The sequence below is a fragment of the Perca flavescens genome, chromosome 11, assembly GCF_004354835.1.
Source record: "Perca flavescens isolate YP-PL-M2 chromosome 11, PFLA_1.0, whole genome shotgun sequence".
Lineage (NCBI taxonomy): Eukaryota > Metazoa > Chordata > Actinopteri > Perciformes > Percidae > Perca > Perca flavescens.
In genome coordinates this window covers 9,209,523-9,270,470 of record NC_041341.1, presented here as the reverse complement: position 1 = coordinate 9,270,470, position 60,948 = coordinate 9,209,523, and the positions used below count along the sequence as shown (strand labels likewise).

The following is a 60,948-nucleotide window of genomic DNA, read 5'->3' as shown; positions in this document are numbered from 1 at the left end:
TATCTCAATGACCTAGTGAAACCCTATGTGCCTGCTCGAGCCCTGCGTTCTCAGGGGACGGGTCTTCTGAGTGTCCCAAGGGTTAAAAAGAAGACAATTGGGGAACGGGCCTTTTCCTTCCGCGCACCAACATTGTGGAACAGCTTACCTCTGAACATTAGGCAGGCTTGTTCTGTTGAGGTTTTTAAAGCAAAGCTAAAGACCCATCTGTTTACTGTTGTGTATGAGACCTAATTTTTAATCTAATGTTTTTCTGAGAGTGTGTGTTATATTTTAGTCATTGGAACTGTTTTTAAACTGCATTTTCTATGTTCTGTACAGCACTTTGACTTGAAAGCGCTTTATAAATAAATGTATTATTATTAACCCTTGTTATCAAAAATTCAATCATCCTCTGATAATTGGACTGTAATTTCATTCTAAGCCGTGAGTTAGGACTTTAAATAAGAGCAGCATCTTTAGGTAAAGGTTTGCTCTTAAAAAAAAAGACACTTCCTGAATGTAGCGGAGTCTGAACACAGAAAACTAAAGGAAAAAAAACATAAAAGCAGCGACCGGAAAATCAACAAGCAACATCAGTAGGCAATAGTCGATTAGGGTCTGTCACTGCATCGATGCAGAATCGTCCACGTCTGCATAAAATGAGAAATTTCAACACCCCTAGTGTGCATACAAAGAAGAGGTTCTTGTTTCCGTCCCGAAGGTAATAGAAGGTATGGCTGTCTATCTTCTTCTGTTTCTATGGACCAGCATGTTAAGCTATTGTGCGTAGTTTCTGTCGCCCCCATGAGGAATTCTAAGTAATGACAACAAAACTGTCAACGCGTCCACATAATACAAGCCTTCTGTGATCGTGCACCACCCCCCACCCCTCCTCCACGCAGTCGCTAGTAGCCAAGGAGGACACAGAGGATTAAAAAAGCATGATGGACTCTTCAGAAGAGGTAATTACCTTCACTTGAGTTTCTGCATGTGAAAGTCGCCGGACGACACAATCTCCTGAACATAGTCATACTGAGAAATCCAGAGAGAGTTGTGTGGAGCTGATGGTCTTTATTAGCTTTGTAGCAACTCATTTGGCCATGACCTGAATGTAACGGACGTTTATTAATATCAAAAAGTTATGCACTAAAGGTTCCCTTTTGCTTCTACCATCTGAGGAACATTGCTAAACTCAGGCCCATGGTGTCCCCAGCTGAGTTGGAAATAATTATTTGAGTTTTGAGTTTTTTTTGTATAAATCAAGCCCCAGGCCAGGTGGACACAAAGTCAGAATTATTTATTTTATCTAGAAAGTACAAACTGAACAGTCTGAAACCGCAACACAGTTTAATGAACTTATGAGTTATTTATTTAATCAGCTATGGAAACAAAGGTAGTAATTACAGTACATAATGTAACAATAACATCATGAAAACAGCAACAGGATTACATCAGTGTATTAAACCATCGGTCAGTGAAAATAATCGGTGTGATTCTGTGAAAAGAAAGACGCATTAAAGGCATGATATTGTAGCTGGAAGCCTCCGGCTGTGACTGAAGCATCAGAGAGGAACTTCAGCGTCATCACGTTTCCTGTGGGACAAAAGCGTCAAAGACGACTGATCGAGAAACCCATCAGTGTTTAATAGTGCCGTGTGTGAAATTAGGAGGACATCTCACCTGTACTGATGATGTCGTCAGGTAAATAATCGCCACAGAATCTGGAAACAGACAGAATAAAGGTCCTATGACATGGTGCTTTTTGGATGCTTTTATATAGGCCTTAGTGGTCCCCTAATACTGTATCTGAAGTCTCTTTTATATAGCCCTTTGTGGTCCCCTAATACTGTATCTGAAGTCTCTTTTATATAGGCCTTAGTGGTCCCCTAATACTGTATCTGAAGTCTCTTTTATATAGCCCTTTGTGGTCCCCTAATACTGTATCTGAAGTCTCTTTTATATAGACCTTAGTGGTCTCCTAATACTGTATCTGAAGTCTCTTTTATATAGACCTTAGTGGTCTCCTAATACTGTATCTGAAGTCTCTTTTATATAGCCCTTAGTGGTCCCCTAATACTGTATCTGAAGTCTCTTTTATATAGGCCTTAGTGGTCCCCTAATACTGTATCTGAAGTCTCTTTTATATACGCCTTAGTGGTCCCCTAATACTGTATCTGAAGTCTCTTTTATATAGACCTTAGTGGTCCCCTAATACTGTATCTGAAGTCTCTTTTATATAGACCTTAGTGGTCCCCTAATACTGTATCTGAAGTCTCTTTTATATAGACCTTAGTGGTCCCCTAATACTGTATCTGAAGTCTCTTTTATATAGGCCTTACTGGTCCCCTAATACTGTATCTGAAGTCTCTTTTATATAGACCTTAGTGGTCCCCTAATACTGTATCTGAAGTCTCTTTTATATAGACCTTAGTGGTCCCCTAATACTGTATCTAAAGTCTCTTTTATATAGGCCTTAGTGGCCCCTAATACTGTATCTGAAGTCTCTTTCCCGAAATTCAGCCTTAGTGCAGAATTACAGCTACTAGAGCCAGTCCCACAATGAGCTTTCCTTAGGACGTGCCATTTATGTGTCTGTAGCTTTAAATGCTATTGAGGATGGGGGGGGGGGCAAGGTGGAGGGTGGAGGTGTGGCCTTGACCAGCTTGCGGCCATGGTTGTAGCTCTATTTCCTCATGGGTGGGCCAAATTCTCTGGGCGGGCAAAGCAGAGAAAGGGGAGAGAACCTTTCCCCTTATGACGTCATAAAGAGCAAGATTCCAGATCGGCCCATCTGAGCTTTCATTTTCTCAAATGCAGAGCAGGATACCCAGGGCTCGGTTTACACCTATCGCCATTTCTATCCACTGGGGGACCATAGGAAGGCTGGGTGAACACATATTAATGTTAAAAAACCTCATAAAGGGACATTTTCATGCCATGGGACCTTTAATAAGTGGGATTCGCATTAAACTTATTCTCTTTAGTGCAAACACATGCAGAGGGCAGGAGAAGGAATCTGTATATATAACACTATCGTGCTGAAACAATCAGTGTCATGTAGTTTATCAACACAATATGAATCACAAACAATTTTGTTAATCAGTTAATCATTGAAGATGTTTATCGAAAAAAGTGACAAACATTTCCTCTTTCCAGCTTCTCACGTGTTTTAAATTTGCAGCTTTTCTCAGTTTTATATCAAAATGAAATGTGTTATGTTTGGGGTTTGGACTGTAGATCAGACACACACAAGCAATGTGAAGACGTCACATTTGGCTCTGGGAACCTTTGACGGGTATATTCTATGGTATATTCACAGTATTCTGACATTTTATTACTTTATTAATTTAAGAAACAAAAGAAGACAAAAATACTGGTAATCAATAATGAAAATAATCGTTTATTGCAGCCCTGGAAAAGAAGTGCTAAATGTCAGTGACAGTCTGTCAACTACGTGCTAATGCAATGGTTTCCAAAGTGGGGTCCCTAAATTGGGTAAATTTTTGTCACTATCCATCCATAAGTATGGCAGTGACAGAATGTGGAACTATTTTGGTCATTGGTTTCATACACTTTCTGTAATAAATCCTATCAGATGGAGGCAGTAATCTTATCAGATTGGGCTCCGTGGTTTATTTTTTGTCCGTTTAAGGGTCCTTTATGTGAAAAAGTTTGGGAACCACTGTACTAATGAATCTCCCCATGCAAGAAAACAATGAGAGGGTGACGGCTGTACCTCCACTGAGTGTTTGTACTGTCATCCATACACAGTTTTGACCTTTTTGACTTGTCATAGGAGAATTAAAATATTTGTTGAAATATTGTTCAATATTGTGCATTTTTTAGGGAGGATTTTTCCCTCACTCTATCATTACTTCCTAGTAAGTGGGGTCTTAAATATTGTGCAATGTTGTCATGTTATGCTGTATGACTCGAGATTGTTCTATACATGGTCAAATATATTCTTTGAATCTTTTTTGTGATTTCTGTAACTACTTTTGCAACTATCAGATTTTTGATAGTGTATCTTGAGTGTCTTATTGAATGTTTTAACATATTTTCTTGTTTGATAGTTGAGTATTACATTAGGTAATCAATTATAAGGGTGTAACGCAGGGCTGTAGTCAAGTTCACCTTTGTCGAGTCCAAGACAAGTCCAACACCAGGACTAGTCGAGACCGAGTCAAGACCAGGTCCAAATGAGAGACATTCAAGACCGAGACAGAAAAAAAAGAATCCTCTTCAAGACCATTTACGTACCTGTTCATAATGTATGTGATGTGAGAGACAGTTTTCTCATTCATTTCTATTTTAAGATGATCATTTTGCTCTATTATTATTTGTAGTGATAAAAAAGCAGAGTACAACACTGTAGGATTAAATTAGGCCATGTTATTTTACTTTAAGTATAACAATTTCACTTAAGTCACATTAAGCTAAAGTGCAACTTCACATTTTAGATGTTAAGTCTTTTTATTCTGGTGTAACAGGAACATTCAACTAGGACTACAGTTGAAAATTAGCCGACTGGCTAACACTGGTGCATTTACAGAAATGTTGATTAATGTGCATTGTCCTAATATAAATAAATAAAATCTTCTTCTTCTTCATTCTGGAATCTTGGGAAAACAGTCACGACCAGTCGAACGACAAACACCGTGCTTGAGCTATGTTAAAGGTTACTGGTTACTGGTTGCACGGCGTTCGTCGTTCGATTGGTCGTGACTGTTTTCCCAAGATGGTGCCCGCCTGTATACGTGCACGGTACTGTCTTTATAAACTATCTTTTAAATAAACTGTCTGTACACTTACAAAGTTCGCAATGCTTCGGTTTATATGTAGGGACCCAAGTACTAGCGTTATAAGATAATTAGCGGTTTGGGCTAAAACTGGTCACATTCGATTAGCATGAAAACATATCCTAGAGAACGGTCAACTCGGTAATCATGTGTTATTAACCCCTAGGTTCATTTTGCGCCGGATTTCTCCTTTAATACTTGCCTTAAAGGAACACGCCGACTTATTGGGAATTTAGCTTATTCACCGTAACCCCCAGAGTTAGACAAGTCGATACATACCCTTCTCATCTCCGTGCGTGCTGTAACGCTGTCTGACGGTTCCAGCATTAGCTTAGCCTAGCACAGATCCTGCAGGTAACTGGTTCCAACTAGCCTACTGCTCCCAATTGTGACAAAAGTGACAAAATAACACCAACATGTTCCTATTTACATGTTGGGATTTGTATAGTCACAGCGTGTACAAAAAACACAGCCATCTTCTAACAGTAAACAAACCTATAAACTATATAGGAACTATATTCTCAGACAGGCTTGCTGCGAGCATATCACTCCGCCCAAGTACTATATTCTTCCGCCTGAGAATATAGTTCCCGGTTTGTTTACAGTTAGAAGAAGGCTGTGTCTCATGTTACGTTGTTTTTTGTACACACTGTGACTCTATAGATCACAACATGTAAATAGGAACATGTTGGTGTTATTTTGTCACTTATTCGGAGCAGTAGGATTACTGGAACCATTCACCTGCATGTTCTGTGCTGGCCTGATGCCGCTAGAGCCGTCAGACAGCCTTACAGCACGCACGGAGATGAGAAGGGTGCGTATGGACTTGTCTAACTCTGGGGGTTACGGTGAATAAGCTAAATTCCCAATAAGTCGGCGTGTTCCTTTAAAGCCTCCAGAGTACAAAGTGCTCGCTGACATTGTGTCTGTGGCCAAAAGGAAAATGATTGCTACCTGATGATTAAGGTATGTGACGCAGCCAGGTGTATACCACGCGACCAATGTCAATGCCTGTTCCAGGTGGATTATGAATTAAACTAATACCTGTTTTCTGAAAAGCGCACCTCATCAATGGTTTTGTTTTGAGGGAGGAAGTTACTTTAGAAAAAAAGCATAAAGTCATAAAGCATAAATCTCGGTCGAGATCAATAGAACATTTGGCAAGACCAATGGCCGAGTCCAAAACAACTCCAAGTCCAAATACCAATGAGTCCGACACAACAGAAAAATGTCTCAAGGCCGGATTCAAGTACTACAGCCCTGGTGTAACAATACATTGGTCTGGATCGATGCTTTGATCAATGATCAACAATATCATTGATGTAAAGTGAGAATATTGATACATATCATCTTTAAAGATGTGCCTTTATTTTGAAATTCCCACTTTATATTTATTTATTAATTAAAAATAACAGTTTGTTTTTCATTGAAATTGAATCGAAATTGTATCATGGCAGACTTTGTGATTTCAGCAAATATCCTATCATTGCCCAAAGAATCCATAAAATATTGTATCGTGATAGAATTTAACTTAACCTAAACTTAATACTTAATAATATATTTCCCTTCATCGTATTGGCCACAAGAAGACCCTGTTTCAGTTCTGTAAAGTTTTGGTCGCTACTACAACTGTGGGTACTTCCTACTTTTCCCCTCAAAGGATCCTCACCTCCCAGCGAAGCCGGCGACGTCATCGTAGCTGTCGTACACCTCCAGGTAATCTGCCAGACACGCTGTGTCATCCTCCACATCAAACTCCAGGAAGCGGAGGCGGATCCTCTGGCCCAGGCGCACACGGATGTGCCAGTAGCAGATCTGTTCGTCCTGATACTCCTCAGGGAAGCCAGGAGACTGGATGATCTTCTGCTGATCCGTCAGCACCCCTCCACACTCCTTAGCTGGAAGACACACAAATGACATGCAATGATATGATATGATATATGTCTTATATCAGCATGTGAAATATGAGATTTACTGCTTTAAGCCACTGCTACTGCGTGCGCCTCAGCCACAGTGTATGAATGGGTGTGAATGGTTCGATTGGTGACGATTAAACATTTAGTTGATTGTCAGAACTGTTTGGATCGTTTCCAGTTCCAGAGGATTTTTCTGCATTGAGTACTTTTACTTTTAATACTTTAAGTACATTTTCTTGATGATACTTACAAACTTTTACTTGGGTAACCTTTTTCAATGCAGGACTTTTACTTGTAACAGAGTATTTTTTACAAGTAGTAATACCATGGTATTACTACTTTTACTTAAGTAAAGGATATGAATACTTCTTCCACCACTGGCCAGAAATAAAACACTAAAAGGAACTTCCCACACACAAAGACATATTTTGTCATTAGTGTATCGCAGCTGAAACAGCGGGGAAGTTTGGATGTTGCCAACAAGGGGGGTGAGCTTCGCTTCAGAACTCAAACCTCCTATGGCGCTATAATGATAACTATAATAATGGTGCACGAAGGCATTACATCTAAAATGAATGAGTGAAACGGAGTCTATAAGTAAACGCAAACCAACGACACATTTTATATCACAGCAGTAACCATAGTAAGCTGAGGACATGTGGATACACTCAGTGTCTGAGTTCTCAGGCGAAAGGAGCATTTCAAAGCTCTCTAAAGTGTTCCTTTAAAGGGCTGGTGGGATGCATCTGTTTATGTGAAACCTTTTGGTGGGGGGGGTCTGTCCCTAACGTGTGAGCTCTGAATGAATGCAGAATAGGAAAAAGAAAAGCTTTTGTTCAATGAAGGAAATGAAACACACATGTGGAGACTGGTGACAACGGCCTCAAAAGCATTTCCACTAGACGTCCTGCAAGAAGAAGACATTAAATGCTGTTAAACTTTGTTTGTTATTTAAAAAAAAAAAAAGAAAAGTCCATCATTGGGGCTCAATCTAGCCAAAATGTCTGGTCTAGACAGCTGACTGAACTGGTAACATGAGGAGCAGAGGGTTATATAAGGATTAAATTCATGTGATCATGCCTCCGAAGGATGACTGACTTTCTACTCTAACAATGAACCTCGAAACCACAAAGTATGAAATGTAATTTGTGTGGAAGTTGTGTTTGATTACATGCTCATTTTTTATCATTGTCTCATCAGCGGTTTGACCTGGCTTGAGGGGGACAAAACATTTTCTAAATACAGCCTGGGTCAATATTATCGACAAATATTATAGTACATACAGCATAAATCTGTATCAGCCAATAAGATATTAGAAATATGTGTTGAAATAACAGTCTGTCCACCAGAGAGCATCTGCAAGTTTTTTTGTCCCTGTGACATGTCCCGTTCAGTATATATATTGATTATAATTCTTTAAAAGGAGCAGTGTGTAGGATTTAGAGGCATCTAGCGGTGAGGTTGCAGATTGCAACCAACTGAATACCCCTCCCTTTCTAGAAGCTACGGTGGCTGCAGGTAATGTGAAAACACGAAAGGCTCTCTCTAGAGCCGGTGTTTGGTTTGTCTGTTCTGGGCTACTGTAGAAACTTGGGAGTCACATAAAAGCCTAATTTCCCTCGCCTTGTGATGGACAATAAAGTTTGTTTTTCTGCTGCTGAACTTGTGTATTTTTATGGCACAGTGGCAAATGAATTGTGCTTTTTACCTGGGTGTTTATTTCCAAAGTATTGCTTTTAAAACATTTTAAGATGCACTTAAAAGGAACACATCTTTGGCAAAATGAATTAGGCTGATTGGAAAATGACATTAATGTTGCACTGAATCATTCAGGCGTGCAGGTTTTTATAATCCCTCACTCACTTACTCACTCTGTGTGTGTGTGTGTGTGTGTGTTAACTATCACTCAGCTACTCTACATCTTATCCACACTGCTGTTCTTAGGGTTTATTCCTGGTTCCATCATGATAACTCACAGGCTGCGACTGAGATTGTGGCTTTGAGTCAAGACAGAAAACAAAGTCCTGTCTCCCACTGTGTTCCTGGAGAAGTGCTCTACATCATCCCTCACATTTGACTTAAAACATCCTGAGTGAGTCTGTGAAGCCTCAGACTTGACGACTATGCTTAAGCCCCCCCCCCCACGCACCCACCACCCACCCACCACCACTTGGACTCGGACAGTTAACCACAGCCACACAGTCATCACTTGCTCTTTAAACCACACAGTTTTCAGTAAAAGTCCTGCATTTGAAATTTGACTCAACAAAGTTACCATTCAGACATATTAGCATTAAAACAGGCTGCATAAATCAATAGTTTTTATATTAAAATAAAAATGGAACGACTCAGTATAATATGAAAGTGGTCGCTCATGAACACAGAGAGAACAAGAACTCAACTCCACATCTTTTTGTGCTCTTTAAGCTCATTGTTTTTTTTTTTTCATTTAATCAACCTCATTTTCAGAGAAAAGGTTTCAAAGAACGTACTGACTGTTAGACGTGAAAAAAAAGGTAATAGTAGTAGTTTGGTATAAAACATGTACTTACAGTTTGGGTTGTAGCAGTACACATCCCATCTCTCACTTTTGTTCAGCCTGCGTCCGTAGTCGACGATGCCGACCTTCCCAAAGCCACAGTTGGCGCCGGCTTTGACGATGGGGTAGCCGACGTGTCCATTGTCGAACCATCCAGCAGCACACACATGGAAACCTGAACAAGAGCAGCAATACATATCGCTTTATTCAACCACTTAGCAGTGGTGGAATGTCACTAGCAAGTAGATAGATAGATAGATAGATAGATTTGATTAGGACAATGCACATTAATCAACATTTCTGTAAATGCGCCAGTGTTAACCAGTCGGCTAATTTTTCAACTGTAGTCCTACAGTCCTAAGTACATTTTACAAGTACAGTACTTAAGTAGAAATTTAAGGTACTTGTACTTTACTTGAGTCTCTTCTTTTCATGCCACTTTCTACTTCTACTCCGCTACATTCCAGAGAGGAATATTGGGTAACACTTTACTTGAAGGTATCTACATAAGAGTGACATGACACTGTCATGAACACATGAACTCTAACCCTAACTCCAACCCTAACTCTAACTATAACTTGTTGACACGTTCAAGACAGTGTCATGTGTTCATGACAGTGTCATGTCCCTCTTATAGATACCTTCAAGTAAAGTGTAACCAAATATTACTTAGTACTTTTGACTCCACTACATTAATCTGACAGCTTTAATTACTTTACAAATTAAGATTTTTGTACACAAAACACTTTTTATAGTTTATAAAATACGATGTTGTATTATAAATTAAACTAGCCAACAATGTATAGGCCTACAAGTACAGCTGAAATGATTAGACCATTAAACACGGAACTGTTTTGATTGTTTCTTAAAAGAAAATTAGTATTTTTCCGTATTTTTATTTTATTTTTAATACTTAAAGTACATTTTCCTGATGATCCTTTTACTTAAGTAACCACCACTGCCACTTAGTCGCTGATCATAAACTACTGTATTCTGCCAGCCAACCACGGCAAGTCTTGCTTTCAACTCTGCCAACAGGGCAGCCTTCAGAAGTAAAAAACCTGGATACGAGCTTTCGGGTGGCCAGTTTGTGATGTTGTAGTTGTTTTTATTTGTTGGGGGGGGGCTCATAGTTACAATCAGCAGACTCCAAGCCAGAACAGCCCAGATAAAAAAAAGAGGGACCTCCTAGGTAGACTGCAGTGGGGAACCTCAGCTGTAACCGCTGACAGGTAGGCGGATAAAGTGGCTGGATTCAATCTCCGTGCCAATGGAACGGAGATGCTATCCACCCAAAAAGGTGTTAACAGGCTTTTACAATACTCGTGGGGCCGCTTTCAACTTGGCACGGAGTCATGAAATGGCAAATACTTGTGGAAAGAAGTGTTTCACCCACTGCTTCCCGACCATCTTTACCCTGGGAACATATGAACCTCTTCTTCTACATGATAAACGCATTCCGGCGGGTTACATCAGACATGATGTTTCATGTGTTTCATGGGAGAAAGGAACGACTTAACACAACCCTCCCTGTTGGCAATAAAGAAAGAGTTGGCCTTGAGTGAGCTATGATGAATTATGAGCCATACACTTTCCCTACAGTACAGTAAATCTTCTTTCTGAACGTGTATTGTACGTGAGTTGCCGCAGACCTATTTGACGGGCCGCCTCCAGTTGTTCATAAGTGGCCAGCTTCCCTCCCTCGTACTTGCAGACAGCCTTGGCCTCTTTATATGTCAGCTGGTATCGCCCTTTGCGCGATTCCCGGTGGTAAACTCCAGCTGCTTGTTCTGTCAGAGAGAGAGAGAGAGAGAGAGAGAGAGAGAGAGAGAGAGGTGGTGACGCTGTCTACAGCAACTAGGTACATTTACTCAAGTACTGAAATACAAATTTGAGATGCTTCTTCTAATTCGTGAGGCTCCCAGTCCCAAGTGTGGCAGTAAAATGTTGAATTAACTTGAAGGATTTGGAACAAGAAACCAAGACGTGGATATCAAAGTCGTCTTTTGGTTCCCTTCTGTCGGACTCTACTTGAGTATTTCTATTTTATGTAACTTCATACTTCGTACTTCACTGCATCTCAGTGGTAAATATTGTACTTTTTACTCCACTACTTTTGTCTGACAGCTTTAGTTACTTTTCAGATGGACAGTTTTTCATCCCCTTCCTGTCCAGTGAAAACCACGTATCTCCAGATCGATATCGAATGATGCCAAATGCATCGTGAGACAGCTGAAAACAGCTGTTTTTCTGACACCATGAAAACTTTTTAAACGTTTTAGAGATTCTCACAGGACAGCGACGATACAAACACACAATGATCTTATAGAATATGATGCACTACTGTAGATTCAACTACCCAACAGTATATATGAAGGAGTTAAAATGAGCACAGCCTTACACATCTACAGCAGAAAAATGCAACATAGAGATGAATGCAGCAGGAATATTAACCCAGAAACATCAGATAGACGAGGAAGACACTGACGGAACATTTTACTGCACAGTACATTTTGCTGGCAATACTTACATACTACAGTAAAGTTGCGAATGCAGGACTCTTACTTGTAGTGGAGTATTGTCACAGTGTGGGGCTGAAACCGATCAGGTGAGGTTAGGAAGGTTTTTAGTGAGAGGGTGAAGGTCAAATGAAGCTAAACATAAAACATGAAGGAAAGAGGCTATTTTGGAAGTTCACCAACAATTTGGTCACTTGCTCTCTGGCCTCATCAGTGGGGAGTCCTCTGCTGATCCTGTTTGGGCTTTACGCATGCATGACTGTGAAACTGGGCAGAAGGCACTAAAAAATTTGCCACAAGTTTATATTTTGATCTGTTTAATTTGATTTAATTTCTTTTTTTTACACTAGGTCAGGGGTCTTCAATGTTTTTTAAGCCAAGGACCCCTTAACTAAGAGAGAGACGGAACAGGGGACCCCCTACTACATATTGAATAAAAATTAAGTTTCACATGAAACTGGGCCTGCGATAACGTGGGGACGGCCTAAAGCCTTTATACATACTTTTTTAGTGCATAGAATATGAACCTATTAAAATATTTGTTGGCAATATTTTATAAATCATGTTTTGTGACTACCTTACCTACAGGCCAGTAATCCTATCATCAATGTGTTTTCTTTTTCACAAATAAACAGATTTTTATTTGCTAATAATATGTTGAATTCATGTTAAGACATTTAGATTTTTGAAAAGACTTTAAAAAAAATGACATTGACAATATGACAATATTTTGGAGGCTCCCCTGCAGTGACTCTGAGGACCCTCTAGGGGCCCGGGACCCCCTGTTGAAGATCTCAGCAGTAGGTAAACTCTCAGGCTCTCACTGCTACAGGAACCGACTGCCTTGCATCAGGTTCTGTAACAGTAACTGACTTTCAAAAGAAAAGATTGAGAACTTTCCAAGGAAAAAAACAAACATGTAATAGAGGAGAGAAGTTGCACGAATAATAGAAAGTTCATTTAAGTCAAACCCTTTAGCAAAATGAACCACTGTTCCGTTACTTTCCCTCTCACCTCATGAAACGATAAAGAATGGGGTTCATTAAATGAGTTGGAGGTGTACTGTTTGTGAGACATTTTAATATACACGAGGAGAGAATCAAAGCCGTGGTCACTTCAATAGGATAAGCCTACAACATTATTAAGCCATTCTATTACTATTCCTTATGTAACAGAAAGTAGCTGAACTATCATTTCTTTTCTTTTATCTGTTTGTGTTTCAAAGCCCCCCACCCCCTGAGATGAGGTCATTCCTCCATGTTTACTGGCCTCATGCAGTACTCGGGCCAGGTCATAAACATGCAGTTTGGCACAAAGCTGCTGGACTGCTGTGTTGCTTTAATTAGTCCTTGCTACTTCCCACAATGTGGCTTTATGTGAGGAAAGTTTTACTGTGACAAGGGCGTTACTTTGGGTTCAACATGGGGGGGTAGGGGATAGAGATCTCCACTGTTTGAGCAAATTGAAATTTTGAACATCAAACACTTAATTTCCTGCATTCTGGTGAATGTTTCTGCAAGCATTTGTGCCTTTTCTGCATCACGTAAAGGTAAATATATTTTTATTTTTGGGGGGGGCTGCACTGGCCAGTTTTGATTATTGGGGTGGTTGTAACCCCTCCATCCCCCCTATAAATTACACCTATGTACTGTGATTACAAACACTGACACAAGACAATCTCAGGTAAAAGTATCTTACATGTTAGATATCGAGTGAGGGAAATCATGAAGTAGCATAATGCTGCTAAAAAAACGTACATCTGATCAGTGGTGGAATGTAACTAAGTACATTTACTCAAGTACAGTACTTAAGTACAAATTGAAGGTACTTGTACTTTACTTGAGTCTTTTCTTCTCGTGCCACTTTCTACTTCTACTTCACTACATTTAAGAGAGAAATAGTGTACTGTTTACTCCACTACATTCATCTGACAGCTCTGTAGTAACTAGTTACTTTACACATTAAGATTTTTTAACACAAAACATGTAGTTTATAAAATATGACGTGTTATTTTAAACTATACCCAACAATATAACGGACTACAAGTCCAGCTGAAATGATGAGACCATTAAACACACAACTGTTTGGATCGTTTCCAGTTTCTAAAATGTGCGGATTTTTCTGCATCGAGTACTTTTAATACTTTAAGTACATTTTCCCAAAGACACCTACATACTTTTACTTTTTAATGCAGGTGTGGTATTAGTACCTTGACTTAAGTAAATGATCTAAATACTTCTTGCACCACTGAATCTATACAAAACTGCGTTGAAATGCAAAGCAACCTTGATGGTTGGCTCGTGGTTTTGATTTATTTTTTTATTTTTTTAAAAAGCAAATCATCGTGTCATTTCACAGTTACAGTTTCACACTTCGGGGTTTTTAACTTCACAATCAGAAGGCGACAAAAAGAAAAAAAGTGACGCTGCAGGTTAATATAGTCCTATAGATGTCACAGCGTAACCGACACGTTTTTTTCCTAGCTACAACAACTAGCATGAAAGAAAAACAGTTATTTACCTAGCCATATTGAGTTATGAAATATTCCGTTTTTGTAGCTCCATGCCCGCGCCTCTTTCAGCAGGAAGCCGAGAGTCCAGAGGAGAGCGAAGAAGCGCATCCTGCAGCTGTCTATGCGCAGCTGCTCTCTCCAGATGCTGCTGCTGCTGCTGGCTTTAAATACAAAGTCCTGACAAGTCCTGACTTCTGCTGCCTCCAACAGAGCTGGGGAGCCACTGAGCTTCACTCAGGTACTGCAGCAACTTCGGTGGACAAAAAGAACGCACCATTAGTAAGTACATAAGTACAACCAGTGGTGGCAGGGGCGGGGCTAGAAGGGGAGCACGGGGTGGCACCATAGACAGTATATAATGGACCAATAGACCCCGTTGCTCTGGACGGAGACCAGTGAAGGCTATTAGGAGCACTTTTCCGGTGATGGCCAGCTTTACTGCGCAGCCTCCAACTGAGAGAATGTGACGTGAGCAACGTGTCTGAAAGTTGTAAGTCTTCTGGTAGCTGTGCCAAGAGAAATCTCAATCATTCCCAATCTTACAGAGACGGAGAGTGTAGGTGGATGGAAGGAGATAACATGGGCACAGGCTAATTATTGCTAACTAAAATGATAGTTAACATTAGTAATTAAATCTAAACAGCTCATGTAAGTCGAAACTGCCTGCGAGCTTCTCCTGTACTATACGGTAATTCCTCTACTATGCGACAGTAAGTCACTTGGTTATGACACAATCGTTAGCTTATATTTACAAAAACGACAAATAGAGTCTTCAAACATTTCAGATGTAAAGTTATTGGCAGTCAAGTGACGTAAAATAAAAATGGCGGTCAGCGGAATGCTAACAGGAAAATGGCGCCATAGATGGCTCGAGTTCTGAAGCGAAGCTTACCCCCTTGGGTGGCACCGGCCCAGCCCTTGTCACATGACCAATTAACGTTTCCATAGTCTTATGCTGTGTTCATAGACAATCGGGAAAAAAAGAAATTTCAGAGTGAAAACGTCACCATTCACCTCACTTCCTGTGGGAATCAGAGGTGGGAAACTCGGGCTGGATTTTGCCAACCGAGTTTCCCAGTTGGTGACGCGTTGTTGACAACTGGAGGTGACTTTGGGTCACTGAACATCAATGTCAAGGTCAAGTTCAAGGTAACTCTATTTATAACCGAAGGTAGATCTGGCTTACAGTGGGAAGTTGGGTGGGTCAGCGTCTCTTTTACAGACACACATACACATGCATACATACACACAATCGTCAGCAGACTGTAGGACATAAACGTAACAAAGGAGACATCATTGTTCATAAAATACACTAAGTCAATGGTTCCGCATGCACAATATATTAATAATGATAAACAAAATGCAGCAGATCTGTATTGCTACTACTTATTTAATAAACGTATAGCCGATGGGAACATATTTCAATGACAATAAACTGTTTATTGTGGATAAACGCCTCTGCCAAGAAACATACAGAGACATAACATGTTGCAAATTATTCATAAATATAGCCCATGTATAAAAACAACAACACATTATCCGTGTCTTTTCCCGTTGGTTGTCCTGCAGATAACACAAACAAACACCTGGCGATGTGCTGTTTGGATGCTCGCATAAGAAAACAGCAGAAAATCTTTTGTTATTGTGGCCTCCATGTTTTCACACAGCTGATGCTCTAGGCCAGGGATCTTCAACAGGGGGTCCTCAGAGTCAATGCAGGGGGGCCTCAAAATTATTGTTAATTTTTGTTAAGTTTTTTCAAAAATTGTAAAAGTCTTAACATGAATCCAATATATTATTAGCAAATATAAATCCCCACTGCTTACTGGCCTATAGCCAAGGTAGTCACTAAGACCATCCACAGATGTGTGCCACATGTATGTTTAACATTAAAACATAATTTATAAAATCATACCAACAATTATTAATCTGAATAGCTTAATATTATATGCAACAACAAAAAAGGGTATGTATAAAGGATTTAGGCTGCCCTACACGTTATTGTAGCTATTGTAGTTAATATGCAACTTTATTTTATAAAATATATGTAGTAGGGGGTCCCTGCTCCATCTTTCTTTCAGTTAAGGGGTCCTTGGCTTAAAAAACGTTGAAGACCCCTGCTCTAGGCTACGGCCAACAGTTGATGGCAGTCATGCAACAAGTTGTTATGCCAAACGCCAATATAACAGAAGAAGAAGAACATGCATCCCGACCATGTGAACGCTGCCAGTCGGAAAAACAACGTAACAACGGGGGCGGTCCCTGTTACTCCCAGTTGGCATGAACGCAGCATATATACACTTCCGGAGTTGATCTGGTGCTACGGGAAATTCCGTCGAATGTCCCTCATTTAAGCCGTCACGTAAAGGGATGTCTGACAGCAAGTTAAAGCGGTGAAAATATTCTAAATATATTAACAGAAATAAACAAATTTAAGTGGGCCTTTTTAGGTTTCTTAAATGCCAGGGGCGTTTCTAGGACTTGAGGAGTTCCGGGGCTTAGCCCGGACCCATTTAAATAAACTGAATGCAATACAAAATGGCGATTGGCTTGCCCAGCTAGTTAACAGCCGATGTATGTTCATTATAGCTTCCAGTTTGTAGATGTTTGTTAGATGGCGCCAACATTTGGTCTTGGTTTTGTTTCCAGATTTGTGTGGCGACGTATGATGTGGGCGGTCTGGGGGTCCACTCCGCGGAAATTTGGAACATTAAACACTTCATTTCCTGCATTCTGGAGAATTTTTATGGACATATTTTTACCTTTTTCTGAATCAATATGCTGGAAATATCATTATGTAAAGGGAAACAGATTACAATCCAGATATAAAAACATAATTGAATATATTGCAGTAAGGCTCTCAGGCATTCTGTATTGCTTTCAACTATTTATTCTCCTTTGGATCGACTTTAAAATTATATCACACATGTAGCTTAGGCATAATTTACTCTTACCTTCTGTTTTGCATCTTTTGTTGAGGAAGTAACCTCCTTAAATGTGCATATGACAATTATTCACCTCAATGATACATTAATTCATTTTAATTTATTAATAAACCCCTGGACTGTAATATTTCAGATGTGTTTGAGCAAGATTTCTGCTCATGTCCAAAACTTTGTGCACATTCAAAATATAACTCATCCCATCTGTGTTCTCTGAGGTTTGGAGGAGTAGTGATATTTTGAGAAAAATAAAGTTATAATAGGCAAGAATTACTATTACAAGAATAAAGTCACTATATTTCAGAAAATAATCTACCTGCACCATAGCCTGCTGTGCAATACGTGATTGCTCTGCTGATACGGTAGATCTCAGACCTTCTGACAGACACAGAGCCCCATTTGGGGAGTGGAGTGCATCCATAAACCTGAAGCTGCACAGCTTTTTACAGAGAGAGTGGACACTAAGCGACATCTGGTTTCATATTTGTCAGTCAACTTTTCAAAATACATTCGGGGCTACACTCCAAACATTCGGGGCTGAAGCCCTGGCAAAATCGGCTGATGCCGCGTCTGCCTCGAACACAGCAGGAAAAGAGCTTAGCTCTGTGTCGGTACTCCTGTCTGCTTCTCCAAACTGGGGAGGCGTGCCGACCGCCATCTACTGGAGCTAACAACCTGACTATATCCACGACGTCCCACTTCCGGGATTGTTCAGGTGCCACCGGAAATTCCGCCAGATGTCTTTTATTTCGGCCGGATGTCCCTAACCTTCCGCTTTTTTTTGTGTTGGCATTTTAATCTCCGGTGGATTTTTGGGGAGTATAGTTATCTGCTCCTCAGATCTCTGCCGGGTAAATCCAGACAGCTAGCTAAACTATCTGTCCAATCTGAGTTTTCTGTTGCACCACTAAAACAACTTTTGAACTACATATGTTCCACCAAAACAAATTCCTCCCAGAGGCTATTTTGAAAAGGTGCCGTTTCTCTCCAAGACGATTGTGATTGGTTTAAAGAAATGTCAATAAACCAGAGCACGTTTTTTTTTTTTCTCCCATCGTGGGATGCTGTGTGGACTAGCCAGACCCTCCTCTGCAGCGCTGCGAAGGAAGGTCTGGCAATGCGAGACTACTAACACACTGACTACGGAGAAGTAGCTCATACAAGTAGGGATGCACCGAATATTCGGCCACCGAATTTTTTTTACTTTTATCACCGAAACAATACGGCCGAAATGTTGTGATGACGCAAACAGAAACCGCGACCTGCACGTGTGTCAGTACCCGATCCGTTCCACCTGCAAAGCGTCTCCTAAGTAAAGAGGTGGAGACGGACCACGGAGTGAAAACAATGAAAAGTACGCCACGCTCTTAGAGTCGGTCAGCACACGTTTCAGTGAGATCTATTCGGATCCTCTGCACTTCATCGCGACTGTACTTGATCCGCGTTATAAAGACCATTACTTGGATGCGGAAATAAAGCAGGGCGCACGAGAAATGATCCAGGCCGCGATGGATGCGGAGAACCTGCGTGGAGACGGAGACGGAGCAGCGCACGGAGCAGGAGGAGATCAGAGCGCAGAAAAAAAGACTTGTTGATTATTATTTATTATTTAATTGAAAATTAAACCATGTAAACCTATTCTGGTACAACCTCAAAATACAACTATGAACCTGAAAATGAGCATAATATGGGCAAAAAAACCAACATATCCAGGCACTCAAGGTTGGTAACAAAAGGTAATAAAAGGCCTTTAATTCATTGGGCAAGACATTTAAAACGACACCTAAAAAGTAAACAGAGGAAAACGCCCTGTAGAGCTGCAGTGGTGACTGATATGTTTCTGAATGTAGTTATTTAATAATATTGATATTAATATTGCGTTATGTTTACGTTTTAATGGAGTAGAGGGATTTGGCGTTTCTGTGCCGAGCTCCCCTGCAGAGTCCTGTCAGCACAGTTGCTCAACAGCACACAGGCCACAGGTGGGGCTGGTCTTGCTGAGTAAAAGGAGCAGAGCACATGTGTGGTTTATTTTTTGCAGATGTTAGTTGTCTCCCACAGCTTCAATAATGGGGAACACCACCAAGAACACACTCTGATTTGAAAGAGGGACTGTGTTTTGCCAGCAATTAGGAAATAGATAATTTAGCTTTCTTAACAGTAACCCCCAGGACAACCCTGAAGCACAAGTTTTTGTTGATTACTGAACTACTTTTCTCAGTTAAGTCTAACCATTACCTTTTCAAATGTATCAATATGCAATTCTCCACCGCAACAGTTAACTAGTGAGCAACAATTAAAATACATTTTTAAAATGTATGTGAAAATACATCACTGTTGTTACAAAGTGTTTTTTTTCAGAATGTTTTTCTTTACATATAAAGATCAAATCAGTAAAAAGAAAACAAAGGATAATCTATACTTAAAGCTGCTTAAAGAAACCAAATTAATTTAGGTTTAAAGTTTGTCAAAGAAATGATGAAAGCAGAACATCAGAGGAATGAGGAACCAGCAACTATCAGGGCTCCAAATATGATGATAAGTTGTACTCATTATTATTTCAGTAACTTTATTTTATTTATTTTTATGACTGTGCAGCTTATTAAGGTTTCACTTCACTCATTAGTTGTAGTGATGCTACTAACATGATAAACGGTTGGAAACCCAGAGACACCGTGCATAGAGTATATTTTGCATAGATATAAAACAATATCTATTATATTTTGTGTCAAACAATGTGGTAATGCATAAAATACAGTCCTTGGAAAAACACATTTTAAATATTCAGACACTGAATTTTTTGTTGCAATGCTATGTTCAGGAGCATAGCCCTGGTAAACAATGCGATGCCTCAGTTTGCAACATGATATCTCCCTTTCTTAGAGTCACAGGTTAATGTGAGAAGGCATTCACATTCACACACTCACACTCTCACACTCACACTCACACTCACACACACACACACACACACACACACACACACACACACACACACACACACACACACACACACACCAATGGCTGCAGGGTTAAATTGTCCTGAATTGGTTCCAGATCTGGGAGGAAATGATCTGTACCTTTTTAGTTCTCGGTGAGCCTCTCCCATTCAAACCCACACACGGAAAGTCCGTCTCAGACGCAGTAATTGTGACATACTGTAAATTATGGCTGTACTTTAATAGCGGATTCATCATCATTTCCATGTGTCCTACAACTACAGGAGGAGTCAGTAGTCTGTATTATGATTACTAAAAAACAATAAAAGTGCAATTATTTATACTGACATCATGTCTGCCATGAGTAATAAATGCAAAAAAAACAAACAATAATAGTTAAATGTGCTCAGAAATAGGAAGAAGGACAGCATAATGTTGATATACAAGATAAGTTGTTTCTTGAATGTAATACTGATTTACAGTTTTTTCCGATTGCTAAACGACAGTGGGCACAACTGGAGTCACGTGCAAAACTCAAACTACAGTCTGCACTACCAACAGTCACCTGAGCTAAACCGTTCACATCAGCTGCAAAACAGGCTCAGTGCAGCCAAACACTATGCACAAGCCTCACCGAGATAACACACACTGTCACTCAGAACACACTGAGGGTAAAAACACTAGCATCACACACCAATACACAAATTACAAACTTTCTCATCTTTACAGATGATGTATGATATGTTTGAACAATTTGAGTGACTTGACACTACTCAATAGTTTAAAAAATATAGATTGTATAGCATACCAATTTAAGGTAAAAAAGAAGGAATGAAAATCAGCAGTTTTCTTCAATAAAGTATTTTGTCTCTAGTAATTTATGGAATTACTGGTGAAAAAAAACTAAAGGTACATACGTAACATTACCAAAGAATAGTGTGACTAATCCTGCCTCGCTCCAGCATCATGTAGCAAGTTTTCTTCATCACATTGGATGTTTGCATCATCTCTAAATACTAATGAATGTGGTGTTTCTATTGCTTTCACCACCATTACTTTCTGCAAAACAGTAAGAACACAGTTTTACTATTGTAAAGATATAGTGTTTTTCACTTTTTTTTTATAGCTGTGTACATAACCTCAGACATCTTACCTGGACATATTGGTATCTTTGATCTTTTACCTGTTTCTCTCAAACGGTACAGTGTATAATTGTTTCATTCTTATTTGGTGTTTGTGTACAATAAAAGGCTTTCTGAGCTTTCTCTGTATAAATACCGTATATGTTCACTAACTAGTCTAAAACAAGACACCTGCTTAGGCTTTCAGCTGAAATTGCAATCAGCAGTGTTTGATAGGCACCAGACTGAAATCTATTCTGTTTTGAATATGTGGTTAATAGTTTTGACAGCAGTGTGTTAGCATTTGAACAAAGTGCTGTAAATCTACAGTGTTGTGCACGTTGCGGTAAAAGTCATGGGATAAGTGTGTAAAGTTTTGAAAACTGTGTTCAAGCAATGAAAAACGAACTAGAGTTTGGTCCACATGAACTGCTGCTGTGCAGACTGTGGTTAGAGTTTTGCACATGTGACTCCTGTTGTGCCCACTGTCGTTTAGCAATCGAAAAAAACTGTAAAACTAATGTGACTAATGCTGTGGGTTTGTGAGAAAATGTTGCTGTGTATATAAAAGACATCCTAAATAATGAGTGTGAGCTTTGCCTAGCAACTGCCACACAGTCATCATACATCATTGCATTAGTAACCGTGTTTACAATCTCTTTTTCATTATGATAGTGAAGGTTTGTAGTCATGGGGGGATTATAAGACAATGGGCCCCGTTGTAGTCATTTTAAATCTCTTTGTAGTCATTTTGAGCCTTTTTGTAGTTGGTTTGTCTCTTTGTAGTTGTTTTGTGTCACTTTATAATTGTTTTGTATCTCTTTGTAGTTGTTTTGTGTCTCTTTGTAGTTGTTTTGTGTCTCTTTGTAGTTGTTTTGTGTCTCTTTGTAGTTGTTTTGTGTCACTTTGTAATTGTTTTGTGTCTCTTTGTAGTTGTTTTGTATCTCTTTGTAGTTGTTTTGTATCTCTTTGTAGTTGTTTTGTGTCACTTTGTAGTTGTTTTGTGTCTCTTTGTAGTTGTTTTGTATCTCTTTGTAGTTGTTTTGTGTCACTTTGTAGTTGTTTTGTGTCTCTTTGTAGTTGTTTTGTGTCACTTTGTAATTGTTTTGTGTCTCTTTGTAGTTGTTTTGTATCTCTTTGTAGTTGTTTTGTGTCACTTTGTTGTTGTTTTGTGTCTCTTTGTAGTTGTTTTGTGTCTTTTTGTAGTCATTTTGAGCCCTTTTGTAGTTTTGTCTCTTCATACTTGTTTTTTATCTCTTTGTAGTTGTTTTGAGTCTCTTTGTAGTTGTTTTGTCTCTTGGTAGTTATTTTGTGTCTCTTTGTAGTTGTTCTGTATCTCTTTGTAGTTGTTTTGTGTCTCTTTGTTGTTGTTTTGTGTCTCTTTGTAGTTGTTTTGTGTCTTTTTGTAGTCATTTTGAGCCCTTTTGTAGTTTTGTCTCTTTATACTTGTTTTTTATCTCTTTGTAGTTGTTTTGAGTCTCTTTGTAGTTGTTTTGTCTATTTGTAGTTATTTTGTGTCTCTTTGTAGTTGTTCTGTATCTCTTTGTAGTTGTTTTGTGTCTCTTTGTAGTTATTTTGTGTCTCTTTGTAGTTGTTCTGTATCTCTTTGTAGTTATTTTGTGTCTCTTTGTAGTTGTTTTGTGTCTCTTTGCAACTGTTTTGGTGTCTTTGTTGTCTTTATGTGTTTCTCTGTAGTCATATTTTGTGTCTTTTTACCTGTGCCCGGAAGCGGTCTGAATATCAACATGAGGCGATAATACAGTATGTCAGCGTTTACGTTTTTTCATTGCCACCAAGTGGGGAAAAAAACTATTACTGCAGCTTTAAAGTTATTCAGTATACGCTGAATTTAAGTTAAGTTATTCTAAATATAACAACATATAAAAGTGCTTTAAGGGAGTTTGTTTTACTAGCGTTGGGGGGTGGCAGGCTGTCGGTAATTACTGCCCTGCAGTGACGGGACATCCTCTGCACACATGTCCAACACGTTTCTGGAGCGGAGCTTGTTTTATTGTTTAGAATCTCTCCCTTTTGGGCTGATTGTTTCTGTGACAGACCTCCACAAATACAACGAGCCCAGATGGGGAGGGGATGGATGGATGGATGGAGAGAGAGATGTGGAGGATAATAGTGTCTTTGTTTTTGGACTGCTTTCTGTTTTCTTTAATTCTCTCGGGCTGTACTGACGTACTTCCATGACTTAACATCCTGACACTGGCATGTGTCAAACTGGAGCTGGTGGTGTTCTTTGCTCTGGTGGTCTATGACACACACGCACTCATGCATACAGACTATTACGCACATACAAACCCACCTTCTTCAATTTTATTGTACAATACACTCATGTCTGGGTTCTACTGGTTAGTAGAAAATTCCTAATTCATCCATGGGCATAAAATAAATGTATAATATTCCCTATAGCATTGTGTCCTCTAGCTTTGTGGAAGACTTAGGTGCGTGTATTTGGCGAGGGGTTGAGGTGTGATTCCGCTTTTTTTTTTTAACAGGGTTGTTTTGGGTCTCTGTGGTCATTTGGCGACTCTTTGTAGTCATCTTATGTCCCTTTGTAGTAGTTTTGCTTCTGTTTTTCACATCATTTTGGACCAGTATTATCACCATATCTGTGTGTAAAACGTTGGCAAAACTAGAGCAGATCATTACGGTTGCCCTGAAGTGCAAACCACGGCAGCGAATCCCACAAACGAAAAACAAGAAAACACAGAAAAACTAACTTACAAAACGTACCCGGACCAATTTGTAATTAGGCTCGTTCGAGATGAGCCAGATCTGCGCAGAATCGATCACCGGCGTCCAATGCATGCCGGTTAGATTTGTGTCCGACTTGATCCCGACTTGCTCTGACGTCATGCACACGTGGGCAACGATAATCTCACGAGACCAAGGCGGCCGCAGTTCTGAGACGCAGGTAGCGCAGTTGCTTTTCACCAACTGCAAGAGCCAGGCGGACGCAGGCGGACCCAGGGCATGCTGGGAAACGCCGGCCTCTCAGCTGATCAAACAGCTGATTGGTTCAGAATCGACTCAACATGATGACGTTTTATATAAACTTTTTATTGATTTTGAATCGGAGGGATTTTAACTGCGATATGTCTGATTTAAAAGCTTATTCTGTACAGAACACATGTTGTGTGGCTGATAGTGATGTTTAGAAGTCAGAGAGACTAAATCTGTTCAGATTACGGATCATCTACAGTGTGTCATAATAAAAACAACTGGAGACTCTATAAGAGCTGATATATGAGTCTGATAACATTTTATTAAATTGGAATTGGACCACCAGTGTTTCTGTCACTTCCTGTTCAGCCTGAAGGCTGCTGTAAAAGGCTGGAAAACTGTCCGATTTGAGAGCGGATTTTTGTCACCGCCCCTGGCTGCTGCTGTCTGCTCTCGTCTACTTTACAGGCGAGGCGCAGCTCATCTCGAACGAGCCTGATGTCAGACAGTGCAACCAATCAGGACGAGGATCAGTGTCCAATATGTACTTACCCTTTCCGTTTCAGTCTTACTAATGGTGTTGTGGGATTTGCTGTTGCCAGTGGCGACTGGTCATTAGGGGCAGTGGGTCACACCTTATTGTCAAAAGAAAGAAATGCAAACAAATGTTATGTTATTTTTTAATTAATTCAAGATAATTATTATCTATAATTTATTGTCTTCTATGAATATAACATCTTCCTAAATTGCATAGAAGTTGTGGTAGGATTTTATTTCCCATTCTGCCCCTGCCTTGCTGCATCAGATTGCGTTCTCCCGGTAGTTTGCGGTAGACTACGGCAGCCTGAATGTGTCAGAGTGGGGCTAGCCCCTCTCACACAGTGCAATGTGCATTGTGCGTTGGAAATTATTAATACCCATGCTAAGAGTGTTGGTGTGTTTAATGTAGATCACACAAACTTGACGGCCAGTGGGGCTGACGGCCCGTAGCCCCACCACAGCGTCATTTCATATCTCAGATATGATTGGCTGTCGGCAAGAAGAGAGAAGAGGGGAGATTGTGTTATGGTCTCTAGCTAAAAAAAAATTAACGAAGTGGATTTTATACTCAAGCACTGGTTTGAACCCTTTGGAGGAGAAACTGGAATTAAAATGCCTTGGTGCCCACCAGCCTCGGGATATCGCCATCACTCAAACTGCTGGTAAAAGTAACCGCGGTTTAACGTGGAGTGGTTAGCTTACAAAATAAGTCAAGTTTGCCCAGAGGAAGAAGAACCGCCGCGTCAGCTTTCTCTTAGTGAGCCCTCAGCCTTGGTGAGTGAAAACACATTTTATCATCCCGCCTTTGTGGTGCCGGTCCATATGTTGATCATGTTTTGTTGGATTGATTGATATTACGTTAGATGGTGACCAGTGTGTATATGGTCGGTTGTTGTCATGGATCTGTATTCCTTGCCGCATGACGTTAACTTTTTCTGGCTAAACTCCCAGGGCACCTAAAAGCAAAAAAACATTTAATTTTATATTTTGACCCAAAAAAACAAAAAGTTGCATGGTCGATGGGAAGACAACACAAGGGTTAAGTATTAAGTATTTTGATCATTTATACTTTTACTCAAGAAAAAGATCAACACTGGTCATTTTGGATTATAATTGATCAATATATTGACATAATTATTGTTGTTATGAATGTTTCTCCTTTGAGGAGGCCTCAGACTGTCTCTGGAAATCCCCCTTTTCAATTGCATGATTGTTGAGTTCACAGGAGTTAGCAGTGGGGGATGGAAATGGAATGGACGAAGACTGATTTCAAATCCACAGTGTTACATCTACAATGTCAGATATAGCCAGCTCTGCTTGGCCTGGAAGATGGCTCGAATCTGTGTTGCTTGGCTGTGTTGTGATGCTTGCATGGCTTCCTGTACTGAATGTGGATACTGTTGATGTGTAACTGTACTAATGCCTTGCTGCTTCCTGTCGCTCTGCATGACTTCTTGAGAAAGCTTATTTGTTGCTCTAGCTGTCTTTGTGATGTTGGCTTCTGTCTGTACATTTGTCCTGTACTGGTGTCTTGATGTTTCCTGTTACTCTGGTCTTATTAAAACATCTGGCCAAATGACTACAGTTGAAAATTAGCCAGGTGGCTAGTCTCACTTTGCCAGACCTTCCTCCACAGTGCCGCGGAGGAGGGTCTGGCTAGTCCACACAGCATTCTGGGATGATTTGGCAGGAACTTGTTTTGGTGGTCAAAGTTTAGTAAATTGAAACAAATGAGACAGACTGAGACTAGAACCAAGTTGGGTTTTTGTATTTTATAGTCCCACAACATTCTGGGATGGGAGAAAAAACATGCTGTGGTATATTGGTATTTCTTTAAAAAGACATATATATTTGCAGGATGGCAACATGTTTTTTCACAAAAGGCCTTTGCCCAGGTGTAGAGGGAGTTCAGTTTGAAACAAATGAGTGGACAGAACCACTAGGTTTTTATATGCATCTTCAGAGTGACAGCACACACACACTTGGATTATTATGACGCTACAATTCTTACAGGCAATCTGATACACATGCAAACATCTCGGAGCCATTTCACCTCCTCCTCCCTGTACGATTTTCACCCCCGTTACATCTTACTGGCATGGGAAAACATGAGATAGTTTTAGGGTGACCTTGTAGCCCCTATCTGTTCAGACAAACAGTGCTCACATTATGTTCCAGACTGGACACCTCAGCAGTTAAGCAGAAACTGAGATAAACTGTCTTTCAATAATGTGAGAGAATTAAAGTAGAAATAAAACATAAAAATATAAGGCATTATGCTTAAATGTAATTTTTCCCATTACATTGGAACGTGTACGTTCAAAGGTTGTTTTAGTCGTGCAACAGAAAACTCAGATTGGATAAATTATAAATAAATAAGTGTAAAGACTCTAGACAGGATATAGACTCACCAAGCAACTGTACTCTTGGAATACAGCTGACTTCCATCAACAGCACGAGTCTGGAAAATATCAAGAATACCTCACCTATACTGCCACTACTACCAATGTAGCTCAGCGTAAGTTCTTTCAGGAAGACCTAACACTTAACACTTAATCACTGCTCTCTTTCTAAATCAAATCAGCTGTTGGAGGCGTCCACCTTCCTGTTAAACCAAACAGAATCGGCCACGAATTCCAAGGGCCAATCACAGCATCACAACCCTGCTTTAAATCTGTTTCTCTCCCTGCTGCTGTCAAGCGTGCAACCCTCCACCTCCCCTTCCACCTCCAGTCATCGCCACCCAATGGGTGAGTTCTTCCTCCTGCTGGACGTTCCGTCGACTCTTTCAGTCTGGTCTTCAGGCTCCTTCGCCGCAACCTCCAGTGTCTAGACTCCATTGGAGGGGATTGTCTTGGCTTCCTTACCCCTTTAAAAATTATTTTATAACAATGGAGTCTATGCTCCAAAGACTGTACATTTTATTATGCTCATGTACAATAAACCTTTGCATATCTGCAAACAAGTCTCTCCTAATTGAAATGACTTCCACCGCCATCCCCTCTCACACTCAGGGATGAAGTGCTGGCGCCTCCTGGTGTTGACACATTCAACCTAAAATACAGTGCGGTTAGAATATACATATACATATATAGACAATACACAGATCCTTTACTTAAGTGAAAGTGCCAGTACAATAACATAAAAATACTCAATAACAAGTAACAGAAAACCTATGTAAGTAAGATTTCAGAAGTATTGTGAGCAAAGCTAACCCTACACTTTGCACTTTCCTTCATCCTGGACTATTAATTTGCCCATTGCACATATTCTGTTCTTTGCACATTCTGCACTCAATCCATTCAGCCTCATTTTCCTTTTTTTCTTAGGCAACAGTTGTTTTGTATGTATATATTTGTTTTCTGTATTTATTGTCTATTTCATATTCATGTTTAATATGTTTGTTTATGTTTGCACCATTCACCAAGGCAAATTACACATAAGTGTACTCATTGTGGCAATAAAACCTTTTTCTGATTCTGATTCTGAAATTGTACTTGCGATATCAAAAGAGGTAGTAGAGAGGTAGAAGTACTGTCCCAGTGGTTCTCAATCTGAGGGTCGCATCCCTCCAAAGGCTCACAAGCTAAATGAGAGAGGCTGTGAGATGATTAATGGGACAGGAAAGAAGAAAAAGAAAAGTTCTGCTACACAGGTTTGTTTTCGTTATTTTTTTTAACTTTTCTCTAATGTTTGCTTTTTTTATGACATATGGATAATTTGACCTTTTTAGAGGGGAAATGTTTCTTTAGTGGAACTGATAAACATCGGAAACATGACAAGAGGTGCATCCCATAGCCCTTAAATTGCATCCCCGACTCCTCCACTTGCCTCCCTTCCTCACGTTTTAGCCCCCCCCACCGAGGAGGCACGGGGGAGACGCAGGAAATCATGGGAGGAGGGAGGCAACGAGCAAATGTGTTTTTTGAGGGGTGAGACGTCCTTTCCTCTGAAGCGTCACATCAATCTCTCAGCTGTATGGGCGGAGTTAGCGACTCCTTCAGCTGTACGGCTTCCAGGAAGGCTGCTCTAGTGTATCCTCGCTTAATAGCTCCTCGATGCTCGCTCCTTGATGCTCGCTCCTCGATGCTCGCTCCTTGATGCTCGCTCCTCGATGCTCGCTCCTTGATGCTCGCTCCTCGATGCTCGCTCCTCGGGGCAGAAATAAGAGCTTTGAGACGGCCTTCACCGAGGAGGGACAGAAAAACTTCTGGTTCACCCAATGACAGAGGAGTCGAGGAGCTATCACGTAAGAGCGATGACATGCAGCTGGGGTCAGCCCAATGGTCCCACATTTCTAAGAATTTTTTTTTCACAGAAAATTAGGCCCTATATGTTCCCACATTTCTAAGATTTTTCTTGAAATTAGTCCCTATCTTAGGGTTATGGTCACATTCTATCTGTAGTCCATTGCTACTGGATAATAGGTTGGGTGTAATTGGCTACCAAATTGGGAGAATTTTGAAAAACAATCTTAGAAATGTGGGAACATAGGGCTGTGAGAACATAGGGCTGTGGGAACATAGGGCTGTAGGAACATAGGGCTGTGGGAACATTGGGCTGTGGGAACATAGGGCCTAATTTTGAAAAGAAATCTTAGAAACGTGGGAACATAGGGCTGTGGGAACATAGGGCTGTGGGAACATAGTGCTGTGGGAACATAGGGCTGTAGGAAGATAGGGCTGTGGGAACATTGGGCTGTGGGAACATAGTGCTGTGGGAACATAGGGCTGTAGGAAGATAGTGCTGTGGGAACATAGGGCTGTAGGAACATAGGGCTGTGGGAACATTGGGCTGTGGGAACATAGGGCTGTGGGACCATTGGGCTGTGGGAACATTGGGCTGTGGGAACATAGGGCTGTGGGAACATTGGGCTGTGGGAACATTGGGCTGTGGGAACATAGGGCTGTGGGAACATTGGGCTGTGGGAACATTGGGCTGTGGGAACATTGGGCTGTGGGAACATAGGCATGCTCCCATGCAGCTAAGGAGTTGCCGCTAGATGCAGCTTTTTTTTAAGTGGTCACTCACAAGCCATAAATGTTGGGAGCCACTGATTTAAACTTTAGCAATGCATTGTGTTTAATACGCCTATCATTATGTCTCAATGTAAAATCAAATCTTAATCTGTCAAATAAATTTAGTGGAGTAAAAAGTACAACATTCACCTCTGCAATGGGAAGTAGAAGTATACAGTAGCAAACAATCTAAGACTCAGCAGCTCCTGTGTCTGTTGAAGTAAGAACTGATTGATAATCAGTAATAATGAGCATTAGAGGTAGCGCTGCATGGACATAGGAAGATTTAAGACCTGCTTCAAATGATTTAAGACCTACAAAACAATGCTTCAGCTAATTTCCATCCATCCATCTTCGTCCGCTTATCCGGTGTCGGGTCGCGGGGGGAGCAGCTCCAGCAGGGGACCCCAAACTTCCCTTTCCCGAGCAACATTAACCAGCTCCGACTGGGGGATCCCGAGGCGTTCCCAGGCCAGGTTGGAGATATAATCCCTCCACCTAGTCCTGGGTCTTCCCCGAGGCCTCCTCCCAGCTGGACGTGCCTGGAACACCTCCCTAGGGAGGCGCCCAGGGGGCATCCTTACCAGATGCCCGAACCACCTCAACTGGCTCCTTTCGACGCAAAGGAGCAGCGGCTCTACTCCGAGCTCCTCACGGATGACTGAGCTTCTCACCCTATCTCTAAGGGAGACGCCAGCCACCCTCCTGAGGAAACCCATTTCAGCCGCTTGTACCCTGGATCTCGTTCTTTCGGTCATGACCCAGCCTTCATGACCATAGGTGAGGGTAGGAACGAAAACTGACCGGTAGATCGAGCTTTGCCTTCTGGCTAAGCTCTCTTTTCGCCACAACGGTGCGATAGATTGAATGCAATACCGCACCCGCTGCGCCCGATTCTCCGACCAATCTCCCGCTCCATTGTCCCCTCACTCGCGAACACAACCCCAAGATACTTGAACTCCTTCACTTGGGGTAAGGACTCATTCCCTACCTGGAGAAGGCATTCCATCGGTTTCCTGCTGAGAACCATGGCCTCAGATTTAGAGGTGCTGATCCTCATCCCAACCGCTTCACACTCGGTTGCGAACCGATCCAGTGAGTGCTGAAGGTCGCAGGCCGATGATGCCATCAGGACCACATCATCTGCAAAGAGCAGCGATGAGATCCCCAGCCCACCAAACTGCAACCCCTCCCCACCCCGACTACGCCTCGATATCCTGTCCATAAATACTACAAACAGGATTGGTGACAAAGCGCAGCCCTGGCGGAGGCCAACCCTCACCTGAAAAGAGTCCGACTTACTACCGAGAACCCGGACACAGCTCTCGCTTTGGTTGTACAGAGATTGGATGGCCCTGAGAAGAGACCCCCTCACCCCATACTCCCGCAGCACCTCCCACAGTATCTCCCGGGGACCCGGTCATACGCCTTCTCCAAATCCACAAAACACATGTAGACCGGTTGGGCATACTCCCAGGCTCCCTCCAGGATCCTTGCGAGAGTGAAGAGCTGGTCCGTTGTTCCACGACCAGGACGGAATCCGCATTGTTCCTCCTCAACCCGAGGTTCGACTATTGGCGAACCCTCCTTTCCAGCACCTTGGAGTAGACTTTACCAGGGAGGCTGAGAAGTGTGATACCCCTATAATTGGCACACACCCTCTGGTCCCCCCCTTTAAAAAGGGGAACCACCACCCCAGTCTGCCACTCCTTTGGCACCGTCCCAGACTTCCACGCAATGTTGAAAAGGCGTGTCAACCAGGACAGCCCCTCCACACCCAGAGCCTTGAGCATTTCTGGACGGATCTCATCAATCCCGGGGCTTTGCCACTGTGTAGTTGTTTGACTACATCAGTGACTTCCGCCTGGGAAATCGACGACAATCCCCCATTATCCTCCAGCTCTGCCTCTAACATAGAGGGCGTATTAGTCGGATTCAGGAGTTCTGCAAAGTGCTCCTTCCACCGCCCTATTACCTCCTCAGTTGAGGTCAACAGTGTCCCATCCTTACTGTACACAGCTTGGATGGTTCCCCTTCCCCCTCCTGAGGTGGCGAACAGTTTTCCAGAAGCACTTTGGTGCCGACCGAAAGTCCTTCTCCATGTCTTCTCCAAACTTCTCCCACACCCGCTGCTTTGCCTCTTTCACGGCAGAGGCTGCAGCCCTTCGGACCCCTTCGGTACCCTGCAACTGCCTCCGAGTCCTCCGGGATAACATATCCCGGAAAGACTCCTTCTTCAGTCGGACGGCTTCCCTGACCACCGTTGTCCACCACGGTGTTCGTGGGTTACCGCCCCTTGAGGCACCTAAGACCCTAAGACCACAGCTCCTCGCTGCAGCTTCAGCAATGGAAACTTTGAACATTGTCCACTCGGGTTCAATGCCCCCAGCCTCCACAGGGATGCACGAAAAGCTCCGCCGGAGGTGTGAGTTGAAAGTCTGTTGGACAGGGGCCTCCTCCAGACGTTCCCAATTTACCCGCACTACACGTTTGGGCTTACCAGGTCTGTCCAGAGTCTTCCCCCCACCCTCTGACCCAACTCACCACCAGATGGTGATCGGTTGACAGCTCTGCCCCTCTCTTCACCCGAGTGTCCAAAACATACGGCCTCAGATCAGATGAAACGATTATGAAATCGATCATTGACCTTCGGCCTAGGGTGCTCTGGTACCAGGTACACTTATGAGCATCCCTATGTTCGAACATGGTGTTCGTTATAGACAATCCATGACTAGCACAGAAGTCCAACAACAAACAACCACTCTGGTTTAGATCAGGAGGCCGTTCCTCCCAATCACGCCTCCAGGTGTCTCCATCATTGCCCACGTGTGCGTTGAAGTCCCCCAGCAGAACAATGGAGTCCCCCACTGGAGCCCCATGCAGGACTCCAGTCAAGGTCTCCAAGAAGGCCGAATACTCCGAACTCCTGTTTGGTGCATATGCACAAACAACAGTCAGAGTTTTCCCCCACAACCCGCAGGCGTGAGGGAGGCGACCCTCTCGCCCACTGGGGTAAACTCCAACACAGCGGGCGCTCAGCCGGGGACTTGTGAGTATCCCCACACCCGCCCGGCGCCTCACACCCTGGGCAACTCCGGAGAAGAAAAGAGTCCAACCCCTATCCAGGAGTATGGTTCCAGAACCAAGACTGTGCGTGAGAGGTAAGCCCCACCAGATCTAACCGGTAGCGCTCCACCTCCCGCACCAGTTCCGGCTCCTTCCCCACAGAGAGGTGACGTTCCACGTCCCCAGAGCCAGCGTCTGCTGCCCGGGTCTGGTCCGTCGAGGCCCCTGACCTTCACTGCCACCCATGTGGCATCGCACCCGACCCCAACGGTTCCTCCCACAGGTGGTGGGCCCATGGGATGGAGAGGGAGTTGCCACGTAGCTTGTTCGGGCTGTGCCCGGCCGGGCTCCGTGGCAAACCCGGCCACCAGGCGCTCGCCGACGAGCCCACCGTCTGGGCCTGGCTCCAGACGGGGGCCCCGGGCTTCCTCCGGGCAGGGTCACTCCATCTCTGCTTAGCTTTTTCATTGGGGTTTTTGAACCATTCTTTGTCTGGCCCCTCACCTGAGACCACTTTGCCTTGGGAGACCCTACCAGGAGCACAAAGCTCCAGACAACACAGCCCTCAGGTTCACAGAGACACACCAACCTCTCCACCACGATAAGGTGATGGTTCTGTGTTCAGCTAATTTAAGACTTTTAAAGGCCTAAAATATTGATTTTGAAATGTTAGACTTTTAAGACCCCACAGAAACCCTGGTAATAAAACATTGTATCTTATAAACTATAGGTATTTTGTGTGCAAAAATCTTAAATCTGTAAAGTCTCTAGTAACTAAAGCTGTCAGATGAATGTAGTGGAGTAAAAAGTAAAATATTTCTCTCTGAAATGTAGCGGAGTAGAAATAGAAATTGGCATGAAAATAAAAGACTCAAGTAAAGTACAATTACCTCAAATGTGTACTTCAGTAGTACTGGAGTAAATGTACTTAGTTACGTTCCACCACTGCACATGAGAGCCTAAAAGAGTGGGAAGGTAAATTCATACAGCGTCACTGACTGGTTTCCATTCACTAGATGGCAGCAGCAGGCGGGATACTGTGGGGCAAGCAGGCTTCTGGTGAACAACATATCAGCAGTTGAAGTATTTCCATGAATACACTTTGTACAGACGTGCGTAAATAACCTAAATTACATAGACAGCCATATGGGATTTATTGACTAGTCATTAATCTGCTGCTGTCGGTACTCCTGTCTCTTTCTCCAAACTGGGGTGTGCCATCTACTGTAGCTAAGACACTGACTATGGAGAAGTAGCTCATACAGCCCCACTTCAAAACATCCAAACTATCCCTTTAAGAGTTCCCGTCACTGTAAATAAGGTGAATCAGCCCCCCAGAACACAACACTTTTAACATAGGCAATCCACATGAGTCAAGAAAAAAGTCAATACCCCCAAATACTGCAGCTTTTGCAGTATTTCTGTCCAACAACGTTGTGTATTTCGCACAGAAAAGCCTCGCATTAGATGGACAATGACAGCATTCAGTAACAGGAGGCCAAAGGTCAAAACATTGGGACTTTTTGACAATGTTACTTTACACGGTTCACAGAGCTTTTGTGAACCCAAAGCCCTGAATGTGTTGGCGCTGTGGGAGCAGGCATGCGAGGTCAGAGCCCGTCAGGGTTGTGTTCATTCATGGAAGTATGAGGACGAGTGACGGCTGAGCCGCTGTCACAATCGCTGGGGTTCATGTGAAAATCTCTCCTTCCCCCGAATTCTCTCGGCTTTCAGACCTGGGAACCAATACCCCAGTTTACACAACACATTTACATCACAAAGAGGCAAAAGCTCCTTTTCCCTCTCCTCCTCCCGATGTGGAGGGAAACAGACGCCTGTGATTGCCGCGAGAGATACACTTCATTCGGGAGGACTGTGTGATAAATTAGCCTGATTTAAAAAGGTCATCACTTAATCCCCGGACCTTTGTCATCCCTCTTCTTTCCCCTCATTTCATGTCATCTTGCATTACTGCATTTAAAGACAAACGCATGAAAAATACTTAACAGAGTTACCTCTCAGATCACAGTGAATATCGGTGCTGTCGGGTGTAAACCTTGTTTCTGCAAAGATTACCAAGAACTTTGAGAAGGATGTAAACGATGCTGAATTTAACCCTTGTGTGGTCCTTGGGTCAAATTTGACCCATTTTCAAAGATCTGTATAAAAAATATGGGTTTCTTTCAACCAAACTGCCCAAAAGTGGACGGCTCCGTACATGAAACAGGCTGTAATTATGCATCAACATACGTTCCTTTGATCTCAATTATTAGCTAGAGTAATTCATCATTTCTTTTTTTAACTCAAAATTAGGCATATTTTAATATGAATGAGGTTTATTGACCATAAATTCCAAACATAAGTGTAAAACTAGCGGTGATAAGTTGGAATGAAGTTGGCTTAGAAGATGTAACACAGAATTGGAAAAGTATACTTTATGCTTTATAAAACAGGTAAAACAGACAACACAAGGGTTAAAATGTTCAGAAATCAGCTTAGCAAATGTTTCATGAGGAAGGAAATAGATTAATTGCACTTGTTTGACCTCAGGGGATTCACACAGTGAACATCACTGGTGTTTATTTACAGGAAAACTTCACAGGGCACCTTTAAAGGTGGAGTCCGCGATTCTGGGGAAAGATTGTTATTTGAACTCAACAGCCAAACAAATACGCCCCTCCTATCAGTGCTCCTTCTTCAGCATCCCTCTCGCTCCCTTTCCCCTTTCTCTTCACACGTCCATGGCCTTTTCCTCTGTCCTTTGCACAAGCACTAACGGATTCATGTTATGTGGCTCGGTCGAGCCATTTGGTTTGTTTCCCACTTACAGGAACACACAAAACAAACAGCTAGCAGACTGTGAGGAGATATTCGCTGGATGTGACAAAAGATGTATTGGATTAGAATTGCACACTGCACCTTTAATACTGATCATTTTACTGAAGAAACATTTTAAACACTGCACTTCAACTTATTGGAGAATTTTACCGTGATACTTTCTATTCTCACTTAAAGTGGGACTATGCACTATTTAAAAGAAGAAATAACATTTTAACTTCCTTTAAAAGGACAGTTCCGGCGCAAAACAAACCTAGGGGTTAATAACAGATGTGTACCCACTAAAAAGGCTAAAAATATAACCACACCTTAACGTTAGCATAATGAGGGTCCCTAAATGTTAACCGAAGCATTGAGAATGTTGTAAGTGTACAGATAGTTTATTGAAAAGATAGATTAAAGACATTTTTACATGCGGGCGCCATCTTGGAAACCAGTCACGACGAGCCTTTTTTTGAGTGTCCCTGTGCCCCATATGCTAGCGCTGTAAGCTAATCAGCGGTCCGCGCTAGCATGTTCCAAGCTAAAACCACATTCGATTATGCATGAAAATATGTCCCAGAGAACGTAGCTAAGTTAATATTGGCTAAATTTACATGGATATTCCTGTGGAACTGACACTACCGTGTCAATTCACAGATTGTATGACTCTTCTGTACTCCAGCTAGTGGTGCACTAAGTTTTACCATTTAGCGTTATTTCCTAATCGTCAGGATTTCAGTGCCCTCTCCACTAGTAATATAAGCACATTATCTTGTTCCCAAACCTGTCAGTGTCTTGCCTAAAATGTGGCTTCATTTTCAATTCCTCTAAGTAGTAGAGCTGTCAGGCTGAGAAGAACTGAAAAAGAGAAACGGTGGTGAAAATGCAGCGTGACAAGAAAGAGGAAATAAAGCGGAAGGATGGTAGAAGGGAAAAGCCAAACAAGTGAAATAAATATTTGATTCCGACTGCAATACATCAACCTATGTGTCTCTGAGAAAGACACTAACCCATAGTTGCTCCAGAGGCGTGCAGCCTCTGACATATATAGCCATTGTAAGTTGTTTTGGATAAAAGCGTCAGCTAAATACCATGTAATGTAAAAAAATCTTCTCCAGAGGAAAAGCTTCCCTCAGAAGGGTGTGAAGTGTGACATGAGGAGGAGGAGGAAGTATGACCTCAGCTGCCTGTCTGTTAAATACAGCATACACAGGAAGATCTGCACTCACGCACACATACTCACACACACGCACACACACACGCACACACACGCACACGCACACGCACACGCACACGCACACGTTATTGCAACAACACTCCAGCCATGCTACCAGTTCTGTGAGCCTGTTTTTAGTCACATAGATAGCTTTAAATTAAATGATAATGTTGGCATGCAATGACAATACTAGCATGCTGATGTTTAGCAGGTATATACTGTTTAACATGTTCACCATCTTAGGTTAGCATGTTAACATTTGCACAGCAGCTCCAGCAGGGAACCCCAAACTTCCCTTTCCCGAGCCACATTAACCAGCTCCGACTGGGGGATCCCGAGGCGTTCCCAGGCCAGGTTGGAGATATAATCCCTCCACCTAGTCCTGGGTCTTCCCCGAGGCCTCCTCCCAGCTGGACGTGCCTGGAACACCTCCATAGGGAGGCGCCCAGGGGGCATCCTTACTCAAGTGAGCAGCTCCTCACGGATGACTGAGCTTCTCACCCTATCTCTAAGGGAGACGCCAGCCACCCTCCTGAGGAAACCCATTTCGGCCGCTTGTACCCTGGATCTCGTTCTTTCGGTCATGACCCAGCCTTCATGACCATAGGTGAGGGTAGGAACGAAAACTGACCGGTAGATTGAGAGCTTTGCCTTCTGACTCAGCTCTCTTTTTGTCACAACGGTGCGATAAAGTAAACGTAATACCGCCCCCGCTGCGCCGATTCTCCGACCAATCTCCCGCTCCAAAAGAGAGGTTTATTCTGAAAATAGCACCGCTGTGTTTAAATATCACTAAACATTAATGAGGAGTAGCTCTGCTATGAATTTATAGGATCTTGGAATCACAAAATAACCAATCATATCGTTTTGTCACAAATGTAAATAATCAGATGTAACAGTCCATTTTAGTTTAACTACGCAGGAAATTCACCGATAAATTGCCAATCATCGTTTACACTGAACATAGTTGAACGTAAAGAAAATCTCTAAAACTCTCTTTAAAAGGCAGAAATGGAGACTTTAGAGAATTCCTAAAAACTGTAAAAAGCTAAAAGTAAAGCAGGTACCATTGTGTACGTGTGAGTGTCTCAGAATAAAGAGACCTAATTGCACAGGAAATATAAATATACCATAAAGTGTGTTTGGGAAAAGTGCTGTTTGTAGTACATTGTTTGGTTTTTTTTCGATTCCAGTGCTAAATCGATACTTTTAAACTGGTGCCGGTGCGTAAACGGTGCCTGAACCGGTACTTTTCAATAAAGTTAAAAAAAAAGAAGAAGAAAAAAAATAAGTGTAGTAAACAACAGTCAGTGACTTGTTTATTGCTAAGGCCATGGTCAAAATTAAAGATTTAATAATAACGTAATAACTATAACAATAACAACTTATTTCACCAGTAAATTGCTGTTGAACCCCAGATGGGAAAAGGGTATTTTACAATTACTGTGAATGCACCACAAGGCTACCTGTTTTAAGTGAATCTGTGTTGTTTAATTCCGACAATGGCAGCTGCAAGTGAACGCACCGTCTGTGTTGTTTAATTCCGACAACGGCAGCTGCAAGTGAACGCAACGTCTGTGTTGTTTAATTCCGACCATATAAACATACTGTATATCTATGAATTGCGACAACGGCAGCTGCTGCGCTGCAGAGCAGACTGTTACATCCCGCTGTTGAAGTCCTCCACAGTGAAATACAGTCACACTTTACACTGTTTAACGTTAGCTGTCAGCATTTTAACCGTGATTAATCCAGCTGCTAGCTAAAGGTAGGCTAACGTTACATGCTGTCAGGTGTAGTGTAAAGTCAGGCACCGAAATGAGGCACCGAAACTTTCGTTCTTATTCCGTCTCGTTACTACCGTTTACGTCGGCACCGGTTCCCTATAGGCACCGAGTTTCGGTACCCAACCCTAGTAGTACATCTCCTCAGAGTCAGTTTTCCTAAAATATAACAGACGTGTAGTCAGCAGAGAAAAGCATTTACCCTCTCTAAAATCAATGCTCCCCCAGCTGTGTTTGGGGTGAGTTCATCAACAGCTAATGAAGACATTGATTCTGTTCATGAGGGTCAGACAGCAGATCATTTTCCTCCCTCTCACAGACAGATTTAACCTGAGCTCTGAGACTTCACAAGCATGTCAGTGTGCTGGCAGAAGACTCTTACCCAGTCAGGATGGGGGAAGGGGGGAAACCCACCCAAAACCACCAAGAGAAAGCGCGCAGAGATTTATGACCTCACCTCAAGCAGGAATAACAGAACGTTGACTCGTTCCACATCACAGCTGCAGTTTCTCCTGCCTCACGTGAGAAATAGTTTGTTTAAAGGTGGCGTGTTAAAAGGTTTTAGAATACCAAAGATAGACGGTAAAGCTTCACCTCAAAAAACCCACATTAGGCCGCCCGGATAGCTCAGTTGGTGGCGCGGGCGCCCATATATGGAAGTTTACTCCTCGACGCAGCGACCCTGGGTTCGACTACGGCCTGCGGCCCTTTGCTGCATGTCATTCCTTCTCTCTCCCTTTTCATTTCTTCAGCTGTCCTGTCAATAAAGGCCTAACAATGCCCAAAAAATAATCTTCAAAAAACATTATAACATATGTTTTTGGAAGTTTATGGGGCGATAGTCTATATCGACGATGTTTCATTTCTGGGATTGTTCAGGGTAGATGCTAGGTCGGATCCGCTTGACGTGTCAACGTCAAAGGACTTGCCCCTGTGGCCCGCCTTATTCTGCCTCCGATTGGCTTACCCCGATATTCTTACTCTAACCGAGCCCCACTCCTTATGCCTAAAACCTAACTACGTGAATCATTCTAGCAGATCAATGCCCGTATTTATCAAGCCTCTGAGAATTACTCACAAGAACGTTGCTAAGAATGGACTCAAGTAAAAAAAAAAAAATTATTTATCAAGCATCTCAGTCGTAATTTAAGTGAAGTGTAGGACTATATCTTAAGTGTGAGTCTTAGAGATGATTTTCAAAAGAATACATTATGATATTGGAAATTAAATATAAACATGTTGTCCACCATGTCTTAATTACAAAAGTTAAACCGGTGTGCTGTTAACTGACCTGCCTATACAGTATATAGCCTAGATTTTATGATATTTTATGCCTGCTCTGTCCAAACAAAACCGTTTGATTGTCGTCAAACATTTCAAAAACTTTCCTTCTCTCCTGAAGGATTCACACGTCTCCGTGTCAGTGCCATCACAAGCCCCCTACTGGCAACTCCTAACCACTGGAGAGACCTCTCGAGCGGTCTTAAATAACTGGGAGAGTGTTGTGAGATTGTCTTTTGTCCATGTGGAGTTACCGTAGTGGGGTGGGGTATGCTAACCACCGGAAGACGGCAGTATTAGCTTAAAATAAGAAAAGTGCATGGTTGACGTTACCCCGTGCTGTAGTTAAATAAAACTCTCTTTTATGAGGATTACGACCCGCGTCTTGCTTCTTCTCATGACATGGTGTCAGAAGTGGGATTAAGGACTTCACGCCGACATTAAGAGCAGGATGGCGAAGTTTGGGCCTCCCGAGCCGTTCGATTTCTCGCAGCCAGTGGAGTGGCTTACATGGCGGCAGAGATTCTCCCGGTTTAGAGTCGCTTCGAAACTTGACAGGGAGAGCAGCGAAGTGCAGGTGAACTCGCTTTTGTACTCGATGGGGAGAGATGCCGAACCTATTTACGGCTCGTTTGTGTTTCCTGCGGCAACCGAGGCCATGCCACATCCGGAGTATGACTTTGATCTAGTGATGCAGAAGTTTGATGAACACTTTGTCCCGAAAAGAAACGTCATCCACGATCGCGCCTGTTTTCATAAGCGGAGCCAAAGGGCTGGCGAGACAGTTGAAGCCTTCGTGCGGAGCCTGTACGAGCTCGCGCAGCACTGCGAGTTCGGTGCGGGGAAGGATGAGCAGATCCGGGACCGGATCGTCATCGGAATAACGGACAAGGAGGTTTCGCAAAAACTCCAGCTAGAGGCGGGCCTGACTCTGGAGAGAGCCATCCAACTTGCACGGCAGAGTGAACAAGTGAAACAACAAGGTGCAGAGCGTGTTGAAGCTACAGTGAATGAGGTGAGACGGAAACAGTACAATAGCACAAGGGGGAGCTATATTAAACCACGGCAGGGACAGGGACAGAAATACAGTGAGAACAAACTGAACTGTCAGAGATGCAACAGAATGCATGATAAAAAGGAAAACTGTCCAGCCCGCAACAAAAAGTGCAGGAAGTGTAATGCAAGTGAACGCAACGTCTGTGTTGTTTAATTCCGACCATATAAACATACTGTATATCTATGAATTGCGACAACGGCAGCTGCTGCGCTGCAGAGCAGACTGTTACATCCCGCTGTTGAAGTCCTCCACAGTGAAATACAGTCACACTTTACACTGTTTAACGTTAGCTGTCAGCATTTTAACCGTGATTAATCCAGCTGCTAGCTAAAGGTAGGCTAACGTTACATGCTGTCAGGTGTAGTGTAAAGTCAGGCACCGAAATGAGGCACCGAAACTTTCGTTCTTATTCCGTCTCGTTACTACCGTTTACGTCGGCACCGGTTCCCTATAGGCACCGAGTTTCGGTACCCAACCCTAGTAGTACATCTCCTCAGAGTCAGTTTTCCTAAAATATAACAGACGTGTAGTCAGCAGAGAAAAGCATTTACCCTCTCTAAAATCAATGCTCCCCAGCTGTGTTTGGGGTGAGTTCATCAACAGCTAATGAAGACATTGATTCTGTTCATGAGGGTCAGACAGCAGATCATTTTCCTCCCTCTCACAGACAGATTTAACCTGAGCTCTGAGACTTCACAAGCATGTCAGTGTGCTGGCAGAAGACTCTTACCCAGTCAGGATGGGGGAAGGGGGGAAACCCACCCAAAACCACCAAGAGAAAGCGCGCAGAGATTTATGACCTCACCTCAAGCAGGAATAACAGAACGTTGACTCGTTCCACATCACAGCTGCAGTTTCTCCTGCCTCACGTGAGAAATAGTTTGTTTAAAGGTGGCGTGTTAAAAGGTTTTAGAATACCAAAGATAGACGGTAAGACTCTGGAGAGAGCCATCCAACTTGCACGGCAGAGTGAACAAGTGAAACAACAAGGTGCAGAGCGTGTTGAAGCTACAGTGAATGAGGTGAGACGGAAACAGTACAATAGCACAAGGGGGAGCTATATTAAACCACGGCAGGGACAGGGACAGAAATACAGTGAGAACAAACTGAACTGTCAGAGATGCAACAGAATGCATGATAAAAAGGAAAACTGTCCAGCCCGCAACAAAAAGTGCAGGAAGTGTAATAAACTCGGACATTTCGAGGCTGTGTGTAAATGCAAGATGCTGAAAGAAGTCAGAGCAGAGGCCGTTATGGATTCAGGCGAGGATTCATTTTTATTGGAGAACTATTCCTGAGGGCAACCGCAAAAGTCGAAGCCAAACATCATTGAGGAGTCGAACCCGGATACTGACTGGGATGTCGAACTACTAGTGAATGGCAGTCCGGTCGATTTTAAGATCGACACAGGCGCTGATACCACCGTTATGACTGAAGAGACTTTCAGCAAACTACGTCAAATACCAAAACTGAACAAGTCCAGGCCAACAGTGTATAGCCCAGGAGGGAAAGTCCGATGCGTGGGTAAGTTCCTTGCCACCACTACATACAAAGGTCAGAGATACCAATACTGGATTACAGTCATAAAAGGACGGTACGTTAGTAACTTGTTGGGCAAGGCAGTGGCAAAGCGCATGGGGCTGGTAGCAAGAGTCAATGCTATCACTAGTGATCTAACAAGCAATGTGTTCGGGGAAATAGGACTACTGAACTGCGAGCCTGTTAAGATCGAGCTAACAGAGGAAGCAGTCCCATACAGCGTCAACACACCACGCAGAATTCCGTTTCCGCTCCTTCCAAAAGTGGAAAAGGAACTACAGCGTATGCTGAGCCTTGACATCATTGAGGAAGTTACGGAGCCGACAGACTGGTGTGCCCCAATGGTGCCTGCTCCAAAACACAACAAGGACGAGGTCAGAGTGTGTGTGGATTTGAAACGCTTGAACAAGGGAGTGAAGCGCGAACGTTACATTTTGCCCACACTGGACGATATAACACCTAAGCTGGCAGGAGCCAAGGTTTTCTCCACTCTGGACGCCTCTAGTGGGTTCTGGCAAATTCCACTGGACCCCAGCTGCCAAAGATTGACAACCTTCATTACCCCAATGGGCCGTTTTTGCTTCAAACGTCTGCCGTTTGGCATTACATCAGCGCCTGAGATCTTCCAGCGGCTGATGACCGACCTGCTCAAAGGCCTAGAAGGGACCGTCGTTGTGATGGATGATATCCTGGTTTATGGATCTACAAAAGAGGAGCATGACCGCCATCTCGACATGGTGTTGCGGACGGTTAAGGCGTCCGGTCTCAAGCTCAACAAGGCCAAGTGTCACTTTGGAAAGGCTGAACTGCGGTTCTTTGGACACATCATTAGCGGAGGGGTGAAGCCTGATGAGAGCAAAGTGGAGGCTATTGCTCAGATGTCCAGTCCCTCCAACGTGGAGCAGCTGCGGCAGGTGCTTGGACTGGTTAACTATGTTGGAAAATTCCTGCGGGCCTGTCTACAGTGTTGCATCCGCTCACTAACCTGCTCAAGAAAGAGACTGCGTGGGTGTGGGGTGAGCCTCAGGAGCAAGCATTTAACAAAGCGAAAGCAATGCTCATGGTTGCACCAGCCCTTTGTTATTACGACGCCAACAAACCAACGGTGGTCAGCGCCGATGCCAGCAGTTATGGCCTTGGTGCTGCCCTGTTACAGGACCACAATGGAGAGTTGCGGCCTGTTGCCTTTTGCTCACGCACACTCACAGATGCGGAGAAGAGATATTCACAGATTGAAAAAGAGTGCCTGGCATCGGTCTGGGCTTGTGAACGTTTCGCCCGCTACATCCAAGGTATGGGCGGGTCCGCTTACAAACTGACCACAAGCCACTAGTGCCATTGATTAACTCAAAGACGATCTGGACAAAACGCCACCACGATGTCAGAGACTGCTTATGCGCCTCATGCGCTTCAACGTCACTGCCGAACACGTCCCGGTAAGCAGCTAGTAGTCGCAGATACTCTCCAGACATCCACTGAAAGACAGTTGCGTGCCTGAAACAGAAATGCAAGTGAAGGCATATGTGAACACTATGGTAGCTAGCAAACCAATCAAGTCACCTAAGCTTGAGGAAATTCGCAGGGCCACACAAAGTGATGCTGAACTTCAAAAAGTAATCACATTCATCAGAAAAGGGTGGCCTCGCAAAATGGCGGAGGGGCTCACCACTGCGTGGGTACTATGCAGCCAGAAGCCACTTATCAGAGTCGGACAGTCTGGTCCTATACCACGACCGCATAGTAGTTCCAGCAGTACTCAGAGCTGGAGTCCTGAACCAACTACACATAGGTCACCAGGGTCTCACCAAGTGTCGGGAGCGAGCCAAGTTGACAGTTTGGTGGCCAAGCATTGGAGCACAGATCACAAGCAAAGTGAAATCATGTGACTTTTGCAGAGAACACAAACCTACACAAAGACGCGAACCACTGGTGACCACTCCCCTGCCCAGTGGCCCATGGCAAAGGATTGCTGTTGACCTGTTCGAGCTGGAGGGTAAGACCTTTCTTGTCGCTGTCGATTACTTCTCTAGGGACATTGAGATTGCTTCCCTACCGGCCATTACCAGCAAGCAGGTTATCGACAGGCTCAAGCACATTTTTGTGAGGTGGGGCATCCCGCTGGAACTGATCAGCGACAACGGGACACAGTTCACATCAGCAGAGTTCCGTGATTTCAAACGGAGGTATGGTTTCACTCACATTACCTCCAGCCCACATTACCCCCAGTCGAATGGAGCTGCAGAAAGGGCTGTTCAGACTGCTAAGTATATCCTCAAACAGCCGGACCCCTGCTTGGCCCTTTTGAGTTATCGCTCTACTCCAATCGCAGCAACAGGTGAAAGTCCAGCACTGCTCATGACTGGTAGACAGATCCGTACTACTGTTCCGGTCCTGGAAAAGACGTTGCTGCCACGTCCGTTCAACTGGAACCAAGTCTACATGAAGGACGCAACAGCAAAGGGTTCATACAGGTTCTACCATGACCGCAGGCATTCGGCACGCTGAAGCTCCTGAACTTCACCCTGGTCAGGCTGTTAGGGTGAAGCTCGATGGGGAGAGGGGTTGGACGACACCTGCCAGGGTCATCAGTAAGTCTAAGGAGCCGAGATCCTACCTCGTGGAGATGGACAATGGGAACGTCACCCGTCGGAACAGGCGGCATCTCCAGACGGTTCCGGAGACTGAATCTCCGGAGGAACAGCAATGTGCTCAGCCTACAGTGTCTCAGCCGGACAGCGGTTCCCCGCTGAAAGATGTGGCTGCGCCGCCAGAATCACTAGTGAGCCAGCTACCAGCAGACCCTTCCCCAGGGTCTCCCCTTCCACCGTCCACTCCTGTTAAAAGGTCTTCCAGGGGCCGTGAGATAAGGGTGCCTCTTAGGTTACTAGACTGAGATGTTCAAAAGGGCAGAATAACCCCTTTCAGGACTGAGGGTAGTCTACCCCTGTGAGGTCCTGCACCGTTTGGAGATAGTTTGCCAAGACTCAATAACAAAAGAAAGACGTTATTTGATAGCAAAGTTTTGCACTTATCTTTGTTATATTGTTTAACACAATTTAAGGTGTAATTGATGTTGCAAAATGGAGATGTTCGGGATCTTGTTATTGCTAACTTCCAAAAGGGGAAGATGTTGTGAGATTGTCTTTTGTCCATGTGGAGTTACCGTAGTGGGGTGGGGTATGCTAACCACCGGAAGACGGCAGTATTAGCTTAAAATAAGAAAAGTGCATGGTTGACGTTACCCCGTGCTGTAGTTAAATAAAACTCTCTTTTATGAGGATTACGACCCGCGTCTTGCTTCTTCTCATGACAGAGAGTAAGAGGGATACTTAGCTTCACGAAAATTTGTTTGAAAGTAGGTGTATATTTAATGAATTCTCAGCATTTAAGACTAAAATGGCACTTTGAGAAGCTTGATAAATACGGGCCCAGATTTAGGATTTACCATTGCTCCGGTGCCGACAGAAACTCCGCCGATGTCCGTCACCTTCTGCTGTATTTGTGTTGTCCACTCCGGTGGATTCATGAGGACTATGGTTAACTGCTCCTCAGATCTCTGCAGGGGAAATCCAGACAGCTAGCTAGACTATCTGTCCAATCTGAGTTTTCTGTTACACAACTAAAACAACTTTTGAACGTACACACGTTCCACCAAAACAAGTTCCTTCCCGAGGCTATTTTGCAGAGGCACCGCGGCTCCGTCTGGAGCTTAGCGCCGCCCAAGACGATTGTGATTGGTTTAAAGAAATGCCAATAAACCAGATCACGTTTTTCTCCCATCCTGGAATGCTCGGTGGACTAGCCAGACCCTCCTTCACAGCGCTGTGGAGGAAAGTCTGGCAATGCAAGACTCATGGGGCCTCTACTGGAGTAATATTATTTACAAATGTGAGTGGAAAGTAAACAAATCTGTAAACATGCATATATTGCTTTGTGAAATGTGTGAGAGAATCTCTAAATGTGTACTCAGGTCTGTGTGTGCAATTATAGATTTGTAATTGCAACTTAATCTGCGTACACATTCACAAATCAAACTTGATAGTTTCACAGCTCCCCACATCACGGTTATAAGTGTAAACTACACCGAAAAACAAGCAGTATAAATATCATAGGTGTGATTGGCATAGGACAAAAAAGCAGGAAAATATACCGTGGACCCAGTAATAGTACCGTTTTGATGGGTGATTTAGCAAATACAACTATACTTTATGTTGTTTATGTTGCAACAACTAATAAAGACCTAACTAAAGACCAGGGGTAAAATTGGGATTTGTTCTGTGGGGGAGCTCACCTTAGGGGGGTCCGGGGGTATGCCCCCCCGAGAAAAATGTTTGAAAAATAAACCATCAAATGGCACTTTCTGGAGAGTTTTGTGCAAAGAAATGGAGAATGATGTGCAAAACTGCAAGGTTAAGAGCCTATACTTTCCATTGTTGTAGTATCAACAGGTATTAGGGCATTTAGCATTTACATTACTGTTAATCAGTCATCACTTGATTTCACATTGTATTACCTTATGATATAAGAAGTGACCCATACAATGTGCCAAACATAATGTGCCACATGAAGAGACAGTGCAGCATATGACAGTAGCAACAGCTGAGAAGATTTGGGTCTGTGGTGACCAGGTCCACCTCACACAAACTTCCTTCTCCCAATCTTTCTCTTTACTACACACACACACACACACACACACACACACACACACACACACACACTTTAACCCCTGGCTAACGTACTATTTGAGAATATACAGATTTTTGTTTGTTTCTCCAAATACCTGAGAAAAAATGTCATTAGCACCACGTAATAAAAAGATTTCTGTCTTGTTTGTCACTTTTTGCTATGCTTTTGGCAATTTTTTTTTTAATTATTTTCTTTTTAAAGGTTTTTGTCAAAAAAGCTTTCAAATCTTTCTTTATTCATGGTCAATAAACTGAATTTAAATGACATACCTATTTTTTTTTTTTTTTTTTTTAGGTAAAAAAGCAGAAATTATTAATTATTTTGACTAACAGTTAAGATCAGAGGATGTTGATTGGATCACAGACTAGTGCATGTTAAAGTTTAGTCAGGATACGGTTTTAAAACCATTTAAACATTTTTTTTCCAAATGCTATAAAATTATATATATATATATATATATATATATATATATATATATATATATATATATATATGTATATTTTACCTGCATATAACGTTGTATGGAACCCATAAAACAGATCCATGCATCCATGTTAATTTTCTGCAATTTGGTTGAAACCCATATTTCTGATATAAAAAACTTTTTCAAAATGGTCAAATTTGATCCGAGGAAACACAAGGATTAAAAGTCCATACTTGAGGATACTCAGAAACATGTAGCTATTTACCACTTCAAAAAAATTTATGTTGGAACACTGCTTCACAATCCGCGAAATTTATATTTTTTTGCGTTTTCTAGTAAATTAAGTACCCTAACTTTTAGATTAGTTGTTGGTCATTCTCAACACCTTTCTATCCCCTGCTGTGACTTATCAAGTCTGGACTCTGTGCTGCTGCCAGCCTGTGTAGCGTTGCTACGTTACTCGCTGTCGATCAACTGTTAGCTTCAGCTGGCTAACGTTAGCTGTCAACCTCCGACTAACGGTTACCGCAAGATAGTGATCTAGCGAGGATTATCCCTTCAGACCACAGTGGACTTCAGTGGACTCTCCATCCAAACTCCCGACTGGACCTTCGTCGGCCACGACTGACCGACTCTTTCAAGTCCACGTACTCCCTGTGTCCGCCGATCACCTGGTAGCTTTGAGACACCTGGTCAGCTGTCGGCTTACCCCAGTTAGCTTCTGTTAGCTTCCATCGAGCCCAGCACATCTGTTCGCGCTGTGTAGAGGTCTTTTTCCCGGCTGTGAAATTCATGGTGAAATTATGATTCCTTCCAGGTCTTATCCCCTGACCAATCGGCTATGGTCAAATGCCTGCTAATGCGACCCGGTCATTATGTTTACCAGAGCTATGCGCGAGAACATGATTTACACATTGAAACAAATCAAATGCCATCTAACCAAGCTGTTGAGCTCAGGTCTAATGTTAAAATAAACTGTAAAGCTAAACCTTTCTGGACCCAAAACTAAAACTCTGTTCCGCATACTGTTTGCAAATAACATTACTCCAATGGAGGTGCTATAAATAGCAATATGTTAATTTGAAGTGAATGAATATATAATGATAGGGTCATTTAGAAACAAAAAACAACCTTCAGAGTTATAATGATCATCACACTGGGAGGGGTAAATTACAGCACCAGACCAGCCTTGCATGGTTAGTGTTGCAAACAGATGTTTTACTAACTTGGGAGTGAGAACACACACACAGTTTGTGGCACTATCTTTGTGGGGAACCCTCATTGACATAATGCATTCCCTAGCCCCTTACCCTAACCATCACCACTAAATGCCTAACCTTAACCCTTACCCTCACCATAACCTAATTCTATCCCTAATCCTACAACCAAGTCTTAACCCTCAAACAGCCCTTTAAACTGGTGGGGTCCAGCATTTTGGCCCCACAAAGCTGTCGGGACCCCACAAGTATACTTGTACTCCCTGGACCCCACGAATATAGTTAAACACACACACACACACACACACACACACACACACACACACACACACACACACAAATTAGACCTCAGATGTATGCCCCTCCTCCTCTTGCAGCCTCTGTAAATAAGTATAACGTGCGACTGAGCCAAACACAACAGACTCGGCTGCTTTTTTTTGACATAAGCCCATTTATTGTTCTTACTCGGTGTGCAGTGTTACATAAACGTGCAGTGGTGCGAGTCTGTTCACCCGTGTGAAAATGTTCACGACTGCACAGAAAAGATTTATGTTTCGAGCTGAGAAAACGTGGGTGGGTGAGTTTAAGTAAACCGTGCCAAGACACACAGCCAAACCAAGTCAAAACTCATCAAAACATTTTCATTTGGCACTGTTATGTACATACAACCTCATGTTATAGTATTTACATACACTCAAACGCACTCTTACGCATACAAACTCCAGAGTCCCTGCCACTTTTACTGTAAGACCGTCACAAGAAAGGCCACAGAGCACCCTGCCTTCTCGCCCCGACCCCTCCTAACTTTGTTCACTGTCCCGATTTCCCTTTGACAGCTCAGACTCCGCCTCTTCCTGTGGGAACAGGGACGGTGGATTTATGACTCCAGACGCTGTCCTTTTGGGGCTTCTTGAAGTTTCTGCCCGCTCCCAGTGCAGGCAGGGTGGACACAGCCTCACAGGGACTTTATAACGTAACAGCCAGTCGCACTGTACAGAATGCCCAAATCCACATTAGCTCAAATATACTACGCGTGTCCGTATTCCAAGTTAGAGGTTATCTACTCACGAGTGTCCCAAATCTACTTTATCACATGAGAATGCTTTAACCCTCTGAGGTCTAGACATCTCTTTAAATTCCCCTTTTAAGGGTATTTGTATATAACCTGATCCCCATGTGTTTCATATCAAAATGTTCACACAGCAAATTCAGCTTTCTGTAAAGTGAGGCCCAAATTTGATCCAGAGCAACGTGTAAACCGGAAAAGCTGAGGTTTGCTTTTTGAAATTTCTCAAATCTCTTGTGAAAACAAACCTACACTCAATTGTTCTGGTGCATGAAATCAATTTACAAAAGTCTTGGGTTTTCAAAAGTAGTGTAATATATAAAATAAAATAGTGAATAATTGTCTAAAATGTCATTTTTTGAATATGGCTTATTGAATATGAGTGTGGACTCGCCGGTGCGTCTTTTGTCCTCAGAGGGATTTATTAAGGCAGTCACCACAGTGCTGAAGATACAGTTTAACACGGGAAGTCTCCGACTGAGGTTTTCACATGATATTTCAGACTTTTCTCGCTGTCCAAGAAACCAAAACTGTATAACCAATAAACTGAACAAATTAACAAGAGTTTGATTATTGTCCAAAAACTTCTAAAAACCCATAAAGGAGGCACACTGTTGCCCTGCAACTATTGATTATTTTCATTATGGATTAATCCACCAATTATTTTCTTGATTTGGTCAACAAAATGTCTGAAAATAGTAAAGAAAAATTTCCTAATGCCCAAGGTGACATCTTCAGATTGTTTGTTTTGTCCGACCAACTGTCCAAATCCCAGTTATTCATTTTACAGTAGAATAGGAAAAGTAGCAAATGACTGCCTCCTGACAATATTTGATGTTTTTAAGAAAAAACTAATGATTATCACATTTTAAAAATAAATAGTTACAGATCAAATGTATGTCAATGTACTAATCATGTGTTTCAGCTTGACTGTAAATAGTCACTAGAGCTTCATGTGTGTATTAATCTGTTGCTGAAAATAATCCCCAACAAACTCACCGTTTCCTCTTATTTAAAGCTGGGGTAGGCAGTTTTTTTGGCGTCATTGGGCAAAAATTCCACAATAACCTTTTTTTTCATATTGTCTTTTCTAGACAACAGCCTTCCCCAGCTTTAAGTAATGTCTGCTAAAAACCACAGTGCCCAGTGGTTCCGTTTAGCAAATTGCTTTTAGAAAAATGAAACTTTTACTTCAACTTTTAACTTTATTTTTTGACACATTTTGAAGATGAGTTTGGGTCTGAGCGCAAGGGACGCGGTAGAGAAGTCTGAAAGTATTATGGGACAACCACATTGTCAGTTTTGGTCTTTTAATTGGATTTGTTAACAACAACAACAAAAAAGAAATCTAGAGTAACACCAGCCTTATCCTTTAAGGGTTCAGATGCTGGGGGGTGAGTTGGTACCCTGCCATTCTGATCAATTCATCCTTTATTTAGCCAGGAAGGCCCCACTGAGAAACAATAGCTCTTCTTTCAGAGAGTCCTGGTCGAGAAGGGAGTGCAATTGGAGCATACAATAGCGCGCGCGCGCGCACGCACGCACGCACGCACACACACACACACACACACACACACACACACACACACACACACTCAACATGAAAGAAAATTTAAATCTTTACGAGACTGGACTCTTAATATTCTCTGTGCAAAATGAGGGTAAGAAGTCTATTGCTTAGTAAATGTTAGTAGTACCACAATGTCATCATAGCCACCTTTAGAAATATGTGCTTTTTAATAATCCTGTAAATTTCCTGTCCTGTTGGATGCAGTTTATACTTAAAAAAAAAAGAAAAAAAGAAGCATGTTTAGTGTTTATAAAAAATATACAAATATAAGCCAATGTCCTGCCTGCTATGTGCAGAGATTGAATGGTGGTTGAAGTCATGGTTTGTATGAGAGAGCGTTCATTTATTTTGTGTAACTGCAGACAAACTCACCGCTAACTCTACACTCTCTCTCTCTCTCTCTCTCTCTCTCTCTCTCTCTGTCTCTCTCTGTCTCTCTCTTCCTAAACAAGTTGATTCCTCGTTGCTCCTCCACAGACTGCCACCGCTGTCAGCCAAACACACAGATGAAGAAAAAAAGAAGTCGCATCACGTCTCTGGGGTAGGCTTGAATCTCCTGAAGAAAAAAGAAAAAAAAAGGCCACAGATTTCCGCCCCTCCCCCCCACCTTCGGACAGAGTCTAGTTCATTTCACTTCTGTTATCAGGTGTGAACCGTGCAGAGGGATGGGGTTGTGTTGAGTCCTCCGTCCTCCGGGGATCTGTTTGTCGGACCGGTCCTGCCGCGCCCCGTGCCGAGGGATCAGTGGACCCCCCCGTTGAAGGACTTCCCATACATGTTGCAATCGCTTTCTACAAAAAGTGTAGAGACAGGCTGCTTGTACAGAGGGTTGGAGGCCTGAAGGGGTGAGAGATTAAAAAAAAAAATAGAACAACAGAAAGTCACAAGATGACGTCTAGGACACAGGCTCTGCTGATATTAGCTTAATACAGATATGATAGTATCAGCATATTTGTTGGGCAATAAGCAATACGAAAATGCAGAAATGCAAAGATGATGTCCTCATTACATAGTTTGTCCTCTAAAGAGCACTGACAAGTTTATTTTTCAAATGTGAAATATCCTATTCGGTACTAATCTTCATATCAGAATAAATTCTTCAATACCCAAATTCAACCTGATCAAAAATGTTTATGTTTATGTTATGTCATGCTAACATCTTAACCAGCCTACTAAAGTTCAGACGTGTCAGTGAATCTCATACAGATTCACTAAAAAACACAGAAGCCAAGGCGTCTGCGCTCACTGACTCTCATTTGAATTTTCAAAATAAAACACTGTTTTAAGTATTTATTTTTTAGAGAAATTGTACTAGAATTGCCCCCCCTTCACTATTTATGCAGAGAGAAGAGGGGCCGATACAATTCTGTTTATTTGATGAGCCTCATATTTTTACTTGACATTTGTATCTATAATGAAAACAAGTTTGGTTCTAGGTAGTCTCGCATTGCCAGACCTTCCTCCACAGCGTTGTGAAGGAGGGTCTGGCAAGTCCACACAGCATTCCGGGATGGGAGGAAAACGGCATTTCTTTAAACCAATCACAATCGTCTTGGGCGGCGCTAAGCAGCGCGAAGAGCCCGCGGTGCCTCTGCAAAATAGCCTCGGAAAGGAACTTTTGATGGAATGTAGGGCTGTGCAATTAATCAAAATTTAAATCGTGATTATGATTTTGGCTCCCAACGATCACGAAAACAGAATAATCGAGAAAAACAATTGTTTAGGTCATTACGTTTTGCATATAAACTCTTGATTTTCTCGTGTTCTGAATGAAAAAATAAAGTTTAAATAGGAAAAGTATTAAGGGCAAATTTCACAGATGTAGGTGATTTTTTCACAGATGCAGATTTTTTTTTGCTGTTGATTTATTTAACTTTTTCCACGTTTTTTTAAGTACAATAATTGCAACATCTTTCCAGAAGTTAACGAGTAATCGTGTCAAATTATTGTGATTTCAATATTGACCGAAATAATCGTGATTATGTTTTTTTCCATAATCGAGCAGCCCTAGTGGAACGTGTACGTTTAAAGGTTGTTTTAGTCGTGCAGATTGGACAGATAGTCTAGCTAGCTGTCTGGATTTCCCCTGCAGAGATCTGAGGACCAGTTAACCATAGTCCTCACAAATCCACCGGAGGTTAGAATTCCCAACAAAAAGAAAGCAGAAGTTGACGGGACATCCGGCCTAAAAGAGTGAAATCCGGCGGCAACGACGCAATCCCGGGAACATCGTGGATACACACTATGTTCTAGTAGATACAATAAACTTCCCAAATACAAAGAGGGGGATCGACCTTACCATCTCGTATCGGGCTCGCGAGCGTGCACTCTGGAAGCGCGAAAACTCTCTCCGGTCATGAATGGTGATGACCAACTTCCAGGCAGCGAGCAGCACCACCCCCACCAGCAGGATGCTGCCGACCACCGCCAGCAGCACCATCAGAGCATCGGGCCCACCGCCGCACTCTGACGTAGGGAAAAAGGCAAATCAATTCTGATCTAATCGATCACTGGCGAGTACAGTACTCGCCATCACCGAGAGTAATGATCAAAAAGAGTTGGAATAAACCATCAATATCCTCTAAAGGTGGTTTGTGTATGGAATCATCATATGCAATCGTTGCTTGTCTCAAAGTTCCTCACTCTGTTTGTTACATTTTGTACTTGATCATCAAATGCAAAAAAGGTTACAAACCACGCAGTAATATCTAAATGTTTGAAAATTTCACATTTTCATTGGAATCCATAGCTGACATTAGGTAAGTGATGCAGAAATGTAGTTATCGGGCGGTGCGCGGTCACGGAAGGCTTGTATCATGTTAGCTTGTACGCTGACAGTGTTGTTGTCATTACTTAGAATTCCTCATGGGGGCGACAGAAACTACGCACTATAGCTTTAAAGGGAGAGTTCTGATCTTTTCAAGTGTGGTTGTACGAAGCTACTTCTCCATAGTCAGTGTGTTAGCTCCAGTAGATGGCGGTCGGCACGCCCCCCCCCCAGTTTGGAGAAGCAGACAGGAGTACCGACACGGAAGCTAAGATAAGACCTGCTGTGGACGGGGGCGGCAGCCGAACACTTTTTAAACATCAAACAAATCAATATCAGTTTAAGTGTACGCTAGAATTAGAATATTTTCACCGCTTTAACTTTATGACGGGGAACTGTCCGTTTCTGGGGGGGGGGCGTGACAACCGCTCTACTGTAGCTAAAACACCGACTATGGAGAAGTAGCGCAGACAGCCCCACATCAAAATATCCAAACTATCCCTTTAAGAGCAAAGACTAACATTTAAAAGTTGTAGAGGTGGTTGTCACTGCCTGATGTGAGTCGAGTGCAGATGTGAATTGCGCGTGCGTCACTTTGCGACAAGTAGCCTACAAGATGCTAACGAGAGACTTCTGTAACGTCAATACAATAAAAACGGACCTACAACGAAGTTGGTTCGCTGCTGGCTACGAGTTAGCAATCAAACACAACAAAGGCTGTCACGTGAATGGCGTTTTGAGCTAACGTTAGCGATCAAACAATCATAGATAGCTACAACGTCTTCTGTTATTGTATGTAAAGAGAAAAGTTTACTATTTTATGGATTTCACAAATATCAGTATGACACGTTATGCCGCGAACCGTTTAAATCTGAGCATGCGCGACTCACATCGGGCAGTGACAGCGGCGTTTAAGGTTCTTTGATGGTCATTCTGAAACAACAGGGTTGCACAACAACATGTAAGTTGAAGTCCTGTTATGTTACATAAGACAAAAACAAACTAAGCTATTCTCACGGTGGAGGCAGACCTAATTTGTTGTTGTTTGGAGCACTGACCTGGCTCTTTCAGAGCTGCGAGGACGGACTGTCCGCTGGCGTGCTCGGAATACGTGAACTTCATGACACAATCGTTGTCTGTCTTATACAGACAAAGCACAGCGCCGGGCTCCTCCGTTTCTGGGAAGGGGAGGGAAGGCGAGAGGGAAAAGCAGATCAAAACACACTTCAATGGCCGATAAGAATCTTCTGTCGATCTTTAGTTGGCTCGGTTAAATCATCTTCAAGTTCATATACTTGGCAGAATTTCACCACAAAAGGAGATGAGAAAAGGAAAGGAAATAACCTGAAAAAAATATATATTAAAAGTTATTAACACAACAAAATGACAAGAGCATGTTGAAAAACGAGAACAGCCCCCCTAATCAATGTCTTACTTGATTAAAATGAACTTTTACGGACTTGTTTTTAGAAATACTTTGAGGTTCTTTGCTCTTTAATTCCACTTAGGGGAAAATATTCTTCCAACAAAGATTGTTTCGGTAGGAGCTCACTCTCTACTGGTGTTTCAAAGGAAATATATTATCATCATCATTATTATTATTATTATTATTATTATTATTATTATTATCTGCTGAGGTTTAGCTTCAGATTTCGGAACAAAGAGAGAGAAAAGGGGGAAAGATGAAGTGAAACTGAAGAGGAATCCGGCTCTTGAAAAAAAAAAAAAAAAAACTGAAAACACTTGTAAACAATCATCACATAGCCTGAATTTCTTTGCTCTGAAATCACAACCGACAAATGAGACTGATATTCTGGGTGCTTTTTTTTTTTTTTTTTTTTTTTTTTTTTTCTTTCAGTCAATCCTCATCACCCAAAAAGATTTAAAAACTCACAGAGGAGAGTGAGGTCACACTGCACCCCCCACCCCCATCAGGCCCCCCCCTCCTCTATTTCATGCACCAAGTATCTGGAATGTACATGTGGAGCCTATTAAGGCCAGTCAGATGGCTGAACTAGCAGGGAATGCTATGAAAGACGTCAGATCTGGACCAGAGCCACGCATGCTGGGCCAACACGGACTGGTCTTAGAATAGTCTCTAACTAAACACACAACCAGTCTCCTCTTTCTCCTCCGCGCGGCATCACGGTGCCATGGAGGCCGTAAATCACTGTGCACTTATTAATGCATTCCTAAACCTTTCCCTCCAGGGAGGTGATAGACGGTAAAAAAAAAAAAAAAAACCAGATAGAAGCACTTATAGTTAACACGGTCTGCACGGTTAGACCTGTACCTCCAGCTTTTTTAAAAAATGACACATGAGCGAGGCAATGCTTTGTAGCAGGTTTGTTTATTCTCCCTATGGCGAAGGAAGAACAGACGTTGAACTTGAATGGATTGATCTCTTTGAACCAAACGAGGGGTGTGTGGAGTTATTTCCTGCTGTGTGAAGTGAAGGTGTCCGTGGAGCTGCGAGAGGCCCAAACAGACTGCCACCTGCCACGTAATAACATAAACATCGGGACACGACTTGTCCAGTGGGCGGACTTTCCTTATTAATCACAGGACGTGTGTGAGGTGTTAAACGAGAAAAGATGTGAAGCCCCAAACAAGCACAGAGAGCCAGTCTACTGCAGGGGCAGAGCCAGACTTTGTTAACATGGAGAGTTTATTCCATTTACGGCAGCTATATGCTCTATGTTTTAGGGATGGACCTACTGATACTGGTTTTTCAAGGCAGATACCGATACTGATTATTAGTAATTAATGAAACCAATAACCGATATTTGGAGCCGATATGCATATACCGTGAAAATGAAAAGTCAAAATTAAGATTTTGGAAAGTTACAAACTCCAACACAAAACTTTGTTTACATGCTTTAAGCAGTTATTTAATACATGAGAAACTTTCAACATAACACCCAGTAACAGAGAGTCAGATAGTGTTGTGTGTGTGTGTGTGTGTGTGTGTGTGGGGGGTTACCAGATCAGAGGGACAGCAGACACAGAGCTGGAGCCGAGCTAAAGTAGATGACTTTTTAATTCATCAACTTTATCGGTTATCAGGCAAATAAAAACGCAGATACAGATCATCTGCAAACTGCCAAAAAAAAACAAACTGACTAATAATCGGCCAGAGCCGATAATCGGTCTATCCCTAATATTTTTCAAGCCACTTGAGATAACAAAATGCTTATAAATCTGTACATCGTTTGGGAAAAACATGAGTTTCCAAAAAAAAAAAAAAAAAGAATCATCCTGTAGAGCCGACATCCTGTTGTGTATCTAACTGTTCTCCAACAGTCTTCATCATTCTGAAACCAGAACAATCAAATCAAATGTTGAGGAAGACAATCCTGACACCTAAGAAAAGGCAAAACTTGTCTGATGTTGGTATTTTTAAGGTTAGGCTACATAGCATAGGTAGCGTAGAAATTTGGCATAAACAGCTTTTCTAATCTTGAAATTTTTATTACACTACTGCGTTCCCTCTATGTTGATTGGCAAGTGGCGGTCCGCCATGGTTAGATTTCTCCCGCCACGGTATCAGAAATATATATACAAAAAGCCGTCTATCAGCAGTGATTGTAAAGAGCACGTCGACGGAGAATAGCGCAGACACGCGCTTCACAACGCGAGTGCCACTCGGAGAAAAGGGAGAAAGAAAAAAGAGACAGGCTGTCCGGAGGACCCGGCTGAGATGGCATGTGTGCATCCTTGAGAACTGTAAGTCGTATAACTTATATTGTCAGTTCATTTAAGCCTGTGTTATTAGTCTATAGTTCTTGAACATTTTTTGATATCATATCATGGCCTGGTAGGCTAAACCGTGATTATTTCATACATTCATGAAACATATTGGGGGAAATTCATTCAACATAATTCACAGCCAAATGACAATTAAAAGTGTTATTTGAACATTTATAACCTAACCTAACTGGCACTGCCTCCGATTTGGTGTCTGCTGCGGTGCGCCGCTTCCCTTTTTTTCCTCCATAAACTCCGCTCTCAGCTCCTCTGCCAGTCGCTGCATGAACTTCCTCCGGGACATTTTACAGCTGGTGCTCTCCTTGGAGAGAATGTGTGCAATGATTCCAGCCAGTTGTAGCATGTATAAAGTTATATGAACACGTAGACAGCTACCGGCCATCTACGTGTACACCGCGCCTTTCACAGAGCGAGCGCCCAGTGCTTTTCTTCTGATCCAGAACCGAGTCCATCCACGCCGTAGCCTACGTTACCGGCTCTGGCTTTGCCCACACTTGTTCCTCGAGACCGCTAGTTACGTTTCTCTGACAGAGACTATGATTATTACTAAGCAACCAAGATGCATCTTCAACCACGCAAAAGATTAAAAACAAAACCGCGAAAATCGGAGCGGTCAATATCATAGTGTATGGCCAAAATAGGTAAAAGTGATTGTATTTTCTTTGCATTTTGTGTAATGTAAAGTATATAAAAACTATTTTAAATGAAAATACAGACTCTTTTAGGAAAAGTCAGGTACCAGCAGGATTGTATTTTTTTATTTAGCAGTTAAGTTATTACACATAGAAATGTCATGACCGTCCTGGCCGTTCTAGTGTAACCGAGCCTTGGAGTTATTTTTCCAAAAGCCAAGAAAAATCAGATGCACACAGCAAGGCTGCCAACTTTGCCACTCAGGCAAATATGCAATTAGTTTTCATTATGAATGGTTTCATACTATAGCCTACTTTGGGTTTTGGGTTCCCTATGAAGAATTTCTTGTAAAATTCATTTTGTAGACCGACAAAAATACAGTTCAATCAAAACGAAATGAAAATATGCCTCGTTGTGTGTGAATAGAGGTGAATAAATATATTTGTTTGTGTTGCATCGAAGTGTCAGTTCTGTTTAATACGTAAAACATTTGGCGGTGGGGCGCGGGACGGGGACGGACAGATCTGCCCCACTGATAAAAGAAATCCTAGAGGAAACACTCGGCTATGCTGGAGTAGAGTTCACAGAATGGAATAGAACCTCTTCTCCAATGATCTGCCGGTCCAGTCAGAGATACTGAGGGGGAAATGACACAAAGTTGAAGCTATTTTGAAACCATAAAATTAGAACGCAAATTTCGGTTCCTCAATTCAGTTCCATTTGATGTGTTGACTGAAATATTTTCCCACCGTCGTTCCGAAACGGACGTAAAAATATCACACTTTCTCTGGAGTCTACCGTTACCTAGCTACCGTAAATGTAGGCTACTTTTAAAATGCCATATTCTCCCCTCTGGGCTCACCAAAATGGACATAAAAGCATATTAACCATTCACTGGACGTGATCACTAGTAAACATATTACAGCTTTGATGTAATTTTTCAAGAATCGGTTTAGGAATCGGAATCGTTTTAAAAAGTACCGGTTTGGCATTGGAATCGTAAAAATCCCAACGGTACAAAACCTTAAATCTGCCCCGCCCCTGGTCTACAGCCATGCGGGCAGCTCAGTGAGGTTGTACTTAGGTACGTATAGGCATGCTAACATCAGCGTGCTGCAGCTTCGCGGCGCTCTTACATTATCAACAATAGGACACGCTTCTTTTTCCAGCAGTTTGACAGAGGATTGGTTTCTCATTAAGCGCTTTCGCATCTTGCTTGTGGAATTTGCTGCTCTGTGTGATTCTCCCTGGACACATTATATTACATCTATTTGCAAGATGCTTTTGTCCAACGTGACTTACCATACTGTCCATATCAGATCTACTGGGCATATCATACCGTCAGCTGTTTATTCTGTACATAATATCTTACTATTAGCATTTCAAAATCGGTTTTTAATGGCCTTGTAAACACATCATTTACAAGGAATTTGATTTTGGCTTTTTTGTTGCTCCCAAAGTACATACACAGAAATAAACATACGGCTCAAAACCAGGACATAAGAGCTGAACAAATATTTTAAGTACAAATATAAGTTTGGATATTAAAAAGTGTATATATACACATATACTAGGGGTGGTACGGTTCATAAAAAACATCCGAACCGTTCGGTCCGCTTGTCTCGGTTCGGAACGTGTGCCGCACGGTTCGACGCATGCACAATGTGGCCTCGTGCCCGTCAGGTGCCCCGTATGTGACCTCAGTGTGTTTCCCTTTCGCGCGAAAGAACACACACACACACACACACACACACACACACACACACACACACACACACACACACACACACACACACACACACACACACACACACACACACACACACACACACACACACACACACACACACACACACACACACACACACACACACACAGAGAGTACATTAAGTACTTTATGTGTGTCCCAGCCCAGGATAGGAAATGAACTAACAATGTAAACTGGTTTTATGTTTAACGTATTCTGACTTATTCAAAAGACGGAGCTTTAAGAGTTCCTCTCTTTTTCTTTTAAAGGATACATTTTTGTAAGAGCTACACTGAAGTTGGCAGTTTGATAAATGCAAGTTATTTCAATTGATATTCTGTAATATTTCAATCTTCATGTACAAAAAAAAGGCACATAAGTTCCTGTAGATGGCAATACACATTCTCCTTTTTTTGGCCAAATAAATGAAAAGCTTGTTGAAATCACAACAATGTCTTCCCTTTTGCTGTATCAAAATCTCAGCTAGCTTTCCTCAGAGATGGTCTTAATAATGTGCTTAAAGTCAAG

At 42.4% G+C, this 60,948-nt stretch overlaps 2 protein-coding genes across 3 annotated transcripts in view; both read right to left on the bottom strand.

The window, feature by feature from the left end:
* Positions 1 to 1,323: 1,323 nt before the first annotated feature.
* On the bottom strand, positions 1,324 to 27,427 carry tnfaip6 (tumor necrosis factor, alpha-induced protein 6). Of its 2 annotated transcripts, none has more exons than XM_028591613.1 (6): positions 27,173 to 27,427; positions 10,889 to 11,026; positions 9,250 to 9,411; positions 6,451 to 6,679; positions 1,663 to 1,703; positions 1,324 to 1,575 (listed from the first exon to the last, which is right to left on the bottom strand). In XM_028591613.1, exons 1-6 carry the CDS (start codon positions 27,207 to 27,209, stop codon positions 1,454 to 1,456), a joined length of 729 nt encoding a protein of 242 aa, XP_028447414.1. In that variant the 5' UTR covers positions 27,210 to 27,427; the 3' UTR covers positions 1,324 to 1,453. The 2 variants fall into 2 exon arrangements, with proteins under 2 accessions (XP_028447414.1, XP_028447413.1); XM_028591612.1 differs by lacking the exon at positions 27,173 to 27,427 and adding an exon at positions 14,276 to 14,617.
* A 24,226-nt stretch (positions 27,428 to 51,653) lies between these two features.
* itgb5 (integrin, beta 5) overlaps positions 51,654 to 60,948 on the bottom strand; it is a 66,256-nt gene continuing 56,961 nt past the window's right edge. Inside the window, exons 14-16 of the mRNA XM_028591931.1 lie at positions 55,331 to 55,450; positions 53,805 to 53,971; positions 51,654 to 52,342 (exon numbers count right to left, since the gene is read on the bottom strand). Coding sequence (XP_028447732.1) covers positions 52,247 to 52,342; positions 53,805 to 53,971; positions 55,331 to 55,450 — 383 coding nt within the window. The 3' untranslated portion in view covers positions 51,654 to 52,246. The remainder of the gene's footprint in view (positions 52,343 to 53,804; positions 53,972 to 55,330; positions 55,451 to 60,948) is intronic.

Coding starts and splice junctions, on each gene's coding strand:
- tnfaip6 (XM_028591612.1), bottom strand. CDS start 14,375: ATGCGCTTCTTCGCTCTCCTCTGGACTCTCGGCTTCCTGCTGAAAGAG. Junction 6,680..9,249: donor GTACTGCTACAACCCAAACT/GTAAGTACATGT, acceptor TGTGTCTTCCAG/CTAAGGAGTGTGGAGGGGTG. Junction 1,704..6,450: donor GTCGCCGGCTTCGCTGGGAG/GTGAGGATCCTT, acceptor GTCTGTTTCCAG/ATTCTGTGGCGATTATTTAC.